We start from the raw sequence: 72,089 nt of genomic DNA, 5'->3' as shown, positions 1-72,089 counted from the left end.
AGGCTCAGAGCCATAGGTGACAGTCAGATCCGTGGAAACAGATTTTAACAGCTAAAGATAACAGTGTCTGTGTAGCTAAGGTCAGGGACTTCCTCGCTGCCTTTCCCCATTAGGAGGGATAGAAAGTGAGGCTTCCTTTTCTGTACACTGACCCACAACCCTGCCACTGTACCCTCCTGCCCTTTGCACACTCAAGCTCATTGTTACTAAGCCATTATAATAGCAAACACTGAGTAAACTTAGTGGCATCCTAAAAGTGGCTGTTGGACTTCCATTAGTGTCCCACTAGTGCAAATCTATTTGCAGCACCTCTGCATTGCACACTCAAACTCATTGTTACGAAGCCATTATACTAGCAAACACTGAGTAAACTTAGTGGCATCCTAAAAGAGGCTGTTGGACTTCCATTATTGTCCCACTAGTGCAAATCTAGTTGCAGCACACCTCTGCATTGCACACTCAAACTCATTGTTACGAAGCCATTATACTAGCAAACACTGAGTAAACTTAGTGACATCCTAAAAGTAGCCGTTGGACTTCCATTAGTGTCCAACTAGTGCAAATCTATTTGCAGCACCTCTGCATTGCACACTCAAACTCATTGTTACTAAGCCATTATACTAGCAAACACTGAGTAAACTTAGTGGCATCCTAAAAGTGGCTGTTGGACTTCCATTAGTCTCCCACTGTTGTCATCCCAATCACACTTGCTTTCTCCCAGCTCTGAAGTCTCCATACGCCCTGCACAGTATGGTGGAACTGAGATGGCTGAGTCTGCAGAGCTGTTCAGTCACACTATAGCTAGGAATAAGAGATCTGCTCCCAAGCTACAGTGAGTAGAGACCAGGAAATGGTCTGCAGTGATGCCCAGAACCTTTGTGACTTTGATTCAGGCCTTGAGGACCAAGTTTCTGAGCATAATGTTGACCCTTATTCACAAACTGTAACATCTGTTGTTATAGAGAATGAGGAACATACTGATGACGATGAGACACAGATACCAGATTGGGATGACAACTTAAATATTGGTTCACGTCAGGAAGAGGCTCGGTCTGAGGGTGAGGGGAGTGCAATCACAACGCTTGATGAGGAAGTTTTAGATCCCACCTACTGTCAACCCACAGTCAGGCACTCGAGGAGGTCAACAGAGGCGGTGGAGGAGAATGCTACTGACGACGAAGTTACCTTGCGCCTTCCTGGACAGAGGAGTAGTACTGGTAGCACGTCTACAACTGCATCCTCAGCCACCACTCTGCCTCTGAGCACTAATCGGGGGGTGATCAGCAGGTCGCATGCCCTCTAAGCCTTGCCTAGCCTGGACCTTTTTTGACATAGAAAAAGATCACCCAAATCAAGTGATATGTAAAATTTGTCGTGATTCTGTTAGTAGAGGGCAAAACCTCAGGAGTTTGACAACTTTTTCCATGAATCGTCACATGAATAAATATCATATGTCCCAGTGGGAATCTCACCGTGCTGCAATGCGGTCTAGCGGAGCGAACCATCCACCGCCTGCCCCTTCAAGTGCATACGCGCGCTCTTCATCTTCTAGGACTGTGGGGACAGCTGTCACACCTGGTTTTCCATGCACAACTTCCACCACTGTAACCGCAACAGGCAGTTTGCTTGGTAGGTCATCATTTGGTTTGGAAGGGAAAACAAGTGCGTGTGTACAGCTCTCTCAGATATTGATTGCATCAACGTTGGATGAAGGCAACATCATGTCTACGCCTGCACTTTCCTCACTAACCTGCATTTTTTCACGGACACCCTACTCCCCACCGTCTACACACAGCAGCCAGATCTCTGTCCCTCAGATGTGGACAAATAAAAGGCCATTTCCTGCGACCCATGACAAAGCTAAGAGGTTTACTTTATCCCTCTGTAAGCTCTTGGGTACCGAAATGCTGCCTTTCCGCCTGGTGGACACACAGGATTTTAGAGACCTTATGTCTGTTGCTGTGCCCCAGTACCAGATGCCCAGTCGCCACTACTTCTCCAAGAAAGGTGTGCCTGCACTACACCAGCATGTCGCACACAACATCACCGCTTCCTTGAGAAACTCTGTGTGTGAACGGTTGCATTTCACCACAGATACTTGGACCAGTAAGCATGGACAGGGACGTTACATGTCGCTGACTGGGCACTGGGTAACTATGGTGATAGATGGGGAAGGGTCTGCTGCACAAGTCTTGCTGTCCCCACGACTTGTGTGTCAATCCTCTGTCTGTCCATGTTCCGCCACTGCTTCTGCCTCCTCCACCTCGTCTGCGTCCTCCACCTCCGCCCCAAGCCTGTCTGGTCAGGCCACCAGCATTCTAACTGCGCAGAAGGAATCATGCACCCCTCATTACTATGCTGGCAGCAGAGCGCAACAGCATCAGGCGGTCTTTAGCTTGAAATGTCTTGGAAATAAGAGTCACACAGCGGCTAAGTTATGGGCAGCTCTGGAGACTGAGTTTAATAAATGGTTGTCTCCACTCAACCTGCAGCCTGGTAAGGCTGTGTGCGACAATGCTGCAAACCTGGGTGCGGCCCTTCACCTGGGCAAGGTGACACACGTGCCTTGTAAGGCTCACTTGTTGAACCTTGTTGTCCAGCAATTTTTAACACACTATCCTGGCCTAGATGGCCTTCTGAACAGGGCACGAAAACAGTCTGCTCACTTCCGCCATTCAACCGCCGCTGCTAAATGACTTCCATCGCTCCAGAAGTCTTTCGGCCTGCCGGTTCATCGCCTGAAATGCGATGTGCCGACATGCTGGAATTCGACTCTCCACATGTTACAGCGACTGTGGCAGTACCGTCGAGCCCTGGTGCAATACGTCATGACGTATAGCCTGGGCCAACGAGATGTAGAGGTGGGGCAGATCACCCTGATGGAGTGGTCTCAGATCAAGGACCTATGCACCCTTCTGCACAGTTTCGACATGGCGACGATTATGTTTAGCGCTGACAATGCCATTATCAGCATGACAATTCCAGTCATTTACATGCCGGAGCACACGCTAAACACTATTCTGAGTCAGGGGGTGGGACAACAGGAAGGGGAGGAACTACAGGAGGATTAATGTGCGCAAGACACAACAACATCACCAAGGTCCAGGTCTTCATCATCACCAACGCGGCAGGTATGGGACCATGGGGGACAGGGATCAACAAGGGCGCACAGTAGCAGGCAAAATGTTGAGGAAGGTGCAGGAGAACATGAAGAAATGGAGGACGAACTGTCCATGGACATGGAAGACTCAGCGGATGAGGGAGACCTTGGTCAAATTTCTGTTGAAAGAGGTTGGGTGGAGATGTCAGAGGTAGAGAAAACGGTTATCACCTCTATGCCACAAACACAGCGTGGACTTGGTACGCATGGCTGCACAAGACACATGAGCGCCTTCTTGCTGCACTACCTCCAACATGACCCTCGTATTGTCAAAATTAGAAGTGATGATGACTTCTGGCTTGCCACACTATTAGATCCCCGGTACAAGTCCAAATTTTGTGACATAATTCCAGCCATAGAAAGGGACGCACGTATGCAGGAGTATCAGCAGAAGCTGTTACTCGATCTTAGCTCGGCTTTTCCACCAAACAACCGTGGTGCAGGGAGTGAATCTCCCAGTTGTAACTTGACAAACATGGGACGGTCTCGTCATCTTCAACAGTCTACCCGTACCAGTAGCACCGTATCTGGTGCTGGTAACAGCAATTTTATTGAATATTTTCATAATTTTTTTAGACCATCCTTTGCAAGGCCACCAGAGACAACAAATCTGACACATAGTCAACGGCTGGAGAGGATGATACAGGAGTATCTCCAAATGAACATCGATGCCATGACTTTGCAAATGGAGCCTTGCTCATTTTGGGCTTCAAATCTTGAAAAATGGCCAGAGCTCTCCACTTACGCCTTGGAGATTTTGTCATGTCCAGCTGCCAGCGTTGTCTCTGAACGTGTCTTCAGTGCTGCTGGGTGTGTGCTGACAGATAAGTGCACGCATCTGTCCAGGGACAATGTGGGCAGACTAACGTTCATCAAAATGAACAAGTCATGGATCCACAAGCACTTTACTACCCCTGTGTCATCCTGGGGAGAGTAAATGCTTGTGGATTTTGAATGTGCTTGATGTAAATCTACCTGTGAAGTGTACAACTGGGGCACAAGTGCTGTCACTGAAGGGGTGGGTTTGTGTGGGGCCCAATTTTTGGAAAAAAGGGAGACTCCGCTTGGAGTAACCTTGCGGTGTTTTACATGATTTTAGAAGGCCATGCCATGCCTATATCTTTGTCTCCTCCTCTTTTTCCTTATCCAGCTCTTTTGTTTTCGCATGAGTATATGTCCTTGTCACTTTCCCATGTGTTTGTGTTGTGTTGTGAGTTGTTTGTCACCTTTTGGACACCTTTGAGGGTGTTTTCTAGGTGTTTTTATGTGTTTGTGATAGCCTCCCATTGTTTCCTATGCGGTTCGAGTGGTTCGTCGAATAGGTTCGCCGAACTCGAACGAGACGTCCGTTTGGCGAACCGAACTCGAGCCGAACCACGACCGGTTCGCTCATCTTTACTGTTCAGTCACACTATAGGCTGGGAATCAGAGGTCTGCTCCCAAGCTACAGTGAGTACAGACCAGGAAATGGTCTTCAGTGATGCGCAGAAGCTTTGTGAGTCTAATTCTGGCCCTGATGACCAAGTTTCTGAGCATAATGTAGACCCTCATTCACAAACTGTAACACCTCTTGTTGGAGACAATGAGGAACATACTGATGACGATGAGACTCAGATACCTGATTGGAATGACAACTTAACTATTCAGTCAGGGCAGGACGAGGTTAGGTCTGAGGGCGAGGGGAGTGTGAAACACAACGGTTGATGATGAAGTTCTAAATCCCACTTACCCACAGTCAGGCACTCGAGGAGTTCAGCAGAGGCGGTGGAGGAGGATGCGACTGACGACGAGGTTAGCTTGCGCCTTCCTAGACAAAGATGGAGTATTGACAGCACATCAACAACTGCATCCTCAGCCACAACTCTGCCTCTCAGAACAAGTCGGGGTGGCTCTGCAGGTCGCATGGGCTCTAATAGTTGGATTGCCTGGTCCTTTTTTGACATGGCAAAGGATCACCCAACTCATGTGATCTGTAGGCTTTGTCGCGAATCTGTAAGTAGAGGCCAAAAACTCACTAGTTTGACTACTTCGTCCATGAACCGTCACATGAATATCAAGCATAAGTCCCAGTGGGAAGCTCACTGTGCTACAATGCGTCCTAGCATAGCAGGCCAACTACCGTCTACCCATTCAACTGGATCTGCGCACTCTTCATCCTATGACTATGGGGACAGCTGTCACACATGTTTTTCTACACAGACCTTCCACCTCTTGAACCACAACAGGCAGTTTGCTTGGCAGGTCATCATCAGTTGTTTTGGGGGGGAAACAGGTGCTGTTGTACAGCTCTCTCAGACATCGAGAGCACTAACTTTGGATGAAGGCAATATCATTTCTCCGCCTGCACTTTCCTCACAGACCAGCAGTTTTCCAGGGACACCATACTCCACACAGTCTCCGCACAGCAGCCATATCTAGGTCCCTCAGATGTGGACAATTAAAAGGCCATTTCTTCTGAGCCATGACAAAGCTAAGAGATTGACTTTCACCCTCTGCCAGCTGTTGGCTACAGAAATGCTGCCTTTCCACCTGGTGGACACAGAGGATTTTCGAGACCTTATGTCCGTCGCAGTGCCCCAGTAGCAGATGTCCAGTCTCCACTACGTCTCCAAGAAAGGTGTGCCTGCGCTACACCAGCATTTCACACACAACATCAATGCTTCCTTGAGAAACTCTATGTTTTACAGAGTGCATTTCACCACAGATACTTAGACCAGTAAGCATGGACAGGGACGTTACATGTTGCTGACTGGGCACTGGGTAACTATGGTGCGAGATGGAGAAGGGTCTGCTGAAGTCTTGCCATCCCCACGACTTGTGCGTCAATCCTCTGTATGTGGAAGTTCCTCCACTGCTTCTGCCTCCTCAACCTCGTCTGGGTCCTCCAACTCCGCCCCAAGCCTGCCTGGTAAGGCCACCCGCGTTTTAACTGCGCACGAGGAATCCCGCACACCTCCTTACTATGCTGGCAGCAGAGCTCAACAGCATCAGGTGGTCTTTACCTTGAAATGTCTGGGAAATAAGAGTCACACAGCTGAGGAGTTGTGGTCAGCTCTGGAGAGCGAGTTTAGTAAATGGTTGTCTCCACTCAACCTGCAGCCAGGGAAGGCCATGTGCAACAATGCTGCAAACCTGGGTGTGGCCCTACACCGGAGCAAGGTGACATACGTGCCTTGTATGGCTCACGTGTTGAATCTTGTAGTCCAGCAATTTTTAACACACTATCCCGGCCTAGATGGCCTTCTGCACAGGGCACGGTCACTCTCTTCTCACTTCCGCCGTTCAATCGGCGCAGCTGAGCGACTTGCATCGCTCCAGAAGTCTTTCGGCCTGCCTGTTCATCGCCTGAAATGCGATGTGCCGACACGCTGAAATTCGACTCTCCACATGTTGCAGCAACTGTGGCAGCACCGCCAAGCCCTGGTGCAATACGTTATGACGCATAGCATGGGCCAAGGAGATGCAGAGGTGGGGCAGATCACGCTGCTGGAGTGGTCTCAGATCAAGGACCTATGCACCCTTCTGCACAGTTTCGACATGACGACAAATATGTTTAGCGCTGACAATACCATTATCAGCATGACGATTCCAGTCATTTACATGCTGGAGCACACGCTAAACACTATTCGGAGTCAGGGGGTGGGACAAAAGGACAGGGAGGAAGTACAGGAGGATTCATATGCGCAAGTGATACCAGCATCTATAAGATCCAGACGTTCAGCATCACCAAGGCGGCAGGCATGGGACGGTGGGGAAGAGAGATTAATGGTAGCAGCCAAAATGTTGAGGAACGTGCAGGAGACCAGGAAGAAATGGAAGACGAACTGTCGATGGGCATGGAAGACTCAGCAGATGAGGGAGACCTTGGTCAAATTTCTGTTGAACGAGGTTGGGGGGAGATGTCAGAGGAAGAAAGCATGGTTATCACCTTGACGCCACAAACACAGCAAGAACTTGGTCCGCATGGATGCGCGAGACACATGAGCACCTTCTTGCTGCACTACCTACAACATGACCCTCGGATTGTCCGAATTAGAAGTAATGATAACTACTGGGTTGTCACACTATTAGATCCCTGGTACAAGTCCAAATTTGGCGAAATAATTCCAGCCATAGAAAGGGACGCACGTATGCAGGAGTATCAGCAGAAGCTGTTACTCAATCTTAGCTCGGTTTTTCCAGCAAACACCAGTGGTGGACGGAGGGAATCTCCCAGTTGTAACTTGCCAAGCATGGGACTGTCTCATCATTATCAGTCAAACCGTACCAGCAACAAAGTATCTGGTGCTGGTAACAGCAATTTTATTGAATCGTTTCATAATTTTTTAGACCATCCAATGCAAGGCCACAAGAGACAAGAAGTCTGACACATAGACAATGGCTGGAAAGGATGATACAGGAGTATCTCCAAATGAACATCGATGCCATGACTTACACCTTGGAGATCTTGTCGTGTCCCGCAGCCAGCATTGTCTCTGAACGTGTCTTCAGTGCTGCTGGGTGTGTGCTGACAGATAAACGCATGCGTCTGTCCAGTGACGATGTGGACAGACTAACGTTCAATAAGATGAACAAGTCATGGATCCGCAAGGACTTTACTACTCCGGTGTCATCCTGGGGAGAGTAAAGGCTGGCGTATTTTGGAATGTGCTTGATGCAAATCAACCTGTCTAGTTTGAAACTGGGGGACAACTGATGCCACTGAAGTGGTGTATGTGGCCCAGATTTTGGAAAAAAGGGAGACTCAGTTTAGAGTCCCCTTGCGGTGTTATTAAAACTGAGCCAAGATGAACAAGTCATGGTTCAGCAAAGACTTTGCTACCTACCCCGGTGTCATCCTGGGGACAGTTAAGGCTGGCGTATTTTTGAATGTGCTTGATGCTAATCAACACATCCAGTTTGCAACTGGGGCACAAGTGATGCCACTGAAGTGGTGTGTGTGGCACAATTTTTGAAAAAAAAAAAAGGGAGACTCTGCTTGGAGTCCCCCTACGGTGTTTTTAAAAATGAGCCAAGATAAACAAGTCATGGTTCAGGAAATACTTTGCTACCTACAACGGTGTCATCCTAGGGAAAGTTAAGGCTGGCGTATTTTTGAATGCACTTGATGCTAATCAACACATCCCGTTTGCAACTGGGGAACAAGTGATGCCACTGAAGTGGTGTGGGTGGCCCAATTTTTGGAGAAAAGGGAGACTCTGCTTGGAGTCCCCTTGCGGTGTAATTAAAAATGAGCCAAGATGAACAAGTCATGGTTCAGCAAAGACTTTGCTACCTTCCCCGGTTTCCTCCTGGGGACAGTTAAGGCTGGCGTATTTTTGAATGTGCTTGATGCTAATCAACACATCCAGTTTGTAGCTAGGGCACAAGTGATGCCACTGAAGTGGTGTGTGTGGCTTAATTATTGGAAAAAAGGGAGACTCTGCTTGGAGTCCCCTTGCGGTGTTTTTAAAAATGAGCCAATATGAACAAGTCATTGTTCAGGAAAGGCTTTGCTACCTACCCTGGTGTCATCCTGGGGACAGTTAAGGCTGGCGTATTTTTTAAATGTGCTTGATGCCAATTAACACATCCAGTTTGCAGCTGCGGCACATGTGATGCCATTGAAGTGGTATGTGTGGCCTAATTATTGGAAAAAAGAGAGACTCTGCTTGGAGTCCCCTTGCGATGTTTTTAAAAATGAGCAAAGATGAACAAGTCAAGGTTCAGCAGAGACTTTGCTACCTACCCCGGTGTCATTCTGGGGACAGTTAAGGCTGGCGTATTTTTTAATGTGCTTGATGCTAATCAACACATCCAGTTTGCAACTGGGGCACAAGTGGTGCCACAGAAGGGGTGTGTGTTGCCTAATTTTTGGAAAAAAAGGGAGACTCTGCTTGGAGTCCCCTTGCGGTGATTTTAAAATGAGCCAAGATGAACAAGTCATGGTTCAGCAAAGACTTTGCTACCTACCCTGGTGTCATCCTGGGGACAGTTAAGGCTGGCGTATTTTTTGAATGTGCTTGTTGCCAATTAACACATCCAGTTTGCAGCTGGGGCACATGTGATGCCACTGAAGTGGTGTGTGCGGCCCAATTTTTGGAAAAAAGTGAGACTCTGTGTAACGGTTGCTGTGGCTCTGGAGACTATGTCTGGATTTCTTGCTACTGCACATGTGCAAGCGCTGGAGACTAAGTCCTATCTTGGAGCCATTGCACATGTGCAGGTGACATCATCGCTGACACGAGGTCACATGTCTCTTGACACCTTCTAAGCTGATTAAGCACTGGTCTTGTGCTTGTGACACGTGGTCACATGTCTCTGACACCTTCTATGCCGATTGGTCGCTGGTCATGTGCTTGTGACGCTTTGCTCGGTGATAGTCCAGCGTGACGTCATTGCTGTCATTCTGGCAGCGGATTGGCTCTGGTGTCCTGCATCTTGGATGAGGCACAGAGTCTATATAAGACCCTGATGCACGCCGCCCGGCGCTCAGTCCTCTTGGTTCATGCATGCGAGTAGACACTCTGTGCACGTTCCTCTAGGTATCTCTCTGTCTATGTTAGGTGAGCGCTACCGGCAGGGTAACGTTCCTATACCTTACAGCTTTGGCTGCAGTCCGTATCCTTACCTCTTAGTGGAGCAGACATAGGCAGGTGCCTGAGGCACATGGTCCGGCTCGGCCTTGTGATTCTACTCGTAGGTGGACGTTGCCGCTAGGGTAACGTTCCTTATACTGTGTCTGGCAGTTGTTCGTATCCTCGCACACTAGGGGAGCGAACAGAGGTAGGAGCTTTGTGCGGCTTATGCTGCTGTCCGTCTCTTTTGCACCACTAGAAGAGTGGACCTCGGCAGGTGCCATATCTAGTGGTTCATGTCCTCGCACACTAGTGGAGCGAACGCAGGTAGGAGCTTTGTGCGGCTTACGCTGCTGTCCGTCTCCTGGCACCACTAGAGGAACGGACCTAGGTAGGTGCCATTTCACACTCACTGCTTTTTTCTCTGTGATCTTTAACAGAGATCATTCCACACACCCTCCAAGTAAGAGAGGAATTGCTTTATTTTCTAATTATATTCCTCTGTGAGTATAACAGAGGCATTGCACTCTGCACTTGTGCTATCATTATTTACAGTGGCACACTTATATACCCCTTATCCTCTGCCATAGTCTGCAGCAGAGTGTTTGCACGGTGGACCCTGTCTGGCATTCCTTTAGCTTTTATTATCAGACAGCCCCCGTAACATTAGGACTGAGCCAAGGGTCAGGCAGTTATGGCAGAATATCAGCAGTTACACCGTTACATACAAGTACTTGAGTCGTGGCTCAAGAGTATTGAGGATAAACCTCAGACCATGGTGACATCTGCACATGATCCTCGACTTGCTCTGCCAAACAGATATTCTGGCGATGCCAGATCATGTCGTGGTTTCATTAGTCCGTGTAAGATACACCTAGAGGTCAATTCTTCTCGCTTCTCTACGGAGAGGTCCAGAGTAGGCTTTATCATCTCCTTACTTCAGGACAAAGCCTTAGAATGGGCGACTCCCTTATGGGAGCGATCTGATGTGGTTACTCTGAGACATCAAGACATTCTTGATGCTCTTAAAGTGGTATTCATGGGTCCGCAGGTTACCCATGATGCGGCCCTGAGACTCTTAGATCTATGTCAGGGTTCGTTATCCACTAGTTCTTATGCCATTGTTTTAGAACTCTGGTGGCAGAACTAGATTGGCCAGAGAAGGTAATGATTCCTATCTTCTGGAGAGGGTTGGCAGGCTATATCAAGGATGCCCTTGCTACTCGTGAGGTCCCTGCTTCTCTGGAGGACTTGATCACAGTAGCAACGAGGATCGACGTACGCCATAGGGAACCTAGACTCGAGGTCTCTTCCTCACGCCCTAAGCATCGGGCTATTCCAGTTGTTGAGGGTCCACTACCATCTTCCTCAGCATCTGAAACATCTCCCACTCCTATGGAGTTAGGTCATACGTCCTCCAGACTATGCAAGTCTGGTCCTCCTATATGTTACGTATGTCGTCATGCTGGGCACTATGCCAACAAGTGTTCTAGTCGTCAGGGAAACTCTCAGGCCTAGTAACCATTAGAGGGGGGTTACTAGAGACGTCTTCTGCACCCTCTAAGTGTAGTATGCCAGGTCAGCTCTCATTCTCTGAGAATACATGGCCTATTATGGCTTTTGTGGATTCCGGAGCTGACGGGACTTTTGTGTCCTCAGGATTTGTAAAGAGACACAATATTCCCTCTATCATGTTAGAGGCGCCTATTCCTGTCCGTATTGTTAATGGGACTATGTTGTCTGACTCCATTACATTGAGGACAGTTCCCTTGCACCTTTCCCTGCCTCAGGGTCACATAGAGGAGATTTCTTTTCTTGTTTTGCCTGAGGGTATAGACGACGTCCTTCTGGGTCTCCCATGGCTTCGGACTCATGCTCCTCACATTGACTGGGAGTCCGACAGCATTATTAGTTGGGGTTCGAAATGTCAGTCCCGATGTCTTCCCTTACCACCTAAGGTCGTTGCGGTTGCATCAACTGATCTCTCTCCCATACCTACACCCTATTTGGATTTCGCTGACCTGTTCTCCAAACAGGGTGCTGAGGTTCTTCCACCCCATAAGCCATATGACTGTGCCATAGACCTTATCCCAGGTTCGGTTCCACCTAAGGGCAGGGTTTACACCCTGTTGATACCTGAGTCGGAGGCCATGTCGACCTATATAAGAGAGAGTTTAGAGAAGGGGTTCATTCGTAAGTCTGTCTCTCCCGCGGGAGCTGGGTTTTTCTTTGTTCGGAAGAAAGAGGGTCATTTGCGTCCCTGTATAGATTACAGGGGTCTCAACGCAATCACAATAAAGAACAAATACCCATTACCTTTAATTTTGGAGCTCTTTGACAGACTGAGGGGAGCTCAGGTTTTTACGAAGTTGGATCTGTGGGGTGCGTATAACTTGGTACGAATTCGAGAAGGTGACGAATGGAAGACCGCTTTTAACACCCGAGACGGTCACTATGAATACCTCGTCATGCCTTTTGGGTTATGTAATGCACCTGCAGTATTTCAGGACTTCGTAAACGATGTGTTCAGGGATTTACTGTTATTCTCCGTCGTGGTGTATCTGGACGACATCCTGATTTTTTCTCCTGATCTGGAGACTCATCGTCAGGATGTCGTTCGTGTCCTTTCCCGTTTAAGGGAGCACTCATTGTTTGCTAAACTCGAAAAATATGTATTCGAGCAGTCATCCTTGCCTTTTTTGGACTACATTATCTCACAAGAGGGTCTGGCTATGGATCCTGCGAAGCTCTCTGCTGTCCTGGAATAGTCCGAACCTCATTCCTTGAAGGCGGTGGAACGCTTCTTAGGATTCATAAATTATTACAGGCAGTAAAAAGACACTTTTCAACTGCTCCCATTCTTCAAAGACCCGATGAGAATAAGCCCTTCCTCTTGGAGGTTGATGCCTCTTCAGAGGGTGCTGGTTCAGTCTTGTATCAAAAGAACGGTGCAGGTAGAAAAAGGTCGTGTTTCTCCTTTGTTAAAACCTTTTCACCGGCAGAGAGAAACTATACTATTGGGGATAGGGAACTGCTCGCCCTGAGATTAGCCTTGGAGGAGTGGCGTCACTTTCTGGAAGGAGAGAAACATCCTTTCCAGGTCTATACAGACCATAAGAATCTGACGTACTTACAAACCGCTCAGCGTCTGAATCCTCGCCAAGCCCGCTGGTCCTTGTTTTTCTCCCGCTTTCACTTCTCCATCAACTGTCTGTCTGGGAGTAAGAATAACAAGGTAGACGCCCTGTCTCACTCTATGGTTTCTACCCAGGAAGAGATTGACGAACCTCGTCTTATCCTTCCCTCCAGGGTTTTTCATACGCTCTCCCCTGTGACGTTAGACCAAATCCCACCGGGCAAGACCTTTGTGCCGCCTGATCGACAGAATGATATACTGTCGTGGTCCCACACCTCAAAGGTGGGTGGGCATTTTGGTATTAGGCGGACACGAGAGTTACTCGAGAGGTGGTATTGGTGGCCACACTTAGCCAGCCACGTCAAGAGATATGTCGGTTCCTGCTACTCGTGTGTTCGCAACCGTCCATTACAGCAGAGACCGGCTGGGCTCTTGCATCCTTTACCAGTGCCAGATAGACCATGGGAGGTGGTAGGCATGGACTTTGTGGGTGATCTTCTGTGTTCACAGGGACATAGATTTGTGTGGGTCATTACGGACCATTTCTCCCGGATGGTTCATCTCGTACCGTTATCGAGAATCCCGTCTTCCAGGGTACTAGCCAAACTATTTCTCAAGCATGTCTTTAGGCTTCACGGGATGCCAGATCGTATCATTTGTGATAGAGGCCCGCAATTTGCTTCCCGTTGCTGGCGAAATCTTTGTAACCTTCTTCAAATTGAGTTGAATCTCTCTTCGGCATACCATCCGGAGACCAATGGTTTGGTTGAGCGTACCAATCAATCCATGATTATATACCTTCGACACTTTGTTGCTGAGAACCACGATAACTGGTCCTCCCTCCTACCCTGGGCAGAATTCGCTGGCTGAGACCACTGGGCAGACACCATTCGTACTCAATAATGGGCAACACCCTAGGGTACCGATACCGTTTCCCGCTGCTGCACCTTCTCCTCTTGTGGCCGACTGGGCAACTAATGCCAGAGAGGTTTGGGATCGGACTCAAGAGTCGATCCAAGCAGCTAAGGACCGTATGAAGACTGTGTCCGATCGGTTTTGTCGCCCGGCTCCTGTCTTTTCTCCAGGGGATTTTGTGTGGCTCTCTACAAAACACATGAAACTTAGAGTGAGCTCTGTCAAATTTGCTCCTCGCTTCCTGGGTCCTTATCAGGTTCTTCGACAGGTAAATCCTGTAGTCTACCAATTGAAGTTACCCGTCCATCTTAGGATCCATGACAAATTCCATGTTTCACTGCTAAAGCCGGCTATTTTACCTCACGCTCGTGAAGTGCACTCTCTTGCCTCTGATTCCTCTCGCTCTAGCTATGAGGTATGAGCCATAGTTGGTTCTAATATGGTTAGAGGGCGCAGGTTCTTCTTGATAGATTGGGAGGGCTATGGCCCGGAACATCGCTCTTGGGAGCCTGAGGAGGCTGTCCATGCTCCCGACTTAAGGCCCAGTCACACTAAACAACTTACCAGCGATCCCAACAATGATCCAACCTGATAGGGATCACTGGTAAGTTGCTAGGAGGTTGCTGGTGAGATGTCACACTGCGACGCTCCAGCGATCCCACCAGCAACCTGACCTGGCAGGGATCGCTGGAGCGTGGCTACACGAGTTGCTGGTGAGCTCACCAGCAACCAGTGTCCCAACCCCCAGCCAGCAGCGCCGCGTGGAAGATGCTGCGCTTGGTAACTAAGGTAAATATCGGGTAACCAACCCGATTTTTACCTTGGTTACCAGCGCACGCAGCTACACGTGCAGAGAGCAGGGAGCAGCGCACACCGCTTAGCGCTGGCTCCCTGCTCTCCTAGTTACAGCACACATTGGGTTAATTACCCGATGTGTGCTGCAGCTACATGTGCACAGAGCAGGGAGCAGCGCACACCGCTTAGCGCTGGCTCCCTGCTCTCCTAGTTACAGCACACATCGGGTTAATTACCCAATTTGTACTGCAGCCAAATGTGCACAGAGCAGGGAGCAGCGCACAATGCTTAGCGCTGGCTCCCTGCTCTCCTAGTTACAGCACACATCGGGTTAATTACCCAATGTGTACTGCAGCCAAATGTGCACAGAGCAGGGAGCAGCGCACAATGCTTAGCGCTGGCTCCCTGCTCTCCTAGCTAAGGCACACATTGGGTTAATTACCCGATGTGTGCTGTAGCTACATGTGCACAGAGCAGGGAGCAGCACACACCTCTTAGCGCTGGCTCCCTGCTCTCCTAGCTACAGTACACATGGGGTTAATTACCGATGTGTACTCTGCTACACGTGCAAGAAGCAGGAGCCGGCACTGACAGTGAGAGCGGAGGAGGCTGGTAACGAAGGTAAATATCGGGTAACCAAGGACAGGGCTTCTTGGTTACCCGATGTTTACCGTGGTTACCAGTGTCCGCAGAAGCCGGCTCCTGCTGCCTGCACATTTAGTTGTTGCTGTCTCGCTGTCACACAAAGCGATCTGTGCTTCACAGCAGGACAGCAACAACTAAAAAATGGCCCAGGACATTCAGCAACAACCAACGACCTCACAGCAGGGGCCAGGTTGTTGCTGGATGTCACACTAAGCAACATCACTAGCAACATCGCTGTTACGTCACAAAAGTTGTTCGTTAGCAGCGATGTTGCTAGAGATGTTGCTTAGTGTGACGGGGCCTTTAGTTGCCGATTACCTGCGTCGCCGGGAGGGGGGCCCTTGAGGGGGAGGTACTGTTATGGTTGCTGTGGCTCTGGAGACTATGTCTGGATTTCTTGCTACTGCACATGTGCAAGCGCTGGAGCCTAAGTCCTATCTTGGAGCCATTGCACATGTGCGGGTGACATCATCGCTGACACAAGGTCACATGTCTCTGACACCTTCTAAGCTGATTGGCCACTGGTCATGTGCTTGTGACATGTGGTCACATGTCTCTGACACCTTCTATGCCGATTGGTCGCTGGTCATGTGCTTGTGACGCTTTGCTCGGTGATAGACCAGCGTGACAGAGTCTATATAAGACCCTGACGCACGCCGCCCGGCACTCAGTCCTCTTGGTTCATGCATGCGAGTAGACGCTCTGTGCACGTTCCTCTAGGTATCTCTCTGTCTATGTTAGGTGAGCGCTACCGGCAGGGTAACGTTCTTATACCTTACAGCTTCGGCTGCAGTCCGTATCCTTACCTCTTAGTGGAGCGGACATAGGCAGGTGCCTGAGGCACATGGTCCGGCTGGGCCTTGTGGTTCTACTCGTAGGTGGACGTTGCCGCTAGGGTAACGTTCCTTATACTGCGTCTGGCAGTTGTTCGTATCCTCGCACACTAGGGGATTGAACAGAGGTAGGAGCTTTGTGTGGCTTATGCTGCTGTCCGTCTCTTTTGCACCACTAGAAGAGCGGACCTAGGCAGGTGCCATATCTAGTGGTTCGTGTCCTCGCACACTAGTGGAGCGAACGCAGGTAGGAGCTTTGTGCGGCTTACGCTGCTGTCCGTCTCTTTTGCACCACTAGAAGAGCGGACCTAGGCAGGTGCCATATCTAGTGGTTCGTGTCCTCGCACACTAGTGGAGCAAACGCAGGTAGGAGCTTTGTGCGGCTTACGCTGCTGTCCGTCTCCTGGCACCACTAGAGGAACGGACCTAGGTAGGTGCCATTTCACACTCACCTCTTTTGTCTCTGTGATCTTTAACAGAGATCATTCCACACACCCTCCAAGTAAGGGAGGAATTGCTTTATTTTCTAATTATATTCCTCTTTGAGTATAACAGAGGTATTGCACTCTGCACTTGTGCTATCATTATTTACAGTGGCACACTTATATAACCCTTATCCTCTGCCATAGTCTGCAGCAGAGTCTTTGCACGGTGGACCATGACTGTCTGACATAACTTTAGCTTTTATTATCAGACAGCCCCCGTAACACTCTGCTTGGAGTCCCCTTGCGGTGTTTTTAAAAATGAGCCAATATGAACAAGTCATTGTCCAGCAAAGACTTTGCTACCTACCCCGGTGTCATCCTGAAGACATTTAGAGCTGGCGTATTTTTTGAATGTGCATGATGCCAATTAACACATCTAGTTTGCAGCTGGGGCACAAGTGATGCCACTGAAGTGGTGTGTGTGGCCTAATTATTGGAAAAAAGAGAGACTCTGCTTGGAATCCCCTTGTGGTGTTTTTAAAAAATAGCCAAGATGAACAAGTCAAGGTTCAGCAAAGACTTGGCTGCTTACCCCGGTGTCATCCTGGGGACAGTTAAGGCTGGCATATTTTTGAATGTGCTTGATGCTAATCAACACATCCAGTTTGCAGCTGGAGCACAAGTGATGCCACTGAAGTGGTGTGTGTGGCCCAGTTTTTGGAAAAAAGGGAGACTCTGTTTAGAGTCACCTTGCGGTGTTTTTAAAAATGAGCCAAGATGAACAAGTCATGGTTCAGCAAAGACTTTGCTACCTACCCCGGAGATATCCTGGGGACAGTTAAGGCTGGTGTATTTTTAAAATGTGCTTGATGCTAATTAACACATCCAGTTTGCAGCTGGGGCATATGTGATACCACTGAAGTGGTATGTGTGGCCTAATTATTGGAAAAAAGGGAGACTCTGCTTGAAGTCCCCTTGCGGTGTTTTTAAAAATGAGCCAAGATGAACTAGTCAAAATTCAGCAAAGACTTTGCTACCTACCCCGGAGATATCTTAGGGACAGTTAAGGCTGGCGTGTTTTTTAAATGTGCTTGATGCCATTTAGCACATCCTGTTTGCAGCTGGGGCACATGTGTGATGCCACTGAAGTGGTATCTGTGGCCTAATTATTGGAAAAAAGGGACACTCTGCTTGGAGTCCCCTTGCGGTGTTTTTAAAAATGAGCCAAGATGAACAAGTCAAGGTTCAGCAAAAACTTTACTACCTACTCCGGTGTCATCCAGGGGACAGATAAGGCTGGCGTATTTTTGAATGTGTTTGAGGTCAATCAGAACATCCAGTTTGCAACTGGGGCACAGGTGATGCCACTGAAGTGGTGTGTGTGGCCCAATTTTTTTAAAAAAGGGAGACTCTGCTTGGAGTCCCCTTGCGGTGTTTTTAAAAATGAGCCAATATGAACAAGTCATGGTTCAGCAAAGACTTTGCTACCTAACCCAGTGTCATCCTGGGGACAGTTAAGGCTGGTGTATTTTTGAATGTGCTTGATGCTAATCAACACATCCAGTTTGCAACTGGGGCACAAGTTATGTCACTGAAGTCGTGTGTGTTGCCCAATTTTTGGAAAAAAGGCAGGCTCTGCTTGAAGTCCCCTTGCGGTGTTTTAAAAAAAGAGCCAATATGAACAAGTCATGGTTCAGCACAGACTTTGCTACCTACCCCAGTGTCATCCTGGGGACAGTTAAGGCTGGCATATTTTTTGAATTGCTTGATGCCAATTAACACATCCAGTTTGCACCTGGGACACAAGTGATGCCACTGAAGTGGTGTGTGTGGCCCAATTTTTGGAAAAAATAGAGACTCTGCTTGGAGTCCCCTTGTGGTGTTTTTAAAAATGAGCCAAGATGAACAAGTCATGGTTTAGCAAAGATTTTGCTTCCTACCCCGGTGACATCCTGGGGACAGTTAAGGCTGGTGTATTTTTGAATGTGCTTGATGCTAATCAACACATCCAGTTTGCAACTGGGGCACAAGTGATGCCACTGAAGTGGTGTGTGTGGCCCAATTTTGGGAAAAAAAGGGAGACTCTGTTTGGAGTCACCTTGCAGTGTTTTTAAAAATGAGCTAAGATGAACAAGTCATGGTTCAACAAAGGCTTTGCTACCTACCCCGGTGTCATCGTGGGGACAGTTAAGGCTGGCGTATTTTTCAAATGTGCTTGATGCCAATTAACACATCCAGTTTGTAGCTGGGGCACAAGTGATGCCACTGAAGTGGTGTGTGTGGCTCAATTATTGGAAAAAAGGAGACTCGGCTTAGAGTCCCCTTGCAGTGTTATTAAAAATAAGCCAATATAAAAAAGTCAAGGTTCAGCAAAGACTTTACTAGCTACCTCGGTGTCATCCTGGGGACAGTTAAGGCTGGCGTATTTTTAAATGTGCTTGATGCTAATTAACACATCCAGTTTGCAACTGGGGCACAAGTGACGCCACTGAAGTGGTGTGTGTGGGCCAATTTTTGGAAAAAGGGAGACTCTTTTTGGAGTCCCATTGCGGTGTTTTTAAAAATGATCCAAGATGAAAAAGTCATGGTTCAACAAAGACTTTGCTAACTCCCCCGGTGTCACCCTGCGGACAGTTAATGCTGGCGTATTTTTGAATGTGCTTGATGCTAATTAACACATCCAGTTTGCAACTGGGGCACAAGTGACGCCACTGAAGTGGTGTGTGTGGCCCAATTTTTGGAAAAAAGGGAGACTCTGCTTGAAGTCCCCTTGCGGTGTTTTTAAAAATGAGCCAAGATGAACAAGTCATGGTTCAGCAAAGACTTTGCTACCTACCCCGGTGTCATCCTGGGAACAGTTAAGGCTGGCGTATTTTTAAATGTGCTTGATGCTAATTAACACATCCAGTTTGCAACTGGGGCACAAGTCATGTCACTGAAGTTGTGTGTGTGGGCCAATTTTTGGAAAAAAGGGAGACTCTTTTTGGAGTCCCATTGCGGTGTTTTTTTTAAAAATGATCCAAGATGAACAAGTCATGTTTCAGCAAAGACTTTGCTACCTACCCCGGTGTTATCCTGGGGACAGTTAAGGCTGGCGTATTTTTTGAATGTGCTTGTTGCCAATTAACACATCCAGTTTGCAGCTGGGGCTCAATCGATGCCACTGAAGTGGTGTGTGTGGCCTGATTATTGTAAAAAAGGGAGACTCTGCTTGAAGTCCCCTTGCGGTGTTTTTAAAAATGAGCCAAGATGAACAAGTCATGGTTCAGCAAAGACTTTGCTACCTACCCCGGTGTCACCCTGGGGACAGTTAAGGCTGGCGTATTTTTTGAATGTGCTTGATGCCAATTAACACATCCAGTTTGCAACTGGGTCACAAGTGATGCCACTGAAGTGGTGTGTGTGGCCCAATTTTTGGAAAAAAGAGAGATTCTGCTTGGAGTCCCCTTGTGGTGTTTTTAAAAACTGAGCCAAGATGAACAAGTCATGGTTTAGCAAAGACTTTCCTACCTACCCCGGTGTTGTCCTGGGGACAGTTAATTCTAGTGTATTTTTGAATGTGCTTGATGCTAATCAACACATCCAGTTTGCAACTGGGTCACAAGTGAGGCAACTGAAGTGGTGTGTGTTGCCCAATTTTTGGAGAAAAGGGAGACTCTGCTTAGAGTCCCCTTGCGGTGTTTTTAATAATGATCCAAGATGAACAAGTCATGGTTCAGCAAAGACTTTGCCACATACCCCGGTGTCATCCTGGGACAGTTAATGCTGGCAAATTTTTGAATGTGCTTGATGCTAATCAACACATCCAGTTAGAAACTGGGGCACAAGTGATAAGGAAGGAGGGGCGAAGGCGGGCGCATGCGCACCAAACATCACCAACGTGAATTCGTGAATGCAAACACCCAAATTGCTTAAGCCAGGATCAGGTATAAGGAGATCAACATTACAACGTATTCAGTAGTACTGCCTTCTGTTGAACCAACACAGTAGGTCCAAAAGAAGGGGGGGGGAAAACACACATATATAAACAAAAAATAGAAATGAAGAAATACATAATGTAGAAAATCCCTATATACACAAAAGCACATATGTATATATACACATACATACACATCCATACAACATACATACACATACGTACTCACTAATAAATAAACCATAATATATAGAAACATATCAGGCGATCTTCAGTACAGAGGTAGACAATTTCTGAACGAGGGGGTTGCACTCAATTCGTTTCTTATCAGCATACAGAATTGGGAGTAAAATCCATAAAAATCGGCCTCCCAAAGTTGGCACCAAAATGAAAATCCAATAGCAGGAACCAACAATCTAAAAACCAACAATACATAAGGAAAAAGGGGAAACGGTTAAAAAATAATAATAAATTAAAAACACCATCACAAGAGAAAATGCAGGAATAGATGAATATATATTCCTATATCAATGGAAAAAATCCCAATAGACAAAATTTAGAAAGAAATAGACGAAGGAGGAGGACAAGGAGAATCAAGGCAATTTTTTTAGGACAAAAACAGGGGGGGGGGGAGGGAGGAGGGGAAAAGAGGAGGGGGGGAGGGGACACAAGGGGAACAACAAAAACACCCCCGAGTGCGGGTGGATGGAAATGACAACGAAACAGTCGCCCTCATAAAAATGGTGAGAAAGAAAGTTTCTCGTTTAATCCAAGAGGAGCCACTGTATCAAGTCTGACCATCCACTCGCACTCACGTCTTGCCAATGCCTTCTTGTAATTACCGCCTCGTATCCCCAAATGAACCACATCGATCCCCATAAATCTCAACTCATCTGGATTGCAGCCATGATGTAATTTGAAGTGGCGTGGTATGGTTTTAAGGGATTCAATTTCAATCACCTCATGAGCTGCCACAATGTCTCTGACGTGCTCTCTTACACGTTTCCGAAGTTCCCGTGATGTCAATCCGATATAAATCAAATTGCAGGTACACTTTGCATAGTAAATCACATTCGTAGTCCGACACGAAATATAGTGTTTCACTTTAAAAGTCCTGCTACCGTCCGATGAGGAGAAAACGTCAGAGCGCACCATGTTTTTACATGCCAAACATGACCCACACGGATATGAACCGAAATTAGATCTCGGAATTCCAAAAAGGGGTTCAGTTTTGATAGTATAATGGCTGTGAACCAGATGGTCTTTAAGGTTCATCCCCCTCCTAGCTGTCAGAAGGGGGGTATTTGACAATCTTGGACCCAGTATACCATCAGATCTTAGAATGGCCCAGTGTTTATTCAAGATAGTTATAATATCAGACCACTGATTGTTAAATGTCGAAATAAACCTGGTCACCCCCACCGTCCTCTCCTTCTTTCTCCCCACCAATAGTTCTGGTCTTTTGGCATTTTTGGCACGATTATAACCGTGTTTAATAATACGATTTGAATATCCCCGTTCCCGGAATCTGTCTCTCAAATTATCAGCCTGCTTTTTAAATAATTCATCATTAGAACAGATTCTTCGGGCCCGCAGATATTGACCCACAGGTATCGCTTTTATGGTCGGTGCCAAATGACCAGAAGTAGCATGAAGTAACGCATTGACCGAAGTTTCTTTCCGAAATAAATCAGATTGCAGCGAGCCATCCGGATGCACAAAAAGTCTCACATCCAGGAATTCCATCTCCACAGGATGGTATCTGTAGGTTAATTTGATGCCGTACTGATTCCTATTGAGGGAGCAGATGTAATCCTCCAACTCAAGTGGGGTGCCCTTCCACAGAATCAGCACGTCATCAATATACCTTATCCACATCTGAACCGATGGGTCGGCCTGTGCGTCACCTCCAAACACCTCCCTCTCCCAGTACCCCAGAAAAAGGTTAGCGTAAGAGGGCGCACAGGCCGCCCCCATCGCAGTTCCCCGTTTCTGCAGGTAGAATTTGTCCCTGAATGTAAAGAAGTTGTGCGTCAATATGAATTCAAGAAGATCATAAACTAAATCACACATCTGCGCATCAAGATTACTCGCCGTTAGAAAAAACTTAACGGCTCTAAGTCCGTGTTGATGGTCAATGCATGTATATAATGATTCAACATCAATCGTGGTAAGGAGAATCCCCTTGTCCACAAAGAGTCCATCCACCCGCCGCAGAACGTCAGAAGTGTCTCTGGCATAGGAGGGCAGCGTTTCCACCAGTGGATGCAAATAAAATTCTATGAACTTACAAACTGGGTCGCATAGCCCTCCAATGCCAGAGACAATCGGACGTCCGGGGGGGCAGACCGGATCCTTGTGGACTTTCGGGAGAAGATAGAAGGTGGGTGTCACAGGACAATCAGTAGTTAAACCATCCAAGATCTTTTTGGTAATAATCCCCTTACGGAATGCCATGTCCAAGATGTCAAATAATTCCACCATAAACCTACCGAGTGGATTATGGGATAACAGAGTATATGTATTACGATCGCGGAGCTGACGTCCCGCTTCCTTTTCATACATTGATCTTGGCCACACCACCACGTTGCCCCCCTTGTCGGCCGGTTTGATGATAACACTATCAAGTTGTTTTAATTCATTGAGTGCTTTACGTTGATCGGTTGTAAGGTTGTCTCTTACGTGTCTTCTACTCATATTTTTGAGATCCTTAGTGACCAACCTACAAAAAATCTCAGCGTCAGGACAGACCTAAAAGGGGGGAAAAGTGGTGGATCGTGGATGTAAAAAAGTGGGAAGGATTGTTTCATTACCTCCTGAACTCTGAGGAGAGGATTCATCCAATTCCTCAAGAATCGTAATGGCTTCAACTTCAGCAGCTGTCAGGGGGGTCACGTCCAAATTCCTCTTGGCATGTAATTTTGTTAAAACTAATTTTCTGGAGAATAAGTGTAGGTCTTTAATTACTGTAAATAGAACTGAAATCGTGGTTAGGTACAAAATTTAGACCCAGACTCAAAACTTCTATTTGGGCTTTGGTGAGTATAACATCAGATAAGTTAATCACCTCTAGATTCTGTCCCTTGGTCTTTTTCTTTTCCTTATCGGCCATCTGCGGAGGTGTAATAGTTTGTTTCTTACCTCCATAGGTAGATTGTCTACCTAGTAGCCCAGTCAGTAGAGTTCCACTGGCTGATGCCCGGGGATCGGGAGGTCTGTGGAGTCCATCCTCTACAGATGACATTGAGGAAAAAGACAAAGATCGTGACTTAGAGTCACGTCTCTTTCTGGTCTGGCCCACTGATTATTGTAATCGTTATCCCCATTTCTAATGATAATAAAATATATTTTTTATGTGCAAATGATTGTTGGGTGATATTTAATTATGGTTATATATATCTATGGCACACAGAGTCCTGTTTCTCTTCTCTATTATCGCCTTATTGTAAGGACGTGCTGGAGCGGCCACATGATAGCCGCAGCAGTGGTTCCAAGAGTGCGGTTTTTTCTTATGTTAATGGGGCACAAGTCTTGTCACTGAAGTGGTGTGTGTGGTTTAAATATTTGAAAAGAGGGAGACTCTGCTTGGAGTTCTCTTGCGGTGTTTTTAAAAATGAGCCAAGATGAACAAGTCAAGGTTCAGCAAAGACTTTGCTACCTACACCAGTGTCATCCTGGGGACAGTTAAGGCTGGCGTATTTTTGAATGTGCTTGATGCTAATTTACACACATTCAGTTTGCAACTCGGGCACAAGTCATGTCACCGAAGTGGTGTGTGTGGCCCAATTTTTGGAAAAAAGAGAGACTCTGCTTGGAGTCCCCTTGTGGTGTTTTTAACAATTAGCCAAGATGAATAAGTCATGGTTTAGCAAACACTTTACTACCTACCCCGGTGTCGTTCTGCGGACAGTTAATTCTGGCGTATTTTTGAATGTGCTTGATGCTAATCAACACATCCAGTTTGCGACTGGGTCACAAGTGAGGCCACTGAAGTGGTGTGTGTGGCCCAATTTTTGGAGAAAAGGGAGACTCTGCTTAGAGTCTCCTTGTGGTGTTTTTAATAATGATCCAAGATGAACAAGTCATGGTTCAGCAAAGACTTTCCTACCTACCCCGTTGTCGTCCAGGGGACAGTTAATTCTGGCGTATTTTTGAATATGCTTGATGCTAATCAACACATCCAGTTTGCAACTGGGTCACAACTGAGGCCACTGAAGTGGTGTTTGTGGCCCAATTTTTGGAGAAAAGGGAGACTCTGCTTGGAGTTCCCTTGCGGTGTTTTTAATAATGATCCAAGTTGAACAAGTCATGGTTCAGCAAAGACTTTGCTACCTACCCCGGTGTCATCCTGAGACAGTTATTGCTGGGGTATTTTTGAATGTGCTTGATGCTAATCAGCACATCCAGTTTGAAACTGGGGCACAAGTGACGCCACTGAAGTGGTGTGTGTGGCACAATTTTTGGAAAAAAGGGAGACTCTGCTTGGAGTCTTATTGCGGTGTTTTTAAAAATGAGCCAAGATAAACAAGTCATGTTTCAGCAAAGACTTTGCTACCTACACCGGTGTCATCCTGGGGACAGTTAAGGCTGGCGTACTTTTTGAATGTGCTTGATGCCAATTAACACATCCAGTTTGCAGCTGGGGCACAAGTGATGCCACTGAAGTGGTGTGTGTGGCCTAATTATTGGAAAAAAGGGAGACTCTGCTTGGAGTCCCCTTGCGGTGTTTTTAAAAATGAGCCAAGATGAACCACCAATGGTTCAGCAAAGACTTTACTACATCCCCCGGTGTCATCCTGGGGACAGTTAAGGCTGGCGTATTTTTTAATGTGCTTGATGCTAATCAACACATCCAGTTTGCAACTGGGGCACAAGTCTTGTCACTGAAGGGGTGTGTGTGGCCCAATTTTTTGAAACAAGGCAGGCTCTGCTTGGAGTCCCCTTGCTGTGTTTTTAAAAATGAGCCAATATGAACAAGTCATGTTTCAGCACAGGCTTTGCTACCTACCCCGGTGTCATGCTGGGGACAGTTACGGCTGGCGTATTTTTTGAATGTGCTTGATGCCAATTAACACATCCAGTTTGCAGCTGGGGCACAAGTGAGGCCACTGAAGTGGTGTGTGTGGCTCAATTATTGGAAAAAAGGGAGACTCTGCTTGGTGTTCTCTTGCGGTGTTTTTAAAAATGAGCCAAGATAAACAAGTCAAGGTTCAGCAAAGACTTTGCTACCTACCCCAGTGTCATCCTGGGGACAGTTAAGGCTGGCGTATTTTTGAATGTGCTTGATGCTAATTTACACACATTCAATTTGCAACTCGGGCAGAAGTCATGTCACCGAAGTGGTGTGTGTGGCCCAATTTTTGGAAAAAAGAGAGACTCTGCTTGGAGTCCCCTTGTGGTGTTTTTAACAATTAGCCAAGATGAGTAAGTCATGGTTCAGCAAAGATTTTGCTACCTACTCCAATGTCATCCTGGGACAGTTATTGCTGGTGTATTTTTGAATGTGATTGATGCTAATCAGCACATCCAGTTTGAAACTGGGGCACAAGTGACGCCACTGAAGTGGTGTGTGTGGCACAATTTTTTAAAAAAAAAGGGAGACTCTGCTTGGAGTCTTATTGCGGTGTTTTTAAAAATGAGCCAAGATGAACAAGTCATGGTTTAGCAAAGACTTTCCTACCTACCCCGGTGTCATCCTGGGGACAGTTAAGGCTGGCGTATTTTTGAATGTGCTTGAAGCTAATCAACACATCCAGTTTGCAACTGGGTCACAAGTGATGCCACTGAAGTGGTGTGTGTGGCCACATTTTTGGAAAAAAGAGAGATTCTGCTTGGAGTCCCCTTGTGGTGTTTTTAAAAATGAGCCAGGATGAACAAGTCATGGTTTAGCAAAGACTTTCCTACCTACCCCGGTGTCGTTCTGGGGACAGTTAAGGATGGCATATTTTTTGAATGTGCTTGATGCCAATTAACACATCCAGTTTGCAGCTGGGGCACAAGTGATTCCACTGAAGTGGTGTGTGTGGCCCAATTTTTGGAAAAAAGAGAGACTCTGCTTGGAGTCCCCTTGTGGTGTTTTTAAAAATGAGCCAAGATGAACAAGTCATGGTTTAGCAAAGACTTTCCTACCTACCCCGGTGTCGTCCTGGGGACAGTTAATTCTGGCGTATTTTTGAATGTGCTTGATGCTAATCAACACATCCAGTTTGCAACTGTGTCACAAGTGAGGCCACTGAAGTGGTGTGTGTGTGGCCCAATTTTTGGAGAAAAGGGAGACTATGCTTGGACTTCCCTTGCGGTGTTTTTAATAATGATCCAAGATGAATAAGTCATGGTTCAGCAAAGACTTTGCTACCTACCCCGGTGTCATCCTGGGGACAGTTAATTCTGGCGTATTTTTGAATGTGCTTGATGCTAATCAACACATCCAGTTTGCGACTGGGTCACTAGTTAGGCCACTGAAGTGGTGTGTGTGGCACAATTTTTGGAGAAAAGGGAGACTCTGCTTAGAGTCCCCTTGCGGTGTTTTTAATAATGATCCAAGATGAACAAGTCATGGTTCAGCAAAAACTTTGCTACCTACCCCAGTGTCATTCTGGGACAGTTAATGCTGGCATATTTTTGAATGTGCTTGATGCTAATCAACACATCCAGTTTGCAACTGTGTCACAAGTGAGGCCACTGAAGTGGTGTGTGTGGCCCAATTTTTGGAGAAAAGGGAGACTATGCTTGGACTTCCCTTGCGGTGTTTTTAATAATGATCCAAGATGAATAAGTCATGGTTCAGCAAAGACTTTGCTACCTACCCCGGTGTCGTCCTGGGGACAGTTAATTCTGGCGTATTTTTGAATGTGCTTGATGCTAATCAACACATCCAGTTTGCGACTGGGTCACTAGTTAGGCCACTGAAGTGGTGTGTGTGGCACAATTTTTGGAGAAAAGGGAGACTCTGCTTAGAGTCCCCTTGCGGTGTTTTTAATAATGATCCAAGATGAACAAGTCATGGTTCAGCAAAAACTTTGCTACCTACCCCAGTGTCATTCTGGGACAGTTAATGCTGGCATATTTTTGAATGTGCTTGATGCTAGTCAACACATCCAGTTGGAAACTGGGGCACAAGTGACGCCACTGAAGTGGTGTGTGTGGCACAATTTTTGGAAAAAAGGGAGACTCTGCTTGGAGTCTTATTGTGGTGTTTTTAAAAATGAGCCAAGATAAACAAGTCATGTTTCAGCAAAAACTTTGCTACCTACCCCGGTGTCACCCTGGGGACAGTTAAGGATGGCGTATTTTTTGAATGTGCTTGATGCCAATTAACACATCCAGTTTGCAGCTGGGGCACAAGTGATGCCACGGAAGTGGTGTGTGTGGCCTAATTATTGGAAAAAAGGGAGACTCTGCTTGGAGTCCCTTTGCGCTATTTTTAAAAATGAGCCAAGATATACAAGTAATGGTTCAGCAAAGACTTTGCTACCTCCCCCGGTGTCATCCTGGGGACAGTTAAGGCTGGTGTATTTTTGAATGTGCTTGATGCTAATCAACACATCCAGTTTGCAACTGGGGCACAAGTCTTGTCACTGAAGTGGTGTGTGTGGTTTAATTATTGGAAAAGAGGGAGACTCTGCTTGGAGTTCTCTTGCTGTGTTTTTAAAAATGAGCCAAGATGAACAAGTCAAGGTTCAGCAAAGACTTTGCTACCTACCCCAGTGTCATCCTGGGGACAGTTAATGCTGGCGTGTTTTTGAATGTGCTTGAGGCTAATTTACACACATTCAGTTTGCAACTCGGGCACAAGTCATGTCACCGAAGTGGTGTGTGTGGCCCAATTTTTGGAAAAAAGAGAGACTCTGCTTGGAGTCCCCCTGTGGTGTTTTTAACAATTAGCCAAGATGAATAAGTCATGGTTTAGCAAACACTTTACTACGTACCCCAGTGTCATCCTGGGGACAGTTAATTCTGGCGTATTTTTGAATGTGCTTGATGCTAATCAACACATCCAGTTTGCGACTGGGTCACAAGTGAGGCCACTGAAGTGGTGTGTGGGGCCCAATTATTGGAGAAAAGGGAGACTCTGCTTAGAGTCCCCTTGCGGTGTTTTTAATAATGATCCAAGATGAACAAGTCATGGTTCAGCAAAGACTTTCCTACCTACCCCGTTGTCGTCCTGGGGACAGTTAATTCTGGCGTATTTTTGAATGTGCTTGATGCTAATCAACACATCCAGTTTGCAACTGGGTCACAACTGAGGCCACTGAAGTGGTGTTTGTGGCCCAATTTTTGGAGAAAAGGGAGACTCTGCTTGGAGTTCCCTTGTGGTGTTTTTAATAATGATCCAAGATGAACAAGTCATGGTTCAGCAAAGACTTTGCTACCTACCCCGGTGTCATCCTGGGACAGTTATTGCTGGCGTATTTTTGAATGTGCTTGATGCTAATCAGCACATCCAGTTTGAAACTGGGGCACAAGTGACGCCACTGAAGTGGTGTGTGTGGCACAATTTTTGGAAAAAAGGGAGACTCTGCTTGGAGTCTTATTGCGGTGTTTTTAAAAATGAGCCAAGATAAACAAGTTATGTTTCAGCAAAGACTTTGCTTCCTACCCCGGTGTCATCCTGGGGACAGTTAAGGCTGGCGTACTTTTTGAATGTGCTTGATGCCAATTAACACATCCAGTTTGCAGCTGGGGCACAAGTGATGCCACTGAAGTGGTGTGTGTGGCCTAATTATTGGAAAAAAAGGGAGACTCTGCTTGGAGTCCCCTTGCGGTGTTTTTAAAAATGAGCCAAGATGAACCACCAATGGTTCAGCAAAGACTTTGCTACCATCCCCCGGTGTCATCCTGGGGACAGTTAAGGCTGGCGTATTTTTGAATGTGCTTGATGCAAATCAACACATCCAGTTTGCAACTGGGGCACAAGTCTTGTCACTGAAGTGGTGTGTGTGGCCCAATTTTTTGAAACAAGGCAGGCTCTGCTTGGAGTCCCCTTGCTGTGTTTTTTTAAAAATGAGCCAATATGAACAAGTCATGGTTCAGCACAGGCTTTGCTACCTACCCCGGTGTCATGCTGGGGACAGTTACGGCTGGCGTATTTTTTGAATGTGCTTGATGCCAATTAACACATCCAGTTTGCAGCTGGGGCACAAGTGATGCCACTGAAGTGGTGTGTGTGGCTCAATTATTGGAAAAAAGGGAGACTTTGCTTGGTGTTCTCTTGTGGTGTTTTTAAAAATGAGCCAAGATAAGCAAGTCAAGGTTCAGCAAAGACTTTGCTACCTACCCCAGTGTCATCCTGGGGACAGTTAAGGCTGGCGTATTTTTGATTGTGCTTGATGCTAATTTACACACATTCAATTTGCATCTCGGGCACAAGTCATGTCACGGAAGTGGTGTGTGTGGCCCAATTTTTGGAAAAAAGAGAGACTCTGCTTGGAGTCCCCTTGTGGTGTTTTTAACAATTAGCCAAGATGAGTAAGTCATGGTTCAGCAAAGATTTTGCTACCTACTCCAATGTCATCCTGGGGACAGTTAATGCTGACGTATTTTTGAATGTGCTTGATGCTAATTAACACATCCAGTTTGCAACTGTGGCACAAGTGATGCCACTTAAGTGGTGTGTGTGGCCCAATTTTTTGAAATAAGGGAGACTCTGCTTGGAGTCTTATTGCAGTATTTTTAAAAATGAGCCAAGATAAACAAGTCATGTTTCAGCAAAGACTTTGCTACCTACCCCGGTGTCATCCTGGGGATAGTTAAGGCTGGCGTATTTTTTGAATGTGCTTGATGCTAATTAACACATCTAGTTTGCAACTGGGGCACAAGTCATTTCACTGAAGTGGTGTGTGTGGCCGAATTTTTGGAATAAAGGGTAGCTCTGCTTGGAGTCCCCTTGCGGTGTTTTTAAAAATGAGCCAATATGAACAAGTCATGGTTTAGCAAAGACTTTCCTACCTTCCCCGGTGTCATCCTGGGGACAGTTAAGGCTGGCGTATTTTTGAATGTGCTTGATGCTAATCAACACATCCAGTTTGCAACTGGGTCACAAGTAGAGTTGAGCGCGGTTCGCGGTTCGAGGTTCTCCAGTTCGAGGCTCGAGTGATTTTGGGGGCTGTTCTAGATCGAACTAGAACCCGAGCTTTTTGCAAAATCTCGATAGTTCTAGATACGTTCAAGAACGGTTCTAGCAGCAAAAAGCAGGGCTTTTTACAGCTACAGTGTGCAGGAGCCATCGCTGGCAGCCTGCCACAAGCTTGTAACCAAGATAAACATCGGGTATCGAAGCAAAGCGCTTTGGTTAGTAATCCGATGTTTATCCTAGTTACGTGCAGGAAGCCCACACTTCCCCGCTCAGCTCACTCCGCTCCCTCCTGCCCGCGGCATGTACACATACATACATCCACATATACACACACACACACACACACACTCTGCACACATGGTCCCGCTCGGCTTACCTGCGGTGATGAAGTCCCGCCATCCCGACCTCAGCGCTGTCACTGTCCTCCATGGCCGCTGCTTGTCACATCACCTCTCGCTTCCGACCCGAGACTGACTAGGGGTGACGTCACGGGCCTCTCGCGATACTTGGCTGTGAAGGCGGCGGTCATTGAACTCAGTGACAGGTGCTGTCGGCAGTGCTGGAGATCAGCGCAGGTAATGTACCTCGCTGACAGCAGCACTTGTCATCCCCTGCAGTGACCTGGGCTGATCCATTGATGTTAGCTCAGGTCACTGCATTGCTCTCCCAGCCAATGGGGAACATTCTGCTCTTCATTGACTGGGACAGTATGGATCGTCATGGCAACCCCTTGGATTACAACAGACCTGGATTTGTTTTTCTTTCTAATAAATTGGTTAAAGAGGGAATGTTTTGGGGAGTGTTTTTTCAATTAAAAATGTGTTTGTTGTCTATTTTTTTTAATCACTGACTGGGTTGGTGATGTCGGGTATCTGATAGACGCCTGACCCCACCAACCCCAAGGCTTGGTGCCAGGTGACATTACACATCTGGTATTAACCCCATATATTACCCCGTTTGCCACCGCACCAGGGCGCGGGATGAGCTGGGGCGAAGCACCAGGATTGGCGCATCTAATGGATGCGCCACTTCTTGGGCGGCTGCGGCCTGCTATTTTTAGGCTGGGGAGAGACCAATAACCATGGACCTCCCTAGTCTGAGAATATCCGACCCCAGCTGTCTGCTTTACCTTGGCTGGTGATCCAATTTTGGGGGGACCCCTACGTGTTTTTTTTTTTAATTATTTATTTAATTTAAAATAACAGCGTGGGGTGCCCTCAGTTTTGGATTACCAGCCAAGGTGAGGTTGCCAGCTGTGGTCTGCAGGCTGCAGCCGTCTGCTTTACCCTAGCTGGCTACAAAACTAGGGGGAACCCTACGTCATTTTTTTTTTTTCATTTTTTTGGCTAAATACAAGGCTTAGCACCCCTTAGTGCCACATGAAAGGCACCAAAGGGTGCAAAATTACAAAATGCAGGAGAGTGGGACATTATGTGTCTTTCTGCCATTATAATGACAGAAAAGACTGATATGAAGTGCACAAGCACAAGAAAATCACCAGAGCGCTCTACGCTGTGAAAAGCAGTAGAAAATGGCACTGGAGTGAACATGTGACCGCCTCATGTAGGATGAAGCTATGGATCCTGGGTAAATTTATGCATTTACCCTCCTTCAGTTTTTTTGCAGTACACAAAAAAAACGGAAGGCACACGGATGACAAACAGATGACATACGTCTACGGAACGGAAACGGATGCCACACGGATGCACCCGTGAAAAAAAACGGACTGTTTTTTGCAGACCGCAAAAATGGATCGGTCGTGTTAATGTAGCCTTATTTTGATCTGCCGTTTATAAACAGCAGGCAGAAATAAGTGAATAACGCCCCCCGGCGTCAGAAAATATCCGGGGTTTCAGGGCTAGCTAAGACCCTGGAGATCATGATTCAGGACGGTTTTTCCGGTCCCCGCTCACGTGATCACAGGTATACACCGTACACCGATGATCACGTTACAGTAAATGACAGCGCCGGTAAAAAATTATTTATCTCCCATCTGGCATGAACAAACACTTCTTCTCGACCTTTTCTCCACTTTTTCTCCACTTTTTCTCCACTTTTTCTCCACTTTTTCTCCACTTTTTCTCCATTTTTTCTCCACTTTTTCTACATTTTTTCTCCACCTTTTCTCCAATTTTTCTCCATTTTTTCTCCACTTTTTCTCCACTTTTTTACTCCACTTTTTCTCCACTTCTCCATTTTTTCTCCATTTTTTCTCCACTTTTTCTCCACTTTTTCTACATTTTTTCTCCACTTTTTCTCCACTTTTTCTCCACCTTTTCTCCACTTTTTCTCCACTTTTTCTCCACTTTTTCTCCACTTTTTCTCCACTTTTTCTCCACTTTTTCCTCCACTTTTCCTCCACTTGTTCTCCATTTTTTCTCCACTTTTTCTCCACTTCTTCTCCACCTTTTCTCCACTTTTTCTCCATTTTTTCTCCACTTTTTCTCCACTTTTTCTCCGTTCTTTTTCTATGGTCGGTCTACCCATTAGCTCTGCCATGCATAGTGTAGCTCTACACCTACTGCACATGTTACTTTATGATTGACATCTCTTTCGTACCAGAGCTGTCTAAGTCTACTCTGACCCCATATTTGTCATTACTATATTGTCCTTGTACTGTATTATGACATTTGTATCATGTGTTTCATTTCGTGCTGTGTTGCAATTTTTTTGCTGCATCCCAATTGTACCTCTACATTGTTCGAGTTTATGTTATTGTTCTCTCACTCTTATGTGATACTGATTATTGTCATTTTTCAGGATTACATGCAGATAAGTCCAATCTGACGAAGGCTCAGGCCGAAACGTCATTTGTAACTTGTTTTGGTCAAAAACATATATGCTTATGAAAAACATTTTTTTCTTAATACGGACCAATAAAGAGTGATTTTGCATTACTATCCGTTGTGACTTACTGACTTTGTCTGGGAGATTTAGAGTGCCGAGGTTACTCACTAATTTTATCTATTATTACCTCTGAGCACCTATATACCAGTGAGCAGAGCTTCCTCTACAGTAGTTCTCCTGATTAGGCATGCCCTTACCTCATGAGCAGGGCATTGCAGCTTTGGTAGCAACCATTACGACATGGACTCTGCTGCTGTGGACCCGGGGAGAGTGAGTGCAGATTCATTGCACCCACACTCCTCACATGAAGGGTCCGCACTCCTAGAAAATGGGGGATATGTTCCCTGAGTGTCTCCCCCCCATATTCTAGACGGTCCAGAGTCGTTGTGGGACCCCTTTATTTTTTTTTTTACAATAAATTGGTGAAAAAGGAAATGTTTTGGGGACTGTTTTTTCAAATAAATTTCTTTTGTCGATTTTTTTTTTTTTTTTGTTAGTACTGACAGTTTATGATGTTGGGTATCTAATAGACGCCATGACATCACAAACTGCTGGGCTTGATCTCAGGTGACTTTACAGCTAGTATCAACCCGATTTATCACCCCGTTTGCCACTGCACCAGGGCACGGGATGAGCTGGGGTGAAGTGCCAGGATTGGCGCATCTAGTGGATGCGCCTCGTCTGGGGTGCCTGCGGCCTGCTATTTTTAGGCTGTGAAGGCCCAATAACTATGGACCTTCCCACCCTGAGAATACCAGACCACAGCTGTCCGCTTTACCTTGGCTGGTGATCCAATTTGGGGGGGACCCTACTTTTTTTGTGTAATTATTAATATTTATAAAAAAAATATAAAAAAAGAGCCTGGGGGGACCTCCACATTGGATCCCCAACCACGGTAAAGCTGCGAGCTGTGGTTTTCAGGCTACAGCCGTCTGCTTTACCCTAGCTGGCTATCAAAAATGGGGGGACCCAACATCATATTTTTTTTTAACTATTTTTTAAATAGAAAAAATTAATGGGCTTCCCTGTATTTTGATTGCCAACCAAGGTAACGGCAGGCAGATGGGGGTGGCAATCCATAGCTGTCTGCTTTATCTGCGCTGAGAATCAAAAATACCGCGGAGCGCTACATCATTTTTTTTAAAGATTTATTTTTACAGCACTGTGATGTCCAGCAATCAAAATACAGGGAAGCCCATTTTGTTTTTAGTTATTTAAATAAATAATTAAAAAAAATATATATGGGCTCCCGCTGCATTTTTTGTATTGCTAGCTAAGGGTAATCCAAGCAGCTACTGGCTGCTAACCCCCACTGCTTGGTGTTACCTTCACTGGCAATGGAAAATCCAGGGAAGCATTTTTTATTTTTTTTGCCAAAAAACTACAAAAAAAGGACGTGAGCTTCGCCATATTTTTGTATGCTAGCCAGGTATAGCAGGCAGGTGCTGGAAGAGTTGGATACAGCGCCAGAAGATGGCGCTTCTATGAAAATGCCATTTTCTGAGGCGGCTGCAGACTGCAATTCGCAGCAGTGGGGCCCAGGAAGCTCAGGCCAACCTGTGCTGTGGATTCCAATCCCCAGCTGCCTAGTTGTACCTGGCTGGACACAAAAATGGGGCGAAGCCTACGTCATTTGTTTTCTAATTATTTCATGAAATTCATGAAATAATAAAAAAAGGGCTTCCCTTTATTTTTGGTTCCCAGCCGGGTACAAATAGGCAACTGGGGGTTGGGGGCAGCCGTACCTGCCTGCTGTACCTGGCTAGCATACAAAAATATGGCGAAGCCCACATAATTTTTTCAGGGGGCAAAAAACTTCTGCATACAGTCCTGGATGGAGTATGCTGAGCCTTGTAGTTCTGCAGCTGCTGTCTGTCTGTATGGAGAAGAGCAGACAGCAGCTGCAGAACTACAAGGCTCAGCATACTCCATCCAGGACTGTATGCAGAAGTTTTTTGCCCACCAAAAAAATGACGTGGGCTTCGCCATATTTTTGTATGCTAGCCAGGTACAGCAGGCAGCCACGGGCTGCCTCCAACCCCCAGTTGCCTATTTGTACCCGGCTGGGAACCAAAAATATAGGGAAGCCTGTTTTTTTTAATTATTTAACTTATTTCATGAAATAATTAAAAAACAAATTACGTGGGCTTCGCCCCATTTTTGTGTCCAGCCGGGTACAACTAGGCAGCTGGGGATTGGAATCCGCAGCACAGGTTAGCCCGAGGTTTCTGGGCGCCTCTGCTGCGAATTTCAGTCCGCAGCCGTCCCAGAAAATGGCGCTCTCATAGAAGCGCCATCATCTGGCGCTGTATCCAACTCTTCCAACAGCCCTGGAGCCGGGTGGCTTGTTGGGTAATCATGGGTTAATACTGGCTTTGTTTTACTAGCCAGTATTAAGCCAGAGATTCTTAATGTCAGGCTTGTTTGACCTGGCCATTAAGAATCTCCAATAAAGGGTTAAAAAAAAGACACCACACAGAGAAAAAATACTTTAATAGAAATAAATACACAGACACATTAGAGACTCCATCTTTATTACCCCCTGTCAGCCCTCCACGATCCATGGTCTTCTGTCTTTCTCGTTCAACAAATGCAGCTCTGCTACATCACTGCTGCATGGGGGAAGACGCTGTTTCCCGTGGAGCATTCACTCCGTGAAAACTGCACGAGGAGCAGCGTGCAGCCTTCACTCCGTGAGTGATCAGTGATGCTAGCGGTAACAGCGGTAACGCTGACAGACGTGTTACCATAGCAACGGTGCTCCCAGAGCCGCGGTTAGCGGTGACGTCACCGCTAACTGCGTTGCTATGGCAACAGTGATCTCCGTTAATGACCGGCTGTGTCAGCCAGTCCCTAACGGAACGGGGAGTCGACCGTGTGCTAGAGCATATCACCGGTACACGGCGATACACAAATGTGCACCGTGTACCGGAGAGATGCACTCGCAGGTCCAACATGACGCGTCATAGTCATGTGACCAGTCTGTAGCCAATGAGATAATAGCCACGTGACTGGTCACATGGCTATTTTGACGTCACGATAGGTCCTGCTTCTCTGCTGGCAGTGCCGGTCACCGGGAGGATTCAGCGATCATCATGGAATAGCGGCAGGAGACAGAGTGCAGGAGGGATCGCGGGGACCGGTAAGTGTTATGGCAATGTTTATTAACTGTATGTGTACATTTATAATGCATTTTTATGTGTTTGTGATTGCCTCCCATTATAGCCTATTGGTTCGAGTTCGGTTAGACGAACTTTTGACGAACCGAACTCGAACGGGAGCTCCGTTCGGCGAACCGCCCTGGAGCCGAACCGTGACCGGTTCGCTCATCTCTAGTCACAAGTGAGGCCACTGAAGTGGTGTGTTTGGCCCAATTTTTGGAGAAAAGGGAGACTCTGCTTGGAGTGCCCTTGCGGTGTTTTTAAAAATGAGCCAAGATGAACAAGTCATGGTTCAGCAAAGAATTTGCTACCTACCCTGGTGTCATCCTGGGACAGTTTATGCTGGCGTATTTTTGAATGTGTTTGATGCTAATCAACACATCCAGTTTGCATCTGGAGCACAAGTGATGCCACTGAAGTGGTGTGTGTGGCCTAATTAATGGAAAAAAGGGAGACTCTGCTTGGAGTCCCATTGCGGTGTTTTTAATAATGAGCCAAGATAAACAAGTCATGGTTCAGCAAAGATTTGCTACCTCCCCTGGTGTCATCCTGGGGGCAGTTAAGGCTGGCGTATTTTTGAATGTGCTTGATGCTAATTAACACATCTAGTTTGCAACTGGGGCACAAGTCATTTCACTGAAGTGGTGTGTATGGCCGAATTTTTGGAAAAAAGGGAGGCTCTGCTTGGAGTCACAATGCGGTGTTTTTAAAAATGAGCCAATATGAACAAGTCATGGTTCAGCACAGACTTTGCTACCCACCCCGGTGTCATCCTGGGGACAGTTAAGGCTGCCGTATTTTTTGAATGTGCTTGATGCCAATTAACACATCCAGTTTGCAGCTGGGGCACAAGTGATGCCACTGAAGTGGTGTGTGTGGCCTAATTTTTGAAAAAAAAGGAGACTCTGCTTGGAGTCCCATTGCGGTGTTTTTAATAATGAGCCAAGATAAACAAGTCATGGTTCAGCAAAGATTTGCTACCTCCCCTGGTGTCATCCTGGGGGCAGTTAAGGCTGGCGTATTTTTGAATGTGCTTGATGCTAATTAACACATCTAGTTTGCAACTGGGGCACAAGTCATTTCACTGAAGTGGTGTGTATGGCCGAATTTTTGGAAAAAAGGGAGGCTCTGCTTGGAGTCACAATGCGGTGTTTTTAAAAATGAGCCAATATGAACAAGTCATGGTTCAGCAAAGACTTTGCTACGTCTTCCGGTGTCATCCTGGGGACAGTTAAGGCTACCGTATTTTTGAATGTGCTTGATGCTAATCAACACATCCAGTTTGCAACTGGGGCACAAGTCATGTCACTGAAGTCGTGTGTGTGGCCAGATTTTTGGAAAAAAGGCAGGCTCTGCTTGGAGTCCCCTTGCAGTGTTTTTAAAAATGAGCCAATATGAACAAGTCATGGTTCAGCACACACTTTGCTACCAACCCCGGTGTCATTCTGGGTACAGTTAAGGCTGGCATATATTTTTGAATGTGCTTGATGCCAATTTACACATCCAGTTTGCAGCTGGGGCACAAGTCATGTCACTGAAGTGGTGTGTGTGGCCCAATTTTTGGAAAAAAGGGAGACTCTTCTTGGAATTCCCTTGCGTTGTTTTTAAAAATGAGCCAAGATGAACATGTCATAGTTCAGGAAAGATTTTGTCACCTACCTCGGTGTCGTCCTGGGGACAGTTAATGCTGGCGTGTTTTTGAATGTGCTTGATGCTAATCAACACATCCAGTTTGCAACTGGGGCACAAGTGACTAGAGATGAGAGAACCAGCCGCGGTTCGGCTCGAGTTCAGTTCGTCGAACGGAGGTCTCGTTCGAGTTCAGTTCGACGAACTGAACTCGAACTGCATAGGAAACAATGGCAGGCAATCACAAACACATAAAAACACCTAGAAAACACCCTCAAAGGTGTCCAAAAAGTGACAAACAACTCACAACACAACACAAACACATGGGAAAGTGACAAGGACATATACTCATGCGAAAACAAAAGAGCTGGACAAGGAAAAAGAGGAGGAGACACAGATATAGGCATGGCACGCCCTTCTAAAATCATATAAAACACCACAAGGTGACTCCAAGCGGAGTTCTCCCTTTTTTCCAAAAATTGGGCCACACACACACACACCCACCCCTTCAGTGGCAGCACTTGTGCCCCAGTTGTACACTTCACAGCTAGATTTGCATCAAGCACATTCAAAAATACGCCATCCTTTTCCGTCCTCAGAATTGCACCGGGGTAGGTAGCAAAGTCTTTCCTGATCCCAGCTCTGTTCATCTTGGACCATTTTTAAAAACAATGTAAGCAAGGGTTACTCCAAGCGGAGTCTCCCTTTTTTCCAAAAATTGGGCCCCACACACACCCACCCATTCAGTGGCAGCCCTTGTGCCCCAGTTGTTCACTTCACAGCTAGATTTGCATCAAGCACTTTCAAAAATACGCCATACTTAACCGTTCCCAGGATGACCCCGGGGTAGGTAGCAAAGTCTTTGCTGAACCATGACTTGTTCATCTTGGCTCCTTTTAAAAAACACAGCAAGCAAGGGTTACTCCAAACGGAGTCTCCCTTTTTTTCCAAAAATTGGGCCCCACACACACCCACCCATTCAGTGACAGCACTTGTGCCCCAGTTGTACACTTCACAGCTAGATTTGCATCAAGCACATTCAAAAATACGCCATCCTTTTCCGTCCTCAGGATTGCACCGGGGTAGGTAGTAAAGTCTTGGCTGAACCATGACTTGTTCATCTTGGCTCCTTTTAAAAAACACAGCAAGCAAGGGTTACTCCAAGCGGAGTCTCCCTTTTTTTCCAAAAATTAAGCCCCACACACATACACCCATTCAGTGGCAGCACTTGTGCCCCAGTTGTACACTTCACAGCTAGATTTGCATCAAGCACATTCAAAAATACGCCATACTTAACCGTCCCCAGGATGACACTGGGGTAGGTAGCAAAGTCTTTGCTGAACCATGACTTGTTCACCTTGGCTCCTTTTAAAAAACACAGCAAGCAAGGGTTACTCCAAGCAGAGTCTCCCTTTTCTTCCAAAAATTGGGCCCCACACACACCCACCCATTCAGTGGCAGCACTTGTGCCCCAGTTGTACACTTCATAGCTATATTTGCATCAAGCACATTCAAAAATACGCCATACTTAACCGTCCCCAGGAGGACACCGGGGTAGGTAGCTAAGTCTTTCCTGATCCCAGCTCTGTTCATCTTGGCTCCTTTTAAAAAACACAGCAAGCAAGGGTTACTCCAAGCGGAGTCTCCTTTTTCCAAAAATTGGGCCCCACACACACCCACCCATTCAGTGGCAGCACTTGTGCCCCAGTTGTACACTTCACAGCTAGATTTGCATCAAGCATATTCAAAAATACGCCATACTTAACCGTCCCCAGGAGGACACCGGGGTAGGTAGCTAAGTCTTTCCTGATCCCAGCTCTGTTCATCTTGGATAATTTTTAAAAACACAGCAAGCAAGGGTTACTCCAAGCGGAGTCTCCTTTTTTTCCCAAAAATTGGGCCACACAGACACCCCATCAGTGGCAGCACTTGTGCCCTAGTTGCAAACAGGATGTTTTGATTTGCATCAAGCACATTCCAAATCCACAAGCATTTACTTTCCCCAGGATGACACAGGGGTAGTAAATTCCTTGTGGATCCATGACTTGTTTATTTTGATAAACGTTAGTCTGTCCACATTGTCACTGGACAGACGCGTGCGCTTATCTGTCAGCACACACCCAGCAGCACTGAAGACACGTTCAGAGACAACGCTGGCAGCTGGACACGACAAAATCTCCAAGGCGTAAGTTGAGAGCTCTGGCCATTTTTCAAAATTTGAAGCCCAAAATGAGCAAGGCTCCATTTGCAAAGTCATGGCATCGATGTTTATTTGGAGATACTCCTGTATCATACTCTCCAGCCGTTGACTATGTGTCAGACTTGTTGTCTCTGGTGGCCTTGCAAAGGACGGTCTAAAATAATTATGAAAAGATTCAATAAAATTGCTGTTACCAGCACCAGATACTGTGCTACTGGAACGGGTAGACTGTTGAAGATGATGAGATTGTCCCATGTTTGTCAAGTTACAACTGGGAGATTCACTCCCTGCACCTGCACGGTTGTTTGGTGGAAAAGCCGAGTTAAGATCGAGTAACAGCTTTTGCTGATACTCCTGCATACGTGCGTCCCTTTCTATGGCTGGAATTATGTCACAAAATTTGGACTTGTACCGGGGATCTAATAGTGTGGCAAGCCAGTAGTCATCATCACTTCTAATTTTGACAATACGAGGGTCATGTTGGAGGTAGTGCAGCAAGAAGGCGCTCATGTGTCTTGCGCAGCCATGCAGACCAAGTCCACGCTGTGTTTGTGGCATAGCGGTGCTAACCGTTCTTTCTTATACTGACATCTCCCCCCAACCTCTTTCAACTGAAATTTGACCAAGGTCTCCCTCATCTGCTGAGTCTTCCATGTCCATCGACAGTTCGTCTTCCATTTCTTCATGTTCTCCTGCACCTTCCTCAACATTTCGCCTGCTACCATGCGCCCTTGTTGATCCCTGTCCCCCATGGTCCCATGCCTGCCACGTTGGTGATGATGAACGTCTGGACCTTGGTGATGTTGTTGTGTCTTGCGCATATGAATCCTCCTGTAGTTCCTCCCCTTCCTGTTGTCCCACCCCCTGACTCCGAATAGTGTTTAGCGTGTGCTCCAGCATGTAAATGACTGGAATCGTCATGCTGATAATGGCATTGTCAGCGCTAAACATATTCGTCGCCATGTCGAAACTGTGCAGAAGGGTGCATAGGTCCTTGATCTGAGACCACTCCATCAGGGTGATCTGCCCCACCTCTGCATCTCGTTGGCCCAGGCTATACGTCATGACGTGTTTCACCAGGGCTCGGCGGTGCTGCCACAGTCGCTTTAACATGTGGAGAGTTGAATTCCAGCGTGTCGCCACATCGCATTTCAGGCGATGAACCGGCAAGCCGAAAGACTTATGGAGCGATGCAAGTTGCTCAGCTGCGGCGGTTGAACGGCGGAAGTGAGCAGACAGTTTTCGTGCCCTGGTCAGAAGGCCATCTAGGCCGGGATAGTGTGTTAAAAATTGCTGGACAAAAAGGTTCAACACGTGAGCCATACAAGGCACGTGTGTCACCTTGCCCAGGCGAAGCGCCGCACCAAGGTTTGCAGCATAGTCGCACACGGGCTTACCAGGCTGCAGGTTGAGTGGAGACAACCATTTATTAAACTCAGTCTCCAGAGCTGCCCACAACTCAGCCACTGTGTGACTCCTATTTCCAAGACATGTGAAGCTAAAGACCGCCTGATGCCGTTGCGCTCTGCTGCCAGCATAGTAATGAGGGGTGTGTGATTCCTTCTGCGCAGTGAGAACGCTGGTGGCCTGACCAGGCAGGCTTGGGGCGGAGGTGGAGGACCCAGATGAGGTGGAGGAGGCAGAAGCATTGGCGGAACTTGGACAGACAGAGGATTGACACACAAGTCATGGGGACGGCAAGACTTGTGCAGCAGACCCTTCACCATCTATCACCATAGTTACCCAGTGCCCAGTCAGCGACATGTAACGTCCCTGTCCATGCTTACTGGCCCAAGTATCAGTGGTGAAATGCACCCGTTGACACACAGAGTTTCTCAAGGAAGCGGTGATGTTGTGTGCGACATGCTGGTGTAGCGCAGGCACACCTTTCTTAGAGAAGTAGTGGCGACTGGGCATCTGGTACTGGGGCACAGCAACAGACATAAGGTCTCTAAATTCCTGTGTGTCCACCAGGCGGAAAGGCAGCATTTAGGTAGCCAAGAGCTTACAGAGGGATAAAGTCAACCTCTTAGCTTTGTCATGGGTCGCAGGAAATGGCCTTTTATTTGTCCACATCTGAGGGACAGAGATCTGGCTCCTGTGTGTAGACGGTGGTGAGTAGGGTGTCTATGAAAAAATGCAGGTTAGTAAGGAAAGTGCAGGCGTAGACATGATGTTGCCTTCATCCAACGTTGATGCTATCGATATCTGAGAGAGCTGTACACACGTACTTGTTTCCCCTTCCAAACCAACTGACGACCTACCAAGCAAACTGCCTGTTGCGGTTACAGTGGTGGAAGTTGTGCGTGGAAAACCAGGTGTGACAGCAGTCCCCACAATCCTAGAAGATGAAGAGCGTGCGGATGCAATGGAAGGGGCAGGCGGTGGATGGTTCGCTCCGCTAGGCCGCATTGCAGCATGGTGAGCTTCTTACTGGGACATATGATATTTATTCATGTGACGATTCATGGAAGAAGTTGTCAAACTGCTGAGGTTTTGCCCTCTACTAACAGAATCACGACAAATTTTACAGATCACATAATTTGGCCGATCTTTTGCTATGTCAAAAAAGGACCAGGCTAGGCAAGGCTTAGAGGGCATGCGACCTGCTGAGCCCCCCCGACTAGTGCTCAGAGGCACAGTGGTGGCTGAGGATGCAGTTGTAGATGTGCTACCAGTGCTCCGACTCTGTCCAGGAACGCGCAAGGTAACTTCGTCGTCGGTTGCATCCTCCTCCACCGCCTCTGTTGACCTCCTCGAGTGCCTGACTGTGGGTTGACAGTAGGTGGGATCTAGAACTTCCTCATCAATTGTTGTGTTTGCACTCCCCTCACCCTCAGACCGAGCCTCTTCCTGCCCTGACCGAATATTTAAGTTGTCATCCCAATCTGGTATCTGCGTCTCATTGTCATCAGTATGTTCCTCATTGTCTATAACAACAGGTGTTACATTTTGTGAAAAGGGTCAACATTATGCTCAGAAACTTGGTACTCACGGCCTGAATCAGAGTCACAAAGGTTCTGGGCATCACTGCAGACCATTTCCTGGTCTGTACTCACTGTAGCTTGGGAGTAGACTTCTGATTCCCAGGCTATAGTGTGACTGAACAGCTCTGCAGACTCAGCCATCTCTGTTCCACCATACTGTGCAGGGCGGATTGAGACTTCAGAGCTGGGAGAAAGCAAGTTTGATTGGGATGACAACTCAGAGGACTAATGTTTTTTGGATGCGGTAGTTGAGGTGGCGGAGAGGGCACTTGTTGGACCACTTGAGATCCATTCAAGCATTTTCCATTTTTGGCCATCATCTACCTTTGTTACAGTTGTTCGTGTCCGTAAAAAAGGAAGCACATCGGATTGTCCACGGTAAGTAGTAGACATCTTACTTTTGCTGGAAGATGGTCTATCTTTAACAGATGTTAATGGAGCTTTGCCACCTTCCCCATGGACAAACCCTTTTTTTTCCTTTTCCAACACGCCTCTTCCCCTTTCCACCAGCATCTGTCATTTTGCCACTCATTTTGATTGCGACAAGATTGTGCACTTAAAATGAGGTAGTAAAAATTGAGAGATGGTGTAGATTTCTTCGGTGGTCTAGCTTTATTAACAGCAGAATAAACAATAATAATTATCCCTGACAATGCAACTACGGCCCTTAAACTGGCAGCATAGTTTGCTAGTATAAAGGCTTAGTAAGAAATGAGTTTGAGTGTGCAATGCAGGCAGACGTGCTGCAAATATCTTTGCACTAGTGGGACAATACAGAAGTCCAACAGCCACGCTAAGGATGCCACTAAGTTTCCTCAGTGTTTGCTAGTATAATGGCTTAGTAACAATGAGTTTGAGTGTGCAATGCAGGCAGACGTGCTGCAAATATCTTTGCACTAGTGGGACAATACAGAAGTCCAACAGCCATTTTTAGGATGCCACTAAGTTTCCTCAGTGTTTGCTAGTATAATGGCTTAGTAACAATGAGTTTGAGCGTGTAATGCAGGCAGGCATGCTGCAAATATCTTTGCACTAGTGGGACAATACAGAAGTCCAACAGACACTTTTAGGGTGCCACTAAGTTTCCTCAGTGTTTGCTAGTATAATGGATTAGTAACAATGAGTTGGAGTGTGCAAAGGGCAGGAGGGTACAGTGGCAGGGTTGTGGGTCTGGGTAGAGGAAAGGAAGCCTCCTTTCTATCCCTCCTAATGGGGAAATGCAGCGAGGAAATCCCTGACCTTAGCTACACAGACGCTGTCATCTTGTGTAGCTGTTAAAATCTGTTTTCACGGCCCTGACTGTCACCTATGGCTCTGACCATGCCGGTATTAGCCCTTACAAGGGCTGAAAGAAACATCTATTCCTATTCTGTATAGCGCTGTGTATAGAGCGTACACAGCAGTATCGGAGACAGGAGCTACGCCAGCGGTGACTGACACCAAGACGCAGAAGGCAGATAATGGCGTGCTGGAGGAAAATGTCCGTTTTTATAATGCAGGGACATGTGACATGGACATTCTATCACACATTCCGTTGCTTCTCTAGCTAAAAGTCCACTTAGCTGTGTGTGTGTCTGGGATTGGCTGACATGCTGGCCCGCCCCACTTCACGCGCGCGCTTAGGGAAGGAAGACAAGGAAAAAAAAAAAATGGCGATCGCCATTCTCCAAACAGCAGTGATCTGAATGCGCTGTTCCCGCACACTATACACTGAAATTTCATAATAGTGTGAGTCACAGAGTGACTTACCCTATTACAGCGGAAAGCCAGCTAGTAATTAGCTTGTCTTTTTGCTGCTAGAACCGTTCTCGAACGTATCTAAAACTATCGAGCTTTAGTAAAAAGCTCGAGTTCTAGTTCGATCTAGAACAGCCCCCAAAATCACTCGAGCCGTGAACTGGAGAACCTCGAACCACGAACCGCGCTCAACTCTACAAGTGACGCCACTGAAGTGGTGTGTGTGGCCCAATTTTTGGAAAAAAGGGAGACTCTGCTTGGAGTCCAATTGCGGTGTTTTTAAAAATGAGCCAAGATGAACAAGTCATGGTTCAGCAAAGACTTTGCTACCTCCCCCGGAATCATCCTGGGGACAGTTAAGGCTGGCGTATTTTTTGAATGTGCTTGATGCCAATTAACACATCCAGTTTGCAGCTGGGGCACAAGTAATGCAACTGAAGTGGTGTGTGTGGTTTAATTAGTGGAAAAAAGGGAGACTTTGCTTGGAGTCCCCTTGCGGTGCTTTTAAAAATGAGCCAGGATGAACAACTCATGGTTCAGCAAAGACTTTGCTACCTACCCCGGTGTCATCCTGGGGACAGTTAAAGCTGGCGTATTTTTGAATGTGCTTGATGCTAATCAACACACCCAGTTTGCAACTGGCGCACAAGTCATGTCACTGAAGTGGTGTGTGTGGCCCAATTTTTGGAAAAAAAGGCAGGCTCTGCTTGGTGTCCCCTTGCGGTGTTTTTAAAAATGAGGCAATATGAACAAGCCATGTGTTACGGTTGCTGCGAGCACTGGAGACTAAGTCCAGATTTCTTGCTACTGCACATGTGCGAGCGCTGGAGACTAAGTCCAGATTTCTTGCTACTGCACATGTGCGAGCGCTGGAGACTAAGTCCAGATTTCTTGCTACTGCACATGTGCGAGCGCTGGAGACTAAGTCCAATCTTTGAGCCATTGCACATGTGCGGGTGACATCATCGCTGACACGAGGTCACATGTCTCTGACACCTTCTATGCCGATTGGTCGCTGGTCATGTGCTTGTGACGTCTTGCTCGGTGATAGGCCAGCATGACGTCACTCCTGTCGTTCTGGCAGCGGATTGGCTCTGGTGTCCTCCATCTTGGATGAGGCACAGAGTCTATATAAGACCCTGACACACGCCGCATGGTGCTCAGTCCTCTTGGTTCATGCATATGAGTAGACGCTCTGTGCGCGTTCCTCTAGGCATTCCTCTGTCTATGCTAGGTGAGCGCTACCGGCAGGGTAGCGTTCTTATACCTTACAGCTTCGGCTGCTGTCCGTATCCTTACCTCTTAGGGGAGCGGACATAGGCAGGTGCCTGAGGCACATGGTCTGGCTGGGCCTTGTGATTCTACTCGTAGGTGGACGTTGCCGCTAGGGTAACGTTCCTTATACTGCGTCTGGCAGTTGTTCGTATCCTCGCACACTAGGGGAGCGAACAGAGGTAGGAGCTTTGTGCGGCTTACGCTGCTGTTCGTCTCTTTTGCACCACTAGAAGAGCGGACCTAGGCAGGTGCCATATCTAGTGGTTCGTGTCCTCGCACACTAGTGGAGCGAACGCAGGTAGGAGCTTTGTGCGGCTTACGCTGCTGTTCGTCTCTTTTGCACCACTAGAAGAGCGGACCTAGGTAGGTGCCATTTCGCACACATTGCCTTTGTCTCTGTGATTATTAACAGAGATCATTCCACACACCCTCCAAGTAAGGGAGGAATTGCTTTACTTACTTATTATATCCTTCTGTGAGTTAACAGAGGTATTGCACTCTGCCATAGTCTGCAGCAAAGTCTTTGCACGGTGGACCCTGACTGTCTGATACTCCTTTCAGTTATTATCAGACAGCCCCCCGTAACATTAGGACTGAGCCAAGGGTCTGGCAGTTATGGCAGAATATCAGCAGTTACACCGTTACATACAAGTACTTGAGTCACGGCTCAAGAGTATAGAGGATAAACCTCAGACCATGGTGACATCTGCACATGATCCTCGACTTGCTCTGCCAAACAGATATTCTGGCGATGCCAGATCATGTCGTGGTTTCATTAGTCAGTGTCAGATACACCTAGAGGTCAACTCTTCTCGCTTCTCTACGGAGAGGTCCAGAGTAGGCTTTATCATCTCCTTACTTCAGGACAAAGCCTTAGAATGGGCGACTCCCCTATGGGAGCGCTCTGATGTGGTTACTCTGAGACATCAAGACTTTCTTGATGCTCTTAAGGCGGTATTCATGGGTCCGCAGGTTACCCATGATGCGGCCCTGAGACTGTTAGATCTATCTCAGGGTTCGTTATCCACTAGTTCTTATGCCATTGCTTTTAGAACTCTGGTGGCAGAACTAGATTGGCCAGAGAAGGTGTTGATTCCTATCTTCTGGAGAGGGTTGGCAGGCTATGTCAAGGATGCCCTTGCTACTCGTGAGGTCCCTGCTTCTCTGGAGGACTTGATCACAGTAGCAACGAGGATCGATGTACGCCATAAGGAACGTAGACTCGAGGTCTCTTCCTCACGCCCTAAGCATCGGGCTATTCCAGTTGTTGAGGGTCCACTACCATCTTCCTCAGCATCTGAAACATCTCCCACTCCTATGGAGTTAGGTCATACGTCCTCCAGACTACGCAAGTCTGGTCCTCCTATATGTTACGTATGTCGTCAAGCTGGGCACTATGCCAACAAGTGTCCTAGTCGTCAGGGAAACTCCCTGGCCTAGTAACCATTAGAGGGGGGTTACTAGAGACGTCTTCTGCACCCTCTAAGTGTTGTATCCCAGGTCAGCTCTCGTTATCTGAGAATACATGGCCTATTATGGCTTTTGTGGATTCCGGAGCTGACGGGATTTTTGTGTCCTCAGGATTTGTAAAGGGACACAATATTCCCTCTATCATGTTAGAGGCGCCTATTCCTGTCCGTGTTGTTAATGGAACTATGTTGTCTGACTCCATTACATTGAGGACAGTTCCCTTGCGCCTTTCCCTGTCTCAGGGTCACATAGAGGAGATTTCTTTTCTTGTTTTGCCTGAGGGTATAGACGACGTCCTTCTGGGTCTTCCATGGCTTCGTACTCATGCTCCTCACATTGACTGGGAGTCTGACAGCATTATTAGTTGGGGTTCGAAATGTCAGTCCCGATGTCTTCCCTTACCACCTAAGGTCGTTGCGGTTGCATCAACTGATCTCTCTCCCATACCTACACCCTATTTGGATTTCGCTGACGTGTTCTCCAAACAGGGTGCTGAGGTTCTTCCACCCCATAGGCCGTATGACTGTGCCATAGACCTTATCCCAGGTTCGGTTCCACCTAAAGGCAGGGTTTACCCCCTGTCGATACCTGAGTCGGAGGCCATGTCGACCTATATAAGAGAGAGCTTAGAGAAGGGGTTCATTCGTAAGTCTGTCTCTCCCGCGGGAGCTGGGTTTTTCTTTGTTCGGAAGAAAGAGGGTGATTTGCGTCCCTGCATAGATTACAGGGGTCTCAACGCAATCACAATAAAGAACAAATACCCATTACCTTTAATTTCGGAGCTCTTTGACAGACTGAGAGGAGCTCAAGTTTTTACGAAGTTGGATCTGCGGGGTGCGTATAACTTGGTACGAATTCGAAAGGGTGACGAATGGAAGACCGCTTTTAACACCCGAGACGGTCACTATGAATACCTCGTCATGCCTTTTGGGTTATGTAATGCACCCGCAGTATTTCAGGACTTCGTAAACGATGTGTTCAGGGATTTACTGTTATCCTCAGTAGTGGTGTATCTGGACGACATCCTGATTTTTTCTCCTGATCTGGAGACTCATCGTCAGGATGTCGTTCGTGTCCTTTCCCGTTTAAGGGAGCACTCATTGTTTGCTAAACTCGAGAAATGTGTATTCGAGCAGTCCTCATTGCCTTTTTTGGGTTACATTATCTCACAAGAGGGTCTGGCTATGGATCCTGCGAAGCTCTCTGCTGTCCTGCAATGGTCCGAACCTCATTCCTTGAAGGCGGTGCAACGCTTCTTAGGATTCATAAATTATTACAGGCAGTTCATACCCCATTTTTCTACTTTGGTGGCCCCTTTGGTGGCCTTGACTAAGAAAGGTGCTAATCCCAAAGCCTGGTCTACTGAGACATCTCAGGCTTTTGAGGCAGTAAAAAGACACTTTTCAACTGCTCCCGTTCTTCAAAGACCCGATGAGAGTAAGCCCTTCCTCTTAGAGGTTGATGCCTCTTCAGTGGGTGCTGGTGCGGTCTTGTATCAAAAGAACGGTGCAGGTAGAAAAAGGCCGTGTTTCTTCTTTGCTAAAACCTTTTCACCGGCAGAGAGAAACTATACCATTGGGGATAGGGAACTGCTCGCCTTGAGATTAGCCTTGGAGGAGTGGCGTCACTTGCTGGAAGGAGCGAAACATCCTTTCCAGGTCTATACAGACCATAAGAATCTGACGTACTTACAAACCGCTCAGCGTCTGAATCCTCGCCAAGCCCGCTGGTCCTTGTTTTTCTCCCGCTTTCACTTCTCCATCAACTATCTGTCTGGGAGTAAGAATAACAAGGCAGACGCCCTGTCTCGCTCTATGCTTTCTACCCAGGAAGAGATTGACGAACCTCGTCTTATCCTTCCCTCTAGGGTTTTTCATACGCTCTCCCCTGTGACGTTAGACCAAATCCCACCGGGCAAGACCTTTGTTCCGCCTGATCGACAGAATGATATACTGTCATGGGCCCACACCTCAAAGGTGGGTGGGCATTTTGGTATTAGGCGGACACGAGAGTTACTGGAGAGGTGGTATTGGTGGCCACACTTAGCCAGCCACGTCAAGAGATATGTCAGTTCCTGCTACTCGTGTGCTCGCAACCGTCCATTACGGCAGAGACCGGCTGGGCTCTTGCATCCTTTACCAGTGCCAGATAGACCATGGGAGGTGGTAGGCATGGACTTTGTGGGTGATCTTCCATGTTCACAGGGACATAGATTTGTGTGGGTCATTACGGACCATTTCTCCCGGATGGTTCATCTCGTACCGTTATCGAGAATCCCATCTTCCAGGGTACTAGCCAAACTATTCCTCAAGCATGTCTTTAGGCTTCACGGGATGCCAGATCGTATCATTTGTGATAGAGGCCCGCAATTTACTTCCCGTTTCTGGCGAGATCTTTGTAGCCTTCTGCAAATTGAGTTGAATCTCTCTTCGGCATACCATCCGGAGACTAATGGTTTGGTTGAACGTACCAATCAATCTATGATTATATACCTTCGACACTTTGTTGCTGAGAACCACGATAACTGGTCCTCCCTCCTACCCTGGGCAGAATTTGCCCTTAACAATTCGCTGGCTGAGGCCACTGGGCAGACACCGTTCGTACTCAATAATGGGCAACACCCTAGGGTACCAGTACCGTTTCCCGCTGCTGCACCTCCTCCTCTTGTGGCCGACTGGGCAACTAATGCCAGAGAGGTTTGGGATCGGACTCAAGAGTCGATCCAAGCAGCTAAGGACCGTATGAAGACGGTGTCCGATCGGTTTCGTCGCCCGGCTCCTGTCTTTTCTCCAGGGGACTTTGTGTGGCTCTCTGCAAAACACGTGAGACTTAGAGTGAGCTCTGTCAAATTTGCTCCTCGCTTCCTGGGTCCTTATGAGGTTCTTCGACAGGTAAATCCTGTAGTCTATCAATTGAAGTTACCTGTCCATCTTAGGATTCATGACAAATTCCATGTCTCACTGCTAAAGCCGGCTATTTTACCTCACGCTCGTGAAGTGCACTCTCCTGCCTCTGATTCCTCTCGCTCTAGCTATGAGGTACGAGCCATAGTTGGTTCTAAGATGGTTAGAGGGCGCAGGTTCTTCTTGATAGATTGGGAGGGCTATGGTCCGGAACATCGCTCTTGGGAGCCTGAGGAGGCTGTCCATGCTCCCGACTTAGTTGCCGATTACCTGCGTCGCCGGGAGGGGGGCCCTTGAGGGGGAGGTACTGTTACGGTTGCTGCGAGCACTGGAGACTAAGTCCAGATTTCTTGCTACTGCACATGTGCGAGCGCTGGAGACTAAGTCCAGATTTCTTGCTACTGCACATGTGCGAGCGCTGGAGACTAAGTCCAGATTTCTTGCTACTGCACATGTGCGAGCGCTGGAGATTAAGTCCAATCTTGGAGCCATTGCACATGTGCGGGTGACATCATCGCTGACACGAGGTCACATGTCTCTGACACCTTCTATGCCGATTGGTCGCTGGTCATGTGCTTGTGACGTCTTGCTCGGTGATAGGCCAGCATGACGTCACTCCTGTCGTTCTGGCAGCGGATTGGCTCTGGTGTCCTCCATCTTGGATGAGGCACAGAGTCTATATAAGACCCTGACACACGCCGCATGGTGCTCAGTCCTCTTGGTTCATGCATATGAGTAGACGCTCTGTGCGCGTTCCTCTAGGCATTCCTCTGTCTATGCTAGGTGAGCGCTACCGGCAGGGTAGCGTTCTTATACCTTACAGCTTCGGCTGCTGTCCGTATCCTTACCTCTTAGGGGAGCGGACATAGGCAGGTGCCTGAGGCACATGGTCTGGCTGGGCCTTGTGATTCTACTCGTAGGTGGACGTTGCCGCTAGGGTAACGTTCCTTATACTGCGTCTGGCAGTTGTTCGTATCCTCGCACACTAGGGGAGCGAACAGAGGTAGGAGCTTTGTGCGGCTTACGCTGCTGTTCGTCTCTTTTGCACCACTAGAAGAGCGGACCTAGGCAGGTGCCATATCTAGTGGTTCGTGTCCTCGCACACTAGTGGAGCGAACGCAGGTAGGAGCTTTGTGCGGCTTACGCTGCTGTTCGTCTCTTTTGCACCACTAGAAGAGCGGACCTAGGTAGGTGCCATTTCGCACACATTGCCTTTGTCTCTGTGATTATTAACAGAGATCATTCCACACACCCTCCAAGTAAGGGAGGAATTGCTTTACTTACTTATTATATCCTTCTGTGAGTTAACAGAGGTATTGCACTCTGCCATAGTCTGCAGCAAAGTCTTTGCACGGTGGACCCTGACTGTCTGATACTCCTTTCAGTTATTATCAGACAGCCCCCCGTAACACCATGGTTCAGCACAGACTTTGCTACCTACCCCGGTGTCATCCTGAGAACAGTTAAGGCTGGCGTATTTTTGAATGTGCTTGAAGCTAATTAACACATCCAGTTTGCAGCTGGGGCACAAGTGATGCCACTGAAGTGGTGTGTGTGGCCTAATTATTGGAAAAAAGGGAGACTCTGCTTGGAGTCCCATTGCGGTGTTTTTAATAATGAGCCAAGATGAACAAGTCATGGTTCAGCAAAGATTTGCTACCTCCCCCGTGTCATCCTGGGGACAGTTAAGGTTGGCGTATATTTGAATGTGCTTGATGCTAATCATCACATCCAGTTTGCAACTGGGTAACAAATGAGGCCACTGAAGTGGTGTGTGTGGCCCAATTTTTGGAGAAAAGGGAGACTCTTCTTAGAGTCACTTTGCGGTGTTTTTAAAGATGAGCCAATATGAACAAGTCATGGTTCAGCACCGACTTTGCTACCTACCCCGGTGTCATTCTGGGGACGGTTAAGGCTGGCGTATATTTGAATGTGCTTGATGCCAATTAACACATCCAGTTTGCAGCTTGGGCACAAGTCATGTCACTGAAGTGGTGTGTGTGGCCCAATTTTTGGAAAAAAGGGAGACTCTTCTTGGAATCCCCTTGCGGTGTTTTTAAAAATGAGCCAAGATGAACAAGTCATGGTTCAGCAAAGACTTTGTCACCTACCTCGGTGTCATTCTGGGGACAGTTAATGCTGGCATATTTTTTGAATGTGCTTGATGCCAATTAACACATCCAGTTTGCAGCTGGGGCACAAGTGATTACACTGAAGTGGTGTGTGTGGCCCAATTTTTGGAAAAAAGAGAGACTCTGCTTGGAGTCCCCTTGTCGTGTTTTTAAAAATGAGCCAAGATGAACAAGTCATGGTTCAGCAAAGACTTTGCTACCTACCCCGGTGTCCTCCTGGGGACAGTTAAGGCTGGCGTATTTTTTGAATGTGCTTGATGCCAATTAACACATCCAGTTTGCAGCTGGGGCACAAGTAATGCCACTCTGCTTGGAGTCCCCCTGCGGTGTTTTTAAAAATGAGCCAGGATGAACAACTCATGGTTCAGCAAAGACTTTGCTACCTCCCCCGGTGTCCTCCTGGGGACAGTTAAGGCTGGCGTATTTTTGAATGTGCTTAATGCTAATCAAAACATCCAGTTTGCAACTGGGGCACAAGTCATGGCACTGAAGTCGTGTGTGTGGCCCAATTTTTGGAAAAACGGCAGGCTTTGCTTGGAGTCCCTTTGCGGTGTTTTTAAAAATGAGCCAATATGAACAAGTCAAGGTTCAGCAAAGACTTTGTCACCTACCTGTCTTGCTAAATTCTACTAAAAAGGAGGCTGAAAGCCCGTACTTACGAAGCGCTCACTGATATCCTAATCAGGCACGAATACTAATATTCTTTATAGCAAGATACTATTTATTTTAATAGCACATGAATAGTTAATGGTACATAGGCATTTAGAACTATAGTCATAGAATCTTGTACAATAACAGAAATATGCATCAACATTACTGTTTGTTGCAGCAATCCTTCTCATCGGAGGGATTCGATTTAATGATAAGGAAACAACAACCAGGCCTCTTGCATCACAGGAACAGTGCGTACGTACACTTCTATGTCCTGGAAGGTTTCCCTTAACATTAAGCGAGTCCGGTGTAATTTTATAGGAAAACTTTGTAGGTTGTGTTTAAATGGTCACCAGCATGTGACAGCTGAGTCATGTTCATGTAACTTGACCACAAACTGCTGTGGGCACCAGCAGCTTCCTGCACATTTACTTGTACATCCTGCCAGTTGACAACTGACCGACCACAGTTGACCATAGTGTTAGTGAAATATTGCAATGAGCCGTAAATTTCATATGCAAGCTTCCTTACACCTGTCTTTAAGCCAACCACAAGTTTCCGGTAAGTGGAACTGTAAATGTTACTTCCTCATTATCTTATTCTCTGGTCATAGTGAAATTGGTTATCCAATGGACATCTCTTTGATACTGAATTACTGATAGGTCAAATAATATCTGGGATCACTCCTATCTTTTGATTATGATCCCTATCTAATCACACATTCTTCAGTCATATCACATTGGTATCACAATCGGTCCTTGATCCCAGGGATTATTTTCCATCATCAGTATTCCACTAGAAGAAGATCACTCAGAATATACCATACCATGACCAAGAAATATTTTTTGCCACAAATTTTGTTTTCTTGGTTTGTTTAGATAAACGTTGAATCACAAATATAATCACTTTCACTACTTTTGTACAGTATATTAAAACTAAAAGCAATATTATCTGAAAAGCTCCCTTGAATATCATGGGCTTTGGCATTTACTCAATATTCAAAGGAATCATTACACATTACATTTCCCGATATGTTACTACAAGTTTCACTAGTCCCATTTCTGAACATATTGGCATAAGGCCATAACATATCATGAATTGTCCTTTCCACTAAGCTGGGTTTAAAAGCATCTACAGTATTTATAGCTGTCCCAAAACTTATTTTTATATTCTCTATAGGGATGAATCCCAGGTTAGTCAGTCCAGTCTTATTTCTTGGTACCCAAATTCCTCCCTTAAAAGCCAGATATTGCAAATTGATGACTGTTGCTTTCAAATTGCCTTGCCACCATGGAAGATTGATCCATCCCACTATGGAAATGGGTACTGTAGTATTCTATAGACGAACACTTCGAGTGTCTTTATCAGCAAGATGATCAGAACAACTTTTCTACTTTAAGATTTCCTCCATCGATACCGGGACATCGAGATAAGGGATACTGGTGGCTGTAAGCGAAGAATGTGTACAGATCCAGCAATCTGTGTGTTGAAAATGTGATGGTGCATCAGAAATTTATTCGCCATAGGTTCCTCCTGATGTAGACTTGTCCATCCAACGACCAAAGAGGCAAACATCAAACACAGGAATTTCTCCATCTCATCACTATCGAGCTCTTCCCAGTAACCAATACCATGTATTCCGCTTATTTACAACACCATCTGCAAATAAAGATACACTACTATTCTCGTAAATAACATTGTTCTTGTGGGACATATTCCCACTTCCCCACTCCTGGTCTCATTATCAGGAGAGTACGATCTTTTCCGACCGCTATTACCTCTGCCCCTGAGGGCGGTCCTTGGAGGTTTTGAATCCATATTTTTGCTCCTACATTTGTAATATTAGTGGATCCAAAACCTTTAGTACCCTGTATTGTTAATTCTGCCGGGGCAGTTCCTTCTCTTATTTCAGACAAGTTTATTGGGATTATCAACATCTGAGCCACCCTCTGGTGTTTCACCAAAATCAAAGGTTCATTTCCCAAATTTAGCATCAGTACCTTGATTTCTCCCTGATGATCTGCCTCTATTACCCCTCCCACCACTATGGCTCCTTTTAACGCTAAACTAGAACGATTGGCTATTTGACCATAATGATCCTTTGGTGTCTGGCAACCCAATCCTGTTGAAATTGGTTTTACCTTTTGGACCACGACAGTTTCCAATGTACTGAGGTCTAAACCTGCTAAATAAGGCGTCGCTCTTTCTGGTGTGCCCAAACAGCTGTACCTTGCCTTGTCAACTGTTGGACTGACTTGTCTGATGGCTGCTGCTTTATCTGCTTCTGAATTAAACAAACGTTCAAGTGAGTTAGTAGGGACATGAGCATCGACATGAAATACAGTGGTCTTGGTAGATTGAATAATCCCTTCAATGTCTTGCCACACTTCCCTGACCATCTCAAACACATTTTCCTGTTCCTCTCCACAGTGGAACTCATATTTTTTCCTCGTTACTTTGTACAAAGGAGCCAACATTTGTCCCAAATGAGGGATATGGTGTCTCCAAAAATCAAACAATCCAATATAAGACTGAGTCTCCTGTTTGGATTTAGGGAACGGAAAATTAATAATTTTCCGTCTGGCATTGGGCAAGATCTCTCTGTGCCCCTTGTTCCACTGAATCCCTAGATATGTTACCACCAGAGACGGTCCTTGAACCTTGGCATCATTGATTTCCCATCCTTTACTCCTCATATGAGCAAACAGTTTTGTCAATTGATCTTTCACACTTTGCTCATCTTGTCCTTGTATCATTATATCATTGATACAATGTGAGATCTGCATTTCCTTATGACAAGACATAACCCCAAAGGAGAATTTTCCTTCGGTTAGATTAAGAGTCATCCCTTTTAGGACATCAATTCCCAAAATACATTCTGGTATAGGAACTACCAGCACCGTATACTGCTTGATAGGTAAATTACCTATCTTCAAAGCTACCTGTGTCTGAACCCCGGTGATCACTTGACCACCTAGTCCAGCAATTTTTACTCGAGGTCCTTTTATTTTTTTCTGGGTTTCCATGAATTAAAGTAGCCTCCGCCCCCGTGTCAATCAAAGCTGGGAGTCTTTGAACATTTCCCCCTTTCCAATGTATGCTAAGATTGACGTAGGGACGTTCGTCCCTTTTTATCAATAGGGGGGCTTGGCTGGCTACCTATGGTAAATCCCTTCCTTCTGAACTTTCATTTACATAGACTTCAGTCTGTGTATTAGCCCTTCCTTCCGTGACCTTTGTGGCCACGGCTGCAGCCAGTTCTTCCCATGGATAAACTGACTGAAAATCTTCCCAAGACACTTTCTTTGGGTTTTTTTCCCCTTTTCCCTCTGATTTCTTTACCTTGGGGGTTTTTGAACCCCCTTCCACATTTGTAGTGGTCAATTTCTTTGCGGATAAAACTTTCTGTTCTCCTGTCTCCTTTCCATCAATCCTTTCCTTATTGATCCCGGCTTTAAGCAAAGCCTGGAACATGTCTTTGCGAGACACCCGTGGGGCCTCCCCTACTGATTTCTTTTTACAATCAGGATTGTTTGGCTTACTGTTACCAACATGGCCTCTAGGGGACAGTTTATCCCACTGTCCCATATCCTGTAACTCCCTCATCCTCCCTAGAACTACACCGATTGATTCTCCAGTCAGCACTACAGTTAAGGTTAAAATAACTGTTTTGTATGCTGGAGGAGCATGTTTAACCAGCCTATTTCTTATGCTGGCTGTCAATGGGTACTGGAGATAATCATCATCCATTCCCAAAAGAGGAAGAGCATTCCTCATTGCTTCTTCCTTCAGCCTTTCCATACCATCTTTTAAGGTATACCAAGGTTTATCATTGATAGGAAAGTCTGCTTCTGATGGGTATTTGTCCAGAAAAGCATGGGCTAGGATCATGATTAAGTTTTGAGTACCATGCTCATTATGATCAACAAAATATTTTTTATTGATCTCTGAATTACTGGGTCCCGAGACATGGTGATAAATTTTGCCACGTCTCCAGCCTCAAAGTGCACTCCACCTCCTCCGAGATCGTGCACTCTGACCAACCAGGGAATTTCTCCTTCTCCTGGTTTTTGTCTAAACTATGTTAAAATGCTATCAACTTCTCCCTGAGAGTAATCTTCAATGGTTACTCGATTTTTTACATGAGGAATCGTTCTCTCATTTATGATGGCATTAGCATCTTCGTCATATTGCAGATTCCCCTGACCATCCCGGACATGTTCCTGGATGATCTTTTTCTGTCCTCTCTAGGCGCCTCCTTACTGGGTTAGCCTGAATCCTCCCTTTATGGTAATCCTCCTCATCAGATGATGAAGATGAATCCCACACATCCCCATCCAAAGTATCGGGATCCCAGTTTATAGAAGCTGGGACGATACTTTTATGTACTTTGGTTTTATTTACCTTTCCTCTTCTTTTCTTATACTTATTTTGAGCAATTTTTATGGCACCTTTTTCTGCCACATTCTGATAATGTTCCAATTTATCCATCAACAGTCTGGTATTACATTCCAGAACTGTTTTCAGGCCACCTAATTCTATCATCTTTTGTTCCGTCTGGGAACTTTTCTTCTGTATCTTTAGATTACGCTCATGCATTACACTATATGCACTTGCCAAAATCCAGATGCGCCGTCCTAAAGACACTACATCACCTGCTTTCACAGGGGCACCACTGAGTACATTCGCAACATCAGTAGCTTCACTACCCTTAAGCTTATCCTGCCATTGTTCTGCCAATCTCCAAGATACTACATCACCTGCTTTTACAGAGGCACCACTGAGTACATTCACAACATCAGTAGCTTCACTACCCTTAAGCTTATCCTGCCATTGTTCTGCCAATCCACAAGACACTACATCACCTGTTTTCACAGGGTCACTACTGAGTACATTCACAACATCAGTAGCTTCACAACCCTTGAGCTTATTCTGCCATTGTTCTGCCAATCCACAATTGACCAATTCATGTGCTATAAGATTGTAGGGAGCCTCAGTCCAGCCGGGGATCTCCACAACAACCTCCTTAACATTATCCTTACGTTTTCTGAACATTTTGACACTATGCAAAAAAGATTGAAAAAATATCTGGAAATTTGCCAAATATATGTTTTTAACTTCTAAATTACAAAAATTCGTTAATTACTTCTTATAGAAGTAATCCTGCCGACTACGCCAATTTATGTCTTGCTAAATTCTACTAAAAAGGGGGCTGAAAGCCCGTACTTACGAAGCGCTCACTGATATCCTAATCAGGCACGAATACTAATTTTCTTTATAGCAAGATACTATTTATTTTAATAGCACATGAATAGTTAATGGTACATAGGCATTTAGAACTATAGTCATAGAATCTCATACAATAACAAAAATATGCATCAACATTACCGTTTGTTGCAGCAATCCTTCTCATCGGAGGGATTCGATTTAATGATAAGGAAACAACAACCCGGCCTCTTGCATCACAGGAACAGTGCGTACGTACACTTCTATGTCATGGAAGGTTTCCCCTAACATTAAGCGAGTCCGGTGTAATTTTATAGGAAAACTTTGTAGGTTGTGTTTAAATGGTCACCAGCATGTGACAGCTGAGTCATGTTCATGTAACTTGACCACAAACTGCTGTGGGCACCAGCAGCTTCCTGCACATTTACTTGTACATCCTGCCAGTTGACAACTGACCGACCACAGTTGACCATAGTGTTAGTGAAATATTGCAATGAGCCGTAAATTTCATATGCAAGCTTCCTTACACCTGTCTTTAAGCCAACCACAAGTTTTCGATAAGTAGAACTGTAAATGTTACTTTCTCATTATCTTATTCTTTGGTCATAGTGAAATTGGTTATCCAAAGGACATCTCTTTGATACTGAATTATTGATAGGTCAAATAATATCTGGGATCACTCCTATCTTTTGATTATGATCCCTATCTAATCACACATTCTTCAGTCATATCACATTGGTATCACACTACCTCGGTGTCATTCTGGGGACAGTTAATGCTGGCGTATTTTTTGAATGTGCTTGATGCCAATTAATACATCCAGTTTGCAGCTGGGACACAAGTGATGCCACTGAAGTGGTGTGTGTGGTCTAATTATTGGAAAAAAAGGAGACTCTGCGTGGAGTCCCATTGCGGTGTTTTTAATAATGAGCCAAGATGAACAAGTCATGGTTCAGCAAAGATTTGCTACCTCCCCCGGTTTCATCCGGGGACAGTTAAGGCTGGCGTATTTTTTAATGTGCTTGATGCCAATTAACACATCCAGTTTGCAGCTGGGGTACAAGTGATGCCACTGAAGTGGTGTGTGTGGCCCAATTTTTGGAAAAAAAAGGAGACTCTGCTTGGAGTCCCATTGCAGTGTTTTTAAAAATGAGCCAAGATGAACAACTCATGGTTCAGCAAAGACTTTGCTACCTCCCCCGGTTTCATCCTGGGGACAGTTAAGGCTGGCGTATTTTTGAATGTGCTTGATGCTAATCAACACATCCAGTTTGCAACTGGGGCACAAATCATGACATTGAAGTGGTGTGTGTGGCCCAATTTTTGGAGAAAAGGGAGACTCTGTTTGGAGTCCCCTTGCAGTGTTTTTAAAAATGAGCCAAGATGAACAAGTCATGGTTCATCAAAGACTTTGCTACCTACCCCGGTGTCATCCGGGGACAGTTAAGGCTGGCGTATTTTTTAATGTGCTTGATGCCAATTAACACATCCAGTTTGCAGCTGGGGTACAAGTGATGCCACTGAAGTGGTGTGTGTGGCCTAATTATTGGAAAAAAGGGAGACTCTGCTTGGAGTCCCATTGCGGTGTTTTTAATAATGAGCCAAGATGAAAAAGTCATGGTTCAGCAAAGATTTGCTACCTCCCCCGGTGTCATCCTGGGGACAGTTAAGGCTGACGTATTTTTGAATGTGCTTGATGCAAATCAAAACATCCTGTTTGCAACTGTGGCACAAGTGATGCAACTTAAGTGGTGTGTGTGGCCCAATTTTTGGAAAAAAGCAAGGCTCTGCTTGGAGCCCCATTGCGGTGTTTTTAAAAATGAGACAAGTAGAACAAGTCAAGGGTCAGCAAAGACTTTGCTACCTACCCCGGTGTCATCCTGGGGACAGTTAAGGCTGGCGTATTTTTGAATGTGCTTGATGTTAATCAAAACATCCAGTTTGCAACTGGGTCACAAGTGAGGCCACTGAAGTGGTGTGTGTGGTCCAATTTTTGGAAAAAAGCAAGGCTCTGCTTGGAGCCCCATTGCGGTGTTTTTAAAAATGAGCCAAGATGAAAAAGTCATGGTTCATCAAAGACTTTGCTACCTACCTCGGTGTCATCCTAGGGACAGTTAAGGCTGGTGAATTTGTTTAATGTGCTTGATGCTAATTAACACATCCAGTTTGGAGCTGGGGCACAAGTGATGCCACTGAAGTGGTGTGTGTGGCCTAATTATTGGAAAAAAGGGAAACTTTTGAGTCCCATTGTGGTGTTTTTAATAATGAGCCAAGATAAACAAGTCATGGTTAAGCGAAGATTTGCTACCTCCCCCGGTGTCATCCTGGGGACAGTTAAGGATGGCATATTTTTGAATGTGCTTGATGCTAATTAACACATCTAGTTTGCAACTGGGGCACAAGTCAATTCACAGAAGTGGTGTGTGTGGCCCAGTTTATGGAAAAAAGGGAGGCTCTGCTTGGAGTCACATTGCGGTGTTTTTAACAATTAGCCAAAATGAACAAGTCATGGTTCAGCAAAGACTTTGTCACCTACCCCGGTGTCGTCCTGGGGACAGTTAAGGCTGGCGTATTTTTGAATGTGCTTTATGCTAATCAACACATCCAGTTAACAACTGGGTCACAAGTGAGGCCACTGAAGTGGTGTGTGTGGCCCAATTTTTGGAGAAAAGGGAGACTCTGCTTGGAGTCACATTGCGGTGATTTTAAAAACTGAGCCAAGATGAACAAGTCATGGTTCAGCAAAGACTTTGCTACGTACCGCAATGTCATCCTGGGGACAGTTAAGGCTGGCGTATTTTTGAATGTTCTTGATGCAAATCAAAACATCCTGTTTGCAAATAGGGCACAAGTCTTGCCACTGAAACGGTGTCTGTGGGGCCCAATTTTTGGAAAAAAGGGAGACTCTGCTTGGAGTCCCCCTTGCAGTGTTTTTAAAAATGAGCCAAGATGAACAAGTCATGGTTCAGCAAAGATTTGCTACCTCCCCCGGTGTCATCCTGGGGACAGTTAAGGCTGACGTATTTTTGAATGTGCTTTTTGCAAATCAGAACATCTTGTTTGCAACTGTGGCACAAGTGATGCAACTTAAATGGTGTGTGTGGCCCAATTTTTGGAAAAAGGGAGGCTCTGCTTGGAGCCTTTTTGCGGTGTTTTTAAAAATGAGCCAAGAAGAACAAGTCAAGGTTCAGCAAAGACTTGGCTACCTACCCCAGTGTCATCCTGGGGACAGTTAAGGCTGGCATATTTTTGAATCTGCTTGATGTTAATCAACACATCCAATTTTCTACTGGGGCACAAGTCATGTCACTGAAGTGGTGTGTGTGGCCCAATTTTTTGAAAAAAGGGAGACTCTTCTTGGAATCCCCTTGCGGTGTTTTTAAAAATGAGCCAAGATGAACAAGTCATGGTTCAGGAAAGACTTTGTCACCTACCTCGGTGTCGTCCTGGGGACAGTTAAGGCTGGCGTCTTTTTGAATGTGCTTGATGCTAATCAACACATCCAGTTTGCAACTGGGGCACAAGTAACGCCACTGAAATGGTGTGTGTGGCCCAATTTTTGGAAAAAAGGGAGACTCTTCTTGGAATCCCCTTGCGGTGTTTTTAAAAATGAGCCAAGATGAACAACTCATGGTTCAGCAAAGACTTTGCTACCTCCCCCGGTGTCATCTTGGGGACAGTCAAGGCTGGCGTATTTTTGAATGTGCTTGATGCTAATCAACACATCCAGTTTGCAACTGGGGCACAAGTCATGACACTGAAGTGGTAAGTGTGGCCCAATTTTTGGAAAAAAGGCAGGCTCTGCTTGGAGTCCTATTGTGGTGTTTTTAATAATGAGCCAAGATGAACAAGTCATGGTTCAGCAAAGATTTGCTACCTCCCCTGGTGTCATCCTGGGGACAGTTAAAACTGGCGTATTTTTGAATGTGCTTGATGCCAATTAACACATCCAGGTTGCAGCTGGGGAACAAGTGATGCCACTGAAGTGGTGTGTGTGGCCTAATTATTGAGAAAAAGGGAGACTCTCCTTGGAGTCCCCTTGTGGTGTTTTTAAAAATGAGCCAATATGAACAAGTCAAGGTTTAGCAAAGACTTAGCTACCTACCCCGGTGTCATCCTGGGGACAGTTAAGGCTGGCGTCTTTTTGAATGTGCTTGATACTAATCAACACATACAGTTTTTTACTGGGGCACAAGTCATGTCACTGAAGTGGTGTGTGTGGCCCAATTTTTGAAAAAAGGGAGACTCTGCTTGGAGTCTCATTGTGGTGTTTTTAAAAATGAGCCAAGATGAACAAGTCATGGTTCAGCAAAGACTTTGCTACATACCCCGGTGTCATCCTGGGAAAGTTTAGGCTGGCGTATTTTTTGAATGTGCTTGATGCCAATTAACACATCCAGTTTGCAGCTGGGGCACAAGTGATGCCACTGAAGTGGTGTGTGTGGCTTATTTATTTTAAAAAAGGGAGACTCTGCTTGGAGTTCCCTTGCGGTGTTTTTAAAAATGAGCCAAGATGAACAAGTCAAGGTTCAGCAAAGACTTTGCTACCTCCCCCGGTGTCATCCTGGGGACAGTTAAGGCTGGCGTATTTTTGAATGTGCTTGATGCTAATCTACACACATCCAGTTTGAAACTGGGGCACAAGTGACGCCACTGAAGTGGTGTGTGTGGCCCAATTTTTGGAAAAAAGGGAGACTCTGCTTGGAGTCCCATTGTGGTGTCTTTAAAAATGAGCCAAGATGAACAAGTCATGGTTCAGCAAAGACTTTGCTACCCACCCCGGTGTCATCCTGGGGACAGTTAAGGCTGGTGTATTTTTTGAATGTGCTTGATGCCAATTAACACATCCAGTTTGCAGTTGGGGCACAAGTGATGCCAGTGAAGTGGTGTGTGTGGCCAAATTATTGGAAAAAAGGGAGACTCTGCTTGTAGTGCCATTGCGGTAATTTTAATAATGAGCCAAGATAAACAAGTCATGGTTCAGCAAAGATTTTCTACCTCCACCGGTGTCATCCTGGGGACAGTTAAAGCTGGCGTATTTTTAGAATGTGTTTGATGCGAATTATCACATCAAGTTTGCAACTGGGGCACAAGTTATGCCACTGAAGTGGTGTGTGTGGCCTAGTTATTGGAAAAAAGGGAGACTCTGCTTGTAGTTCTCTTGCGGTGTTTTTGAAAAATGAGCCAAGATGAACAAGTCAAGGTTCAGCAAAGACTTTGCTACCTACCTCGGTGTCACCCGGGGGACAGTAAAGGCTGGCATATTTTTCGAATGTGCTTGATGTGAAATAACACATCCAATTTGCAGCTGGGGCACAAGTAATGCCACTGAATTGGTGTGTGTGGCCCAATTTTTGGAAAAAAGAGAGACTCTGCATGGAGTCCCCTTGTGGTGTTTTTAAAAATGAGCCAAGATGAACAAGTCATGGTTAAGCAAGGACTTTTCTACCTACCCCAAGTGTCATCCTGGGGACAGATAAGGCTGGCGTATTTTTGAATGTTCTTGATGCTAATCAACACATCCAGTTTGCAACTGGGGTACAAGTGATGCCACTGAAGTGGTGTGTGTGGCCCAATTTTTGGAATAAGGGGAGACTCTGCATGGAGTCCCCTTGTGGTATTTTTAAAAATGAGCCAAGATGAACAAGTCATGGTTCAGCAAAGACTTTGCTACCTACCCCGGTGTCATCCTGGGGACAGTTAAGGCTGGCATATCTTTTGAATGTGCTTGATGCCAATTAACACATCCAGTTTGCAGCTGGGGCACAAGTGATGCCACTGAAGTGGTGTGTGTGGCCTAATTATTGGAAAAAAGGAGACTCTGCTTGGAGTCCCATTGTGGTGTTTTTAAAAATAAGCCAAGATGAACAAGTCATGGTTCAGCAAAGACTTTGCTACCTACCCAGGTGTCATCCTGGGGACAGTTAAGGCTGGCGTATTTTTTTAATGTGCTTGATGCCAATTAACACATCCAGTTTGCAGCTGGGGCACAAGTCATGTCACCGAGGTGGTGTGTGCGGCCCAATTTTTGGAAAAAAGGGAGACTCTGCTGGGAGTCTCCTTGCGAAGTTTTTAAAAATGAGCCAAGATGAACAAGTCATGGTTCAGCAAAGACTTTGCTACCTCCCCCAGTGTCATCCTGGGGACAGTTAAAGCTGGCATATTTTTGAATGTGCTTGATGCTAATTATCACATCAAGTTTGCAACTGGGGCACAAGTTATGCCACTGAAGTGGTGTGTGTGGCCTAATTATTGGAAAAAAGGGAGACTCTGCTTGGAGTCCCTTTGCGGTGTTTTTAAAAATGAGCCAAGATGAAAAAGTCATGGTTCAGCAAAGACTTTTCTACCTCCCCCGGTATCATTCTGGGGACAGTTAAGGCTGGCGTATTTTTTGAATGGGCTTGATGCCAATAAAAAAGTTCTGTTTGCAGCTGGGGCACAAATGATACAACTGAAGTGGTGTGTGTGGCCTAATTATTGGAAAAAAGAAAGACTCTGCTTGGAGTTCTCTTGCGGTGTTTTTAAAAATGAGCCAAGATGAACACGTCAAGGTTCAGCAAAGACTTTGCTACCTACCCCGGTGTCACCCGGGGGACAGTTAAGGCTGGCGTATTTTTAGAATGGGCTTGATGTCAAATAACACATCCAATTTGCAGCTGGGGCACAAGTGATGCCACTGAAGTGGTGTGTGTGGCCCAATTTTTGGAAAAAAGAGACACTCTGCATGGAGTCCATTTGTGGTGTTTTTAAAAATGAAGCCAAGATGAACAAGTCATAGTTCAGCAAAGACTTTGCTACCTTTCCCGGTGTGATCCTGGGGACAGTTAAGGCTGGCGTATTTTTGAATGTGCTTGATGCTAATCAACACATCTAGTTTTTTACTGGGGCACAAGTGATGCCACTGAAGTGGTGTGTGTGGCCCAATTTTTGGAATAAGGGGAGACTCTGCTTGGAGTCCCCTTGCAGTGTTTTTAAAAATGAGCCAAGATGAACAAGTCATGGTTCAAAAAAGACTTTGCTACCTACCCCGGTGTCATCCTGGGGACAGTTAAGGCTGGCGTATTTTTTGAATGTGCTTGATGCCAATTAACACATCCAGTTTGCAGCTGGGGCACAAGTGATGCCACTGAAGTGGTGTGTGTGGCCTAATTATTATAAAATGGAGACTCTGCTTGGAGTTCCCTTTTAAAAATGAACCAAGATGAACAAGTCATGGTTCAGCAAAGACTTTGCTACCTACTCCGGATCATCCTGGGAACAGTTAAGGATGGCGTATTTTTGAATGTGCTTAATGCTAATCTACACACATTCAGTTTGCAACTCGGGCACAAGTCATGTCACCGACGTGGTGTGTGTGGCTCAATTTTTGGAAAAAAGGGAGATTCTGCTTAGAGTCCCATTGTGGTGTTTTTAAAAATGAGGCAAGATGAACAAAACATGGTTCAGCAAAGACTTTGCTACCTACTCCGGTGTCATCCTGGGGACAGATAAGGCTGGCGTATTTTTTGAATGTGCTTTATGCCAATTAACACATACAGTTTGCAGCTGGGGCACAAGTGACGCCACTTAAGTGGTGTGTATGGCCTGATAATTGGAAAAAAGGAAGACTCTGCTTGGAGTCCCATTGCGGTGTTTTTAATAATGAGCCAAGATGAACAAGACATGGTTCAGCAAAAATTTGCTACCTCCCCCGGTGTCATCCTGGGGACAGTTAAAGCTGGCATATTTTTGAATGTGCTTGATGCTAATTAACACATCGAGTTTGCAACTGGGGCACAAGTTATGCCACTGAAGTGGTGTGTGTGTGGCCCAATTTTTGGAAAAAAGGCAGGCTCTGCTTGGAGTCCCCTTGCGTTTTTTTTTATAAATTAGCCAATATAAACAAGTCATGGTTCCGCAAAGACTTTGCTACCTCCCCCGGTGTCATCATGGAGACAGTTAAGGCTGGCGTATTTTTGAATGTGCTTGACGCTAATCAACACATCCAGTTTGCAACTGGGGCACAAGTCATGTCACTGAAGTGGTGTGTTTGTGGCCTAATTTTTGGAAAAAAGGCAGGCTCTGCTTGGAGTCCCCTTGCGGTGTTTTTAAAAATGAGCCAATATGAACAAGTCATGGTTTAGCACAGACTTTGCTACCTACCCCGGTGTCATCCTGGGGACAGTTAAGGCTGGCGTATTTTTTAATGTGCTTGATGCCAATTAACTCATCCAGTTTGCAGCTGGGGCACACGTGATACAACTGAAGTGGTGTGTGTGGCCCAATTTTTGAAAAAAAGAGAGACTCTGCTTGGAGTCACCTTGTGGTGTTTTTAAAAATGAGCCAAAAAGACCAAGTCATGGTTTAGCAAAGACTTTACTACCTACCCCGGTGTCATCCTGGGGACAGTTAAGGCTGGCATATTTTTGAATAAGCATGATGCTAATCAACACATCCAATTTGCAACTGGGGCACAGGTGATGCCACTGAAGTGGTGTGTGTGGCCCAATTTTTGGAAAAAAAGGGAGACTCTGCTTGAAGTCCGATTGTAGTGTTTTTAAAAATGAGCCAAGATGAACAAGTCATGGTTCAGCAAAGACTTTGCTACCCAGCTACCCACCCCGGTGTCATCCTGGGGACAGTTAAGGCTGGCGTATTTTTTGAATGTGCTTGATACCAATTAACACATCCAGTTTGCAGCTGGGGCACAAGTGATGCCACTGAAGTGGTGTGTGTGGCCTGATAATTGGAAAAAAGGAAGACTCTGCTTGGAGTCCCATTGTAGTGTTTTTAATAATAAGCCAAGATGAACAAGACATGGTTCAGCAAAGATTTGCTACCTCCCCCGGTGTCATCCTGGGGACAGTTAAAGCTGGCGTATTTTTCGAATGTGCTTGATGCCAAATAACACATCGAGTTTGCAACTGGGGCACAAGTGATGCCACTGAAGTAGTGTGTGTGGCTTAATTATTGGAAAAAAGGGAGACTCTGCTTGGAGTCCCCTTGCGGTGTTTTTAAAAATGAGCCAAGTTGAAAAAGTCATGGTTCAGCACAGACTTTGCTACCTACCCCGGTGTCATCCTAGGGACAGTTAAGGCTGGCGTATTTTTGAATGTGCTTGATGCTAATCAAAACATCCAGTTTGCAACTGGGGCACAAGTGATGCCACTGAAGTGGTGTGCGTGGCCCAATTTTTGGAAAGAAGGGAGACTCTGTTTGGAGTCACTTTACGGTGTTTTTAAAAATGAGCCAAGATGAACATTTCATGGTTCAGCAAAGACTTTGCTACCTACCCCGGTGTCATCCTGGGGACAGTTAAGGCTGGCGTATTTTTTGAATATGCTTGATGCTAATCAACACATCCAGTTTGCAACTGGGGCACAAGTCATGTCACTGAAGTGGTGTGTGTGGCCCAATTTTTGGAAAAAAGGGAGACTCTTCTTGGAGACCCCTTGCGGTGTTTTTGAAAATGAGCCAAGATGAACAAGTCATAGTTCAGCAAAGACTTTGCTACCTACTCCGGTGTCATCCTGGGGACAGTTAAGGCTGGCGTATTTTTGAATGTGCCTGATGCTAATCAACACATCCAGTGTGCAACTGGGGCACAAGTGACGCCACTGAAGTGGTGTGTGTGGCCCAATTTTTTTAAAAAAGGGAGACTCTGCTTGGAGTCTCATTGTGGTGTTTTTAATAAAGAGCCAAGATGAACAAGTCATGGTTCAGCAAAGACTTTGCTACCTACCCCGGTGTCATCCTGGGGACAGTTAAGGCTGGCGTATTTTTTGAATGTGCTTGATGCCAATTAACACATCCAATTTTCAGCTGAGGCACAAGTGATGCCACTGAAGTGTTGTGTGTGGCCCAATTTTTGGAAAAAAGAGAGACTCTGCTTGGAGACCCCTTGTACTGTTTTTAAAAATGAGCCAAAATGAACAAGTCAAGGTTCAGCAAAGACTTTGCTACCTACCCCGGTGTCATCCTGGGGACAGTTAAGGCTGACGTATTTTTGAATGTGCTTGAAGCTAATCAACACATCCACTTTGCAACTGGGGCACAAGTGATGCCACTGAAGTGGTGTGTGTGGTCCAATTTTTGAAAAACATGGGAGACTCTGTTTGGAGTCAACTTGCAGTGTTTTTAAAAATGAGTTAAGATTAACAAGTCCTGGTTCAGCAAAGACTTTGCTACCTACCCCGGTGTCATCCTGGGGAAGGTTAAGGCTGGCGTATGTTTGAATAAGCTTGATGCTAATCAACACATCCAGTTTGGAACTGGGGCACAGATAAAGCCACTGAAGTGGTGTGTGTGGCCCAATTATTGGAAAAAAGGGAGACTCTGTTTAAAGTCACCTTGCGGTGTTTTTAAAAATGAGCCAAGATGAACAAGTCAAGGTTCAGCAAAGACTTTGCTACCTACCCCGGTGTCATCCTGGGGACAGATAAGGCTGGCGTATTTTTCGAATGTGCTTGATGCCAAATAACACATCCAGTTTGCAGCTGGGGTTAAAGTGATACAACTGAAGTGGTGTGTGTGGCCTAATTATTGGAAAAAAGGGAAACTCTGCTTGGAGTCCCCTTGTGGTGTTTTTAAAAATGAGCCAAAATGAACAAGTCATGGTTTAGCAAATACTTTCCTACCTACCCCGGTGTCATCCTGGGGACAGGTAAGGCTGGCGTATTATTGAATGTGCTTGAAGCTAATCAACACATCCAGTTTGCAACTGGGGCACAAATGATGCCACTGAAGTGGTGTATGTGGCTCAAATTTTGGAAAAAAGGAAGACTCTGCATGGAGTCCCTTTGTGGTGTTTTTAAAAATGAGCCAAGATGAACAATTCAAGGTTCAGCAAAGACTTTGCTACCTACCCCGGTGTCATCCTGGGGACAGGTAAGGCTGGTGTATTATTGAATGTGCTTGAAGCTAATCAACACATCCAGTTTGCAACTGGGGCACAAATGATGCCACTGAAGTGGTGTATGTGGCTCAAATTTTGGAAAAAAGGAAGACTCTGCATGGAGTCCCTTTGTGGTGTTTTTAAAAATGAGCCAAGATGAACAATTCAAGGTTCAGCAAAGACTTTGCTACCTACCCCGGTGTCATCCTGGGGACAGGTAAGGCTGGCATATTTTTGAATGTGCTTGTTGCCAAATAACACGTCCAGTTTGCACCTGGGGCACAAGTGATGCCACTGAAGTGGTGTGTGTTTGGCCCAAATTTTGGAAAAAAGAGAGACCCTGCTTGGAGTCCCCTTGTGTTTTTTTTTAAAAATGAGCCAAAATGAACAAGTCATGGTATAGCAAAGCCTTTCCTACCTACCCCAGTGTCATCCTGGGGCCAGTTAAGGCTGGCGAATTTTTAAATGTGCTTGAAGCTAATCAACACATCCAGTTTGCAACTGGGGTACAAGTGATGCCACTGAAGTGGTGTGTGTGGTCCAATTTTTTAAAAAAAGGGAGACTCTGTTTGTAATCAACTTGCAGTGTTTTTAAAAATGAGTTAAGATGAACAAGTCATGGTTCAGCAAAAACTTTGCTACCCACCCCAGTGTCATCTTGGGGACAGTTAAGGCTGGCGTATTTTTAAGTAAGCTTGATGCTAATCAACACATCCAGTTTGCAACTGGGGCACAGGGGATGCCACTGAAGGGGTGTGTGGCCCAATTTTTGGAAAAAAGGGAGAGTCGGTTTGGAGTCCCCTTGGTTTGTTTTTAAAAATTAGCCAAGATGAACAAGTTATGGTTCAGCAAAGACTTTGCTACCTACCTCGGTGTCATCCTGGGGACAGTTAAGGCTGGCGTATTTTTCGAATATGCTTGATGCCAATTAACACATCCAGTTTGCAGCTCGGGCACAAGTGATGCCACTGAAGTGGTGTGTGTGGCCTAATTTTTGGAAAAAGGGAGACTCTGCTTGGAGTTCTCTTGCGGTGTTTTTAAAAATTAGTCAAGATGAACAAGTCAAGGTTCAGCAAAGACTTTGCTACCTACTCCGGTGTAATCCTGGGGACAGTTAAGGCTGGCGTATTTTCGAATGTGCTTGATGCTAATCAACACATCCAGTTTGCAACTCGGGCACAAGTGATGCCACTGAAGTGGTGTGTGTGGCCAAAATTTTTGGAAAAAAGGGAGACTTCGTTTGTAGTCACCTTGCGGTGTTTTTAAAAATGAGCCAAGATGAACAAGTCATGTTTCAGCAAATACTTTGCTATTTACAAGAGTGTCATCCTGGGGACAGTTTAGGCTGGCGTATATTTGAATGTGCTTAATACTAATCAACACATCCAGTTTGCAACTGGGGCACAAATGATGCCACTAAAGTGGTGTGTGTGGCCCAATTTTTGGAAAAAAGAGAGACTCTGCTTGGAGTCCCTTTGTGGTGTTTTTAAAATTGAGTTAAGATGAACAAGTCATGGTTCAGCAAAAACTTTGCTACCTACCCCAGTGTCATCCTGGGGACAGTTATGGCTGGCGTATTTTTGAATGTGTTGATGCAAAGTAAAATATCCTGTTTGCAAATAGGTCACAAGTCTTGCCACTGAAGTGGCGTATGTGGGGCCCAATTTTTGGAAAAAAGGGAGACTCTGCTTGGAGTCCCCCTGCGGTGTTTTTAAAAATAAGCCAAGATGAACAAGTTATGTTTCCGCAAATACTTTGCTACCTACAAGAGTGTCATCCTGGGGACAGTTTAGGCTGGCGTATATTTGAATGTGCTTGATACTAATCAACACATCCAGTTTGAAACTGGGGCACAAGTGACGCCACTGAAGTGGTGTGTGTGGCCTAATTATTGGAAAAAAGGGAGACTCTGCTTGGACTCCCCTTTGGTGTTTTTAAAAATGAGCCAAGATGAACAAGTCATGGTTCAGCACAGACTTTGCTACCTACCCCGGTGTCATCCTGGGGACAGTTAAGGCTGGCGTATTTTTGAATGTGCTTGATGCTAAACAACACATCCAGTTTGCAGCTGGGGCACAAGTGATGGCACTGAAGTGGTGTGTGGCCCAATTTTTGGAAAAAAGAGAGACTCTGCTTGGAGTCCCCTTGTGGTGTTTTAAAAAATGAGCCAAGATGAACAAGTCATGGTTTAGCAAAGAATTTCCTACCTACCCCGGTGTCATCCTGGGGACAGTTAAGGTTGGCTTATTTTTGAATGTACTTGAAGCTAATCAACACATCCACTTTGCAACTGGGGCACAAGTGATGCCACTGAAGTGGTGTGTGTGGTCCAATTTTTGAAAAACATGGGAGACTCTGTTTGGAGTCAACTTGCAGTGTTTTTAAAAATGAGTTAAGATTAACAAGTCCTGGTTCAGCAAAGATTTTGCTACCTACCCCGGTGTCATCCTGGGTTAGGTTAAGGCTGGCGTATGTTTGCATAAGCTTGATGCTAATCAACACATCCAGTTTGGAACTGGGGCACAGATAAAGCCACTGAAG

This window comes from Anomaloglossus baeobatrachus, chromosome 7 (assembly GCF_048569485.1).
Source record: "Anomaloglossus baeobatrachus isolate aAnoBae1 chromosome 7, aAnoBae1.hap1, whole genome shotgun sequence".
Taxonomy (NCBI): Eukaryota; Metazoa; Chordata; class Amphibia; order Anura; family Aromobatidae; genus Anomaloglossus; species Anomaloglossus baeobatrachus.
Note: the sequence above shows the minus strand (reverse complement) of the source record.